Raw genomic sequence first — 72089 nt, 5'->3', positions numbered from 1 at the left:
TCAGGGATTCATGCATTTGTCAGGGGCATGGCCTGAGGGGATCGGCCTGCTGTGGAAGTGCTGCTTGGCCCACTGTGGGAGCGCACTGACCACCAAGGGGGCAGCTCCTGCATTGAGTGTCTGCCCCCTGGTGGTCAGTGTGCGACTGGTCAACTGGTCGTTCTGGTCATTCCGCCATTGTCACTGGGCTTTTATATATATAGATTAAAAATCTTTTCCTATTCTTATTTGGTTTTTGACAACTGCAATGTCATTGTAAGCTCCTTTCCTCTAATTAGTTAATGTGATTCTGACAGCATGCCTCAGTTTTAGGGATTCTAGTTCATGGAGGTTAAAATAGGGTTAGAATTTTTAACACCCTGTTATGTATATATCAAGTTTGTTTGTTATTCTTGCTTTTGTTTTGTTTTATTTATTTCTTTAATTCACTAAGTCTTTAAAATAGTATCTATTTCTATTGCAGAGGGAAAAGGTATGATTCTTTTAAGTATCTTTTAATTTTTCCACTATATTTTTATTTTATTTATTAGATCTAAGTAAACACATCCAAACAAGTTTGAGTTGAACCAAACTTAATTTCACTTGCTTATTTCTTAAAAGCTTTCAGGACACACCTTGAGGCAGTTGGAGAAAAATAGAAAGATTTGAATATCTAGGATTAAGAATCATTGAGTTAAGTCGACATATTAGATATTACAAAAGTTCCACGTTAGAAAGTTTTATAGACCATTTGCTTTTTCTTGAATACAGCAAATGGACACAGCCTACTCTTCTGACATTAACTAGCTAACAGGCACATCTATATGTCTTTATCACAAATGGAGACATGTAGGTATTTGACAGGACAATACCAATACATGGTGAATCAACAGCATGATATAAAAAACCAAGAATTATATCTTTTGTATGGGCTATAGTTATAGTCTTGGATATTTATGGCATAATATTAAGAAGGGACTTAGCAGCCAAATAACATCACATAGGGTAATTTTGGTAAAACATAAGTATAAATATTCCTTTAATAAAAGACAAGCAACACCTGATGTTTATTAGTAGTAATGCTATCATCGTAATTAGCTTGTTTATTAATATTAATAATAGGAAGACAGCAAAGGGGAGGCCAGACATTATAAACATGGTCTTCTGGGCAGATTCACCAGGGACCTACAGCTTTATGTTCTTAAGGGAACCACCAGTTCATTCCCTGCAAATCACAGAGGGAAGGGATCAAGCAAAGGGGGAGATGGGCACATGCACGATGAAGTAGGGGTGACATAAGGAAGATGCTTGCCTGTCAGTCTAGCCTGGGTAAAAGATCATTAGCTAGAAATGCACAAAATCTTGGAAAGTTAAAATCCCCAAATGAAGAGTTCCCTCTCCCCTTTTCTATCTTGCTCTGATACCGGCACTCACCCGTGCATTCACCTGTTCTCTCTCCATAGTCATGTGGCCTTAGCAGCCACATGTCCCATGGCCATGCAGACCCCACACACATTGGACTGCACCTGAGAACACAAGCTAAGCTAGCCTGGTGATGGACTGGGCTGTGCTTTAGTATGGAGCAGAAACTATAGGCAGTGTCCTTAATTCTGGCCCTGCTAAAGACAAGATTGGATTTCTTCCATGGCAAGATGGACAGAGATGAGACCTTGGAGGGGAATCCCCTCAATTTTATATCATCAATAAATCTTTCCATGAAACCCCATCCTCCAATGAGGGCATCAGGAAATTCTTTTCCCCACAGAACCCCAGGTACTCCACTTCCACCAATAACAGTAACATATGAAATTTTGCATAATTTCCTATTGGGATTCTTTGCTTATACTCAAATTTGGAATCTCGGTGTTTTGTGTATGTTCAGGGAAAGTAAGGGCCATTGGCAAGGAGGGTCTTTTATGGAAATACTCCAGCTATGAATGGAAAGGGGAAAGAAAGCTAGGGAAAAACACATCCTGGGGAAGAAGTAGATGCATTTCTAATAGGTAACCAGTCTGAAAAAATGAATCTGCCTTCATTTGCCAGTTGATACATTTTAAAATTAAGATATCTGAAGATGATTTGAGCCCTAAGATAAGAATATCATATTGAAAGATATAGAAAACATTCTTAACAGCAAAATCTGTGTTTTAAGAAAAAAAAGAACAACTTGATAAAGTATTGCTAATATTTCTATAAGTTTCAAATTTTGCTAAAATATTTTGCTTGTTTGGCACAACAATTATGTTGATAAAACTATTCAATTGAATCTAGCCCTGGCCAATGTGGCTCAGTTCATTGAGTGTCGTCCAGTGCATTGATATAGGTAGCCTGTTTGATTCCAGGTCAGGGCCCATGCCTGGGTTGCTGGCTCAGTCCCTGGTAGGGGGCATGCAGGAGGCAGCTATCAGTATTTCATTTCTCTCTCTCTCTCTCTCTCTCTCTCTCTCTCTCTCTCTCTCTCTCTCTCTCTCCCTTCCTCTCTAACAATCAATACAATATTTTAATGTTAAACGGAATCTAATCAAATTTCATGGAAGTAAAATTTAATTTGGCTTCTATTAACCTACTTTCCCCCAGCATTCTAAAACTACTATATCTGTTAGAACCTATTTCGTTGCATGAGGTAGAAGTGTTGGTTTTTAGCAATGATCTGGGAAGAAAGGAATTGATGATGAAAAGCAGTCATTGGAGATGAAATAAAAGATAAATAATAGAAGTGGAGCACCAGAGTGACTCTACAGGGTGACTGAGGACACGTGCTTTTATCACACACAGTTATGGTCACATGTGTCAAGTCTGTTCTGGGATAAAATGATGCTGTAGTGAGGCTTATGGGAAAAAAAGGTGAGGGTACTAAAATGGAAACGGCAGAATCTAGCTGGTAAAGGCAAACATCTTCAGGAGGAGAAAAAATAGGAGGATCTGGATAAGCTGGCAAGACTCAGCCCACCAATCTTGTCCCTGTCCAATTATTTAATAAAATATATACAATCTGGCAATTTTATGACTTCTACTACATCGTTTTTATGGGATGTTATCCAAATAGGGATAATTCCCATTCCTAAGAAATATTATCTGATGTAGCAGACTAGCCATTTTCAGTCAGTACAATGAATGGATCACCCACTAGGAAAATTGAATTACTTTAGGGAGATACTCATCTGTCTTTATTGAACACTTGCACTCAGAAGGTTTTCTGTTATTGAACTTTAAAGACATACACTATGATACATGTCAATGCTGCTGCACTAGAACCAAAGCAAGTTAATTATGTCTACCCCAACACATGCCAATTGTTACCCTTGGTGTAGTTTTGCAAACAAAGTTTTTGAAACCTTATCTACTTGCCTGTATAAGAGGTGCTAATCTAGTCTTGTATTTGTTTCTCTATTTTATATGTTTTTAAATATTTCAGTGTGATTCTAGCCATGAACAAGAAGTATGATTTGCTCACCTGCAATTTCCCTGATTCAGTTTATTTATTTATTATATACTTAATATATGCTGGGCACTGTTGCACATGCTTTACAAATAATCACTCATTTAACCCTAAGAACCTCCAGGTGGGGTTTATCATTAACCCCATTTTACAGAGGGGGAAACAAAAGTTCTGAGAGTTTAAGTAACTTGCTTAGTGTCATACAACTAGCAAGTCAAGGAGCCAAGTTTTAAACTCAGGAAGTGTAATTTCAGAATTTGAGCCTAAACACTGTGTCCACTGCCCTTTTCTGGTCTCTTCTTCCTTGACTCTGTTTCACCACCACACTTGATTGTGATGTTCTGACATTTGTAATGCTGTTGTTAGTCCATTATTTTAGCTAGAGCAATTTTATCATAATGTTGGTTCTTGGCTTATGGTCAGACTGGGAGGGTGGAGGTAAGATGGTGTAAGATTGCAGTGAGAGAGGTACACATTAGACTACAAGTCCTGGAAGAGTCACAGTTATCATGTAGTCATGGAAGCAAGTTTTATTTCATAGATTGCTCTTTAATATGGAATCCAGAGGCCTGGAATCCGGTCCTAGGGACACCACTTACCACTCTGTGACCTTGCCTTTGTTGCTTATCTCATTTCGCATGCCCCTTTCCTACAAAATGGAAAGTAATCTTAGTGCTTACCTCATGGGGATTGAAGGGGACAATGCATGTAAACTAATTAGAATATGTCTGGCGTGTAATAATTGCTCAGTAAACATTAGCTGGGTTGTGATTATTGTGATAGCTCTATCAATTTTAGGCATGATTTGTCATGTAAGACCCAAGCACCAGAGAATAAGCTGTGTTAGTTTTCAGCTGAGACCATTATGAGGCCAAATGATCTAAACAGTTGGTATGTGGTAGTAGTTTATTGATAAAGGAAATGGAAGGCACATAACCCTAAGAACAGAAATACGCTGCTTCTCTATTTTAATCATGAAAGGTCTCTCTCTAACATGTTGATTTGAAGAATAGGGAATAATATTTTCAGTTGGTATTGCAAAATGAGTCTCAAAAGTGCCTCACACATAGTAGATATTCAACAAATATCACCTTCTACTTATGTCATATAACCCACACCCCTGCTTGTCATTCTTAATTTTCACATCCTCAAACCTTGATTTTAGTCAAATCACAGTCACTGCATTCTTGGTCTCACTTTATGCCTTTGTTAACCTTATTATTCCTGCATGGAATACCCTCAATTCTTCCCATGCTCCCAAGACCTACACCTACTTCTAAGGCTAGATTAAGTATGGTGTTCTTCATGAGGCATTTCTGAGCCACACAAGCCGGCTTAGGGGTGAAGGTGAATTGAGAGAAGGCACTGTGTGAGCAGGAACTGAATGTACAGCCTTCTAGAGCCCCCAAGGTCAATTGTCCTTCCAGAAAGAACAGATGACAAGACATCAACAGTGAACACAGAGGAACTTAAGACAGAGTTACTCAAAAGTAGATTGTATCCTCCCCCTGAAGATGCTTGGCTGTAGTTCTCTACTGTATCCTTCAGGCTTTGGAATTAGTGCCAGAAAAGAGAAAGAGGGAGGTTGGAAGTAGACTGAGATTCCGCTAATAATAACAAATTTGATGATGGAGTCACAGGATTGGAGTGAATTTACCTGAGACCATTCTAGAATAAGCTGATCGCCAGGGGTCGGACTGAAAGTCCAGAGTCATAAATCAAAGTCAGTCTTTAAAAGAATGCTTTTGCTTGAAGGAATTTTGAAGATTGACACTGAAAGTCTATGCCTATTACTAATCAAATAATTTTAAACATAAAATTCATTCAGAAAAATTATCTAAAACTTGGCAATAAGACTAAAGGATGACTCCATGTCCTTTCAATGACATATGGGAGCTTTTCCTACCAGGCCCATCCACGGATTATTTAATCGTAGAGAGAAACGTACCTTTGTTGGATTTACTCTTTGCTCTTGAGTAGGGCCCACCCTCTGAGAGGTTAAACTATAACTTGAACGTTTTTTGGTTTGGTTGAGATGTACATAATTTCCTTCAGTAAAACAGATAACCCCAAGGTCGCATTTTTGTTGCTCTGTAGGATGTTACTTTTGTATCTAATTTAGTCATCTTATTCCTGCATTCCTTCTTTCAGTTCCTCAAATTTTCCTTTGAACCAGCTTTACTACCTTGCTTTTCTCTTATTAATGAGATAAATAAATCTGTGATATGTACTCACTGTATATTTGTATGAAACTCACGTTTTTAACATTCAAAGTATTGTACTTTGATAAACCCTGATCTGAAAGTCAGAATCTTTATGGAGAGGTATTGGTGTGAACTCAGTGTGAAAAACTGAATGTGAAAGTCTTTCTTATTCTTTTTCTTTAAATTTTTTGTTATATATATATATTTATTATTATTATTACATATGTGTTCTCATCCCCCCATTACCCCCCAACCCCCCTCCACTTATGCCCTCACCCCCCCCTCCGTTGTCTGTGTCCATTGGTTATGCTTATATGCATGCATACAAGTCCTTTGGTTGATCTCTCCCCCTTACCCCCACCCTCCCCTACCTTCCTACCTTCCCTCTGAGGTTTGACAGTCTGATCAATGCTTCTCTGTCTCTAGATCTGTTTTTGTTCATCAGTTTATATTGTTCATTATATTCCATAAATGAGTGAGATCACGTGATATTTATCTTTCTCTGACTGGCTTATTTCACTTAGCATAATGCTCTCCATTTCCATCCATGCTGTTGCAAATGGTAAGAATTCCTTTTTTTTTTTTTTTACTGCAGCATAGTATTCCATTGTGTAGTTTGAAAGAACCAGAGATAAATAGCCGGGGTTGCTAATGATAGTGAGTCCAGACAGGGCCATTGTGAATGATGCAAATGTGATAGTCAGAAAGATGAACTAGGAATGAAATAATGCATAACAAAGAGCTGATGTGAGTGATTCATCAGCCAGGTGCTCCCTCCCCCCCCCCAATTTGGGTTCATTTAACATTAAAATCTTTGTCAGTTTTGGATTTAAAATAAACTATTGCTTGACAATTTTTCTAACCTAATAGAAACCCAGAAAAATGGATTAAGATGAAAATGCTACAGCTTTTTTTATTTTGCTTTCAGTAGAACTTTTAATTTTCAACAATCTTCTTGATTTCTTTCATTGTTTGCCATGTATTCACGAGTTCGTGTTACAGTTTACAATTTACTTTGAGATACTACTTTCTTTTGCTCTGAGAGATTTGACAGTTTTGGGTGGTATTTTTCCTTGCAAATCTTTGGAAGAGACATTGGCGGTTCCCCATAGTGGAGATGTGTTGGAATTTAGGGCCTAGGCAGTGGTCGGCAAACTGCGGCTTGCGAGCCACATGCAGCTCTTTGGCCCCTAGAGTGTGGCTCTTCCACAAAATACCAACTTCTGCGCATGGGCCACAAAGTTTCAATCGCACTGTCCGTGCGCGCCCGCACATGGTATTTTGTGGAAGAGCCACACTCAAGGGGGCAAAGAGCCGCATGTGGCTCGCGAGCCGCAGTTTGCTGACCACTGGCTAGGGAGAGTGTAATATACTTGTGAAAAGTTCAGGCTCACTGGGTAAACTGGCTGGGTTCAAATCGCAGCCCTGCCCTACTATTCTCTACATATATTTCAATTTTTTAAACCTCGCTAAGCTTCAGTTTCCTCACCTGTAAAATGGGAATAATAGCAGAACTTATCAAACAGAGCTCTTCTGAGTTACTTGACAAATAGTAAGCATTTAATAAGTGGGTGCTGTTATTATTGTATGTGTGTGTGAAACACATAAACTTTCCCATTTGTATGTGGTTCACCTTTTGGGTATCTCTTCAACCATTTCCTCTCTTTCTCTTCCTTACCCAGACGGGCCATAGTGAGAAATTAATAGAATTTGAATATTTATTTGTATGTATCCAGTAAAGTTTTTGCCCTATCTTATTTGAAAACAAAACGAAAATTAGAAAAGTTAAACATTTCATATTCCTGAAGGAGATGATTGATTACATTGTATTATTTCCCAGGAGTACATTCGTATTTTTTTCCTTGTGGACAATAATGCTCCCTCCACCCCCTTCATGGGATTGTTTGTCTTTTCCTGGACCTTCAAGTCCAGTCGTGGAGAAGAAGTCATTGCTCTCTCTCATTCCTACAGCAGCAGTCTGGAAGTAACCTAATGCTGTAACTTTGCATGAGAGGAAGGAAACATCCACATCAGTCACCAATTGATCTCTGCTCCCAGCCCTGGTTTCATCAAATATGACAGCCTAATTATAAGGCTTCCTACATGAGTTACATAGGTAACCAAGATCCTCAGCCTGCTTTTTTGTCCTGATGCATGTCTCTTGTGTTGTAATGCAGTTTTCCCCCCCTGGCATATTCAGAGAACATGTCTATATAAGCCTAATCTTTCAAAGGTCTCTGGGTGATTTTACCCCAAATTTCCTAAAGTTGTCTACGATAATCTACTTACAATGGCAATTGCAGGAGCCATGAGTGGTTTATAGAGGAGGAATTCTAAAGACACTGGAGGAAGTGTTGATGCTAAATGTAAAGATTAACTATGCTAACATGAGCAACAGGATGAGAACATTCAGGGTTGACAGGAATTCATGAGAAAGTCCTGCCTGGTAGGGGCAAAACATTTTGTTAATTGCAAGCCCAACCTGAGCCAGCCGTGTGATTCAACCTAATGATGAAATAGGCTAGACTATAATTTGGTGTTTCCCCTCGCTGAAGCTTAGTGGTCATCCACCGTTGTATGGAATTTTCTGTCATCGAAATAGAGGAGATTAAGATAAAATGAACTTCAAGTTCCTTTACAGGTGTAAATTTGGATGCTACTATGTTTTTTCTCTCAATATTCTTGTTTAAAGTAAAGAATAATTTACTTCTGACACAGATATTAAGTGTATGGTGTTTGATGAATTTTGACAAAGATATACACTTATGTAATTCCCTCCCCATTCAATACATAGAACATTTTCATCACCCCATAACGTATTTTTTAAAAATATATATATTTTATTGATTTTTTAAAAATATATTTTATTGATTTTTTAACAGAGAGGACGGGAGAGGGATAGAGAGTTAGAAACACCGATGAGAGAGAAACATCGATCATCTGCCTCCTGCACACCCCCCACCGGGGTTGTGCCCGCTACCGAGGTACATGCCCTTGACCGGAATTGAACCTGGGACCCCTTAGTCTGCAGGCCGATGCTCTATCCACTAAGCCAAACCGGTTAGGGCCCCCATAACGTTTTTTGTAATTCTTTAAAATCCATATCCCCTCTCTATAGAAAAATCACTGCTCTGATTTCTATTAACACACAGTCTAGAAATGCATATAAATGGAACTATATAATATGTGCTCTGGCTTCTTTCACTTAATGTAATATTTTGAGATTCATCCATGGTGTTGTGTGTATCAGTGGTTTGTCTTTTTTTACTGCTGAGTTGTATTCCATTGTACGCATATAAAACAATTTGTTTATCCATTCTTCTGTTGATAGACATTTGAGTTGTTGGCTATTATGGATAAAGCAGAATAAATATTTTATATGAATCTTTCAGTGGATATGGTTTTGTTCCTCTTGAGTAAATACCTAGAAGTGGAATTGCCTGGTCACAAGATAGGTGCTTGTTTTAGCAACTGTAAATTGAGTTTCCTGATATTTACAGTTGGATGCATTCCCAATTGATACCTCCTCCATGGCATAAGCTTCCCTCTCCCCCATAATGTTTTAATATGATTGCCTGATGAACCAAAGAAAAAAATATTGAACTTGTCAGAAAAGTTATAGAAAGTAAAGCCTTGTAATAATTGAATCAGCTTTGTAAACTGTGAAACAAGTTTTTGTCTATAGCAGCATATGAATAATAATGTATAGAAACAGACAAAAAGAAAAGTTACAGCATTGCTTGCAGTGTAGACTATTGTTAAGCATATATTAACTCCTTCCTACCTCACCTCTTCAGAACTTCAAAGGTATATTTCCCTCCCCTAAGCTTGGCCATATGACTTGCTTTAGCCAATTGGATGTGGGCAGAAGTGATAGTGTGCTAGTTCTGAGTCTAAGCCTTAAGAGATATCATGTGTTTCTGTTCTACACTCTTACACATCTGCCATAATATGAAAATAATATGCTTTGAGTAAATTGCTGGCCTAAGGAGGATGAGAGACATGTGATATAGAGATTAACTCAATCCATATCCAGGAGCCAAGCCCAGCCAAGATCAGACAAACTCTAGCTGACCCCAGAATGCATGAGTAAGAAATAAATATCTGTAACTATACATCATTGGGTTTCTTGTGCAGTGTTAGTATGACAATAGCTAACTGTTACAAAACCCTGACAGCATGATCTCACAAAATAACTGGTTATTTAAAATTTAGCATTTTGTTTCCTACAATGACATTCTAAGTGGATCTCAATTTATTTAATATAAATAAAAAACCAAGATTTGTAAAGATAAGGTGTTTTTATCCATTAATTATCTATTTGCCTAATTCCATTATTTCAGGAATTAGGCATTCTCCTAAATGAGGCAGTTAAAGTAGGCTTTCTGTTCCTTCTGAGCAAAAACTCTAGATTTATTCTTTTGATATGCTTCTGTCCTTCTGCTAGTTATGCTATGATCAATAGTACTCTACTCTTTTTTAAAGTTTATCTTTATTGTTGAAAGTATTACAGATGTCCCCCTTATTTTCCCATTGACTCCTTCTAGTCCACCCCAGCCCCCCCCCCCCATCCACCCCAGACCTTCACCATACTAGGGCTGTAGTCATCTCATGGCTGCACAGGGGCTGGAGGATCCACTTCCAAGGTGGCCTACTCATAAGACTCTTGCCATGTGCACCTTTCCATAGGGCTATTGAGTGTCCTTATGACATGGTGGCCAGTTTCCCAAGAGTAAGTAATCTAAGGAAGCAATGTCTCTTATGACCTAGCTTTAAAATATCACACTCTGTCAGTTCACAGTTTCATATTGTTTGCATAGGTAAGCTCTACTTAGTGTGGGGTAGGACTACCTAAGGTCATGAATAGCAAAAACTGAACCATTGGGAGCCATTTTGGAGGCTGGCTAACACACTTTCTAATGTACCCTTTTCAACACAATCTTCTCAGACTGCTCTCAAATGGATTTACAGTTTAAATTTGTGGTTTTCAACCCTCCCCACCCCAGAAATTGGGCAATGTCAATTTTTGGTTGTTCCAAATGGGGAGGGGCTGCTACTGGCAACTAGTGAGTAGAAACCAAGGGGTGCTGCTAACATTCTGTAACATATAGGATATTCTTCCCACAACAGAGACTTATCCAGTTCAAAATGTCAATGGTGATAAGGCAAAGAAACCCTGCATTTAAACTATTAAAGTCTGCTAAAATTTTAAAGTTTCCCCTTACAAAGTTTTCAATATATTATTTTCAGTCAAGTATAAGCAAAATTGAGTTATATAGTGCATGATCAAATTGCAGGTGCACAATCAAAAGGCAGTAAGCAAGAGAAATTAATTTGATCAAGCACACACACACAGAGCTGTGTTGGAAAGGGTTTCCCTTTTGTGACATACTTGCTGAATTTGCAAAAGCAGCACCAAATAATTTGTATTTCATTGAGAACTCTGCCAACAACTAGAAATAGCCCTATCTGGGTGCCACTGTGAATTTGGGGAAAAATCAATTGGGAATTTTAAAGACAAGCAGAAGAAGAATGAGAAAGTGAATTCAGTAGAATTTTATTGACAACTTACAGCTTATAGAACTTTTTCTCTAACCCTTGACAAATCTTTTTTTTTTTTTTTTTTTGTATCTTAGGGTTGGTTGAGTGCTTAGAAGGGACTAAGATAACAAATCAATAGCACAGTAATTAGTTATGTTAGAGACTGATATTTTCCTTCCTCAGAAGTGCTCAGAAGCAGGGGAGGAATGATTATGAAGCAGACTGCTAGATTTGGGGACAGCCTCAGGACTCCTTGTGCTCTCCAACAATTAGGGAGATAAAGGAGATCAGCCTAAACTCTAATCTTCCTTGAACAAACCATGCAGAACTGAACTGACTTCTGGGCAATGTTCACAGCCACTGGGACAATGCGAAAAAACAGATTATGCTAGATCTCCTGAATGTCTTTAGGCTAGGACATGAGTATTGGGTCTTCAAAAAAGAAAAGTGTAAATGTATCTTTGCATAAAAATTCCACTAGTTGATAAACATATATGTCTATATTATCAAATTTTTTTAGAAAATATGACTTGAATATGACTTAATAAATATCTATAATATATACAGAATATATATACAAGCTACATGAAATGTGAAAGGGAGGAATAAAATAATTTCTAAGGTTGGGGAATGTACACTGAGGAGAAACCATTATCTCATTCCCCAGTTTGGTATGTGTTTTGGTATCAGACAAGAGAGAGAAAAATGTTACCTTATGTAGAAGCAGGATCTTTACAGATATTATCGGGCTAAGGATCTTGATAGTATCACCAGGCTGAAATCAAGGTGTCAGTGGGGCTGGATTTCCTTAGGAAACAATAGGGATGGTCCATTCCTTGCCTCTTTCAGCTGCTGGTGGCTACTGGCTTTCTTGGTTTGTGGCCATATTATTTCAGTATCTGCTTCTGTGGTCACATTGCCTTCTCCTCTTTCATCTGTCAAATTTTCCTCTACATTCCTCTCATAAGGATACATATGATTTCATTTAGTATCCACCTGAAAATCCTGGATAATCTATCTTATGATCCATAATATCTACAAAGATCTTGTTTTTATATACGGTAATATTTAAGGGTCCAGAGATTGGGATCGGATCTATTTGGGGAGCATTTTAAAGCCTACCACGCTCCATATCTTGTTCCACCCCTAGTCCTTCCAGGATTCGGCCCTACACCTTGTTTATCTACACACACACACACACATACACACACACACACACACACACACACACACACACACACACACACACTTCTCTCCCTCTTTGTCTGTCTCCTCTTTTCTCCTTTTCTTTCTCAATAGATCTTGATGATCCAAATCTTTAGCCTGGAGGGCTCAGCTCTGTCTTTGCCTTCCACCTGTAGTAGCAATGCTGTTGATGAAGTAGGTTTTTGTAGAACCTTTCAATGCAGCAAATAAAATGAAGAAAATCAAAAGACAAAGTTAACTTTTCCATATTGAAAGAGGTTGAATAATGTAATTTTGCTTTGTGAAGAAATCATGATATATCCAAGAAGTTGTTATAAAAAATGACTACCGAAAATACCATATGATCTCACTCATTTATGGATAATAAAGACCATTATAAACTGATGAGCAAAAATAGATACAGAGGCAGAGCAGCATCGAACAGACCGTCAAACTACAGCGGGAAGGCCAAGGAGGGTTGGGGGCGGGGTAAGAGATCAACCGAAGGACTTGTATGCATGTATATAAGCAAAACCAATGAACACAAGACACTGGGGGTAGGGGAGGCCCGGGGAAGGTCAAGGGGGGAAAAAAGGAGACATATGTAATACTCTTTGTAATACTTTAAGCAATAAAACAAAATTTAAAAAAATGACTACCGAGTTACCGTACCAGGGAGGAAGCTAATGATAGCTGGTCTCCAAAGGTAAAACTTGATTTAACTCTTTTGGCTAGAATTCTGTAAGCCAAAAATATAAATGCTTCCTGGGCGTCTAGGAGATGCTGACCCTTCTTTCCCTCATGATCGTCTGTCCAGGAGACATACTTATTTTTAGTCAATAAAGAAACAAAGGTCTCTTTCTGAAACTTTTACTTGGTAGGTCAAAAATTAAATGTATACTGTTTATCTGAGGCTCAATTTCTGCACAGTTCATGTGGCTCTTTAGCTTTGGTTGAAAAACTTTATATTGCCCAGTGAATGTCATTAAATACAGATTTGACATAGCCACTCACAGGAGCAGCACTTCCCAAAATCATTGTGCTTTAAAAGTACAAGAAAAAAATAAAGAAAAATATTTAGCTACATAGAAATGAATAAAAGTTTATTTTAGAAAAAATAGGTTAAATCTAGAAGAGATTTGAGGTTATATAGTAAACTTATTCAGCTTATAGATAAGGAAACTTAGATCCAAAAAGAGAACAAGATATATTGGTCAGCTATTGCTGCATAACAAACATCTACAGAATCTTAGGAGCTCTTCATAAGCACGTGTTTAGCTAATGCATCTCTGGGCATTTGCTGATGTGGGTTTGGCTGATCTAGGTTTTTGTGACTAGGGAAGTTCTATTTCACCTTTTAGTTCCTTGGGTTTGCTCCAAATGCCTCTTATCTTCCTTCAACCAGTGAGCCAACTAGAGTAAATTGTACTTATGGTGATGGTAGAGCAACAAGGAAGCAAGTAGTTGTATAGAAGACCTTTAAGGCCTATGATTAGAACTAAAACAATGTTATTTCCACCCACATGTCATTGGCCAAAGTAAATTATATTGCCAAAGTCAAGGGACAGGGAAATATTGTCTGCCCACAATGAGGCCCTTCCAAAGGTATGAATTGAGGATGAGATGAAGCCTGGGGCCAATAAATTAATCATTCATACAGAATTTGTCTAAGGTCAAAAAGCTACATGATGGCTCAATTAGGATACTAAATCCTGATCCCTCCCACCCCACCCCCAACATCCACAGCTTTCCTCATTAAAGAAGCAAGGCGCTTCATACAATAGATATATTTAAAATATCACTCTGGAAGATTTCACTGGTTTTGCAAAATTCCTTTTTTGTGGTTCATGAGAACTCTTCTCATCTTATTCCCCTTGAACATCTCAAGAATATCTGCTACTTGGTGCTGTTCATTACCACAAGCAGCCCCTCTGGGAGAGTGCTAATGTCTCAGGTGCCCCAGAACTGTGAACCCTCTGGTTGCCAAAGTGACATTGTGTTCCTTGCAGCCTTCATTCATAGTCCTCAGCAGAGCTATAGTACAATGCAGCCTGGACCTGCAGATTCAGAATTTCTCATGAAAATGCGTTCCTAAGTTTACCCATCTTTCCAGATATTTCATATATAAGTATATAGGGCCAGGCCAGGGACCTATATTCAAAAGACCATTTTTACTCTTCCCTAGGTGATAAAGCAAATTTCTCTTCCTTCAGCCAAGAATGTTTATGTAAACCAGTTTGTAGATATAGGTTCACCAGACATATTTGAACCACATTTGAAGGATGAACTTTCAGATTAGCATAAAAAAATACTGTTGCCCAAAAGGAATTCAGCAAAGGTGTGAGTCAGTCATTTCCATTAGGAAAAAGAAATTAATGATGAATAACTGATTTTAGTAACTTGATTTGTACTTCTCTTATTTCCCCTTAGAAATTATTACTTGACATTTTCAATAGTTTCTAAAATGCAATTTATAGGAAACTTCTCAGTTTCATGGGGCATAGCTAAGTTGAATTGGAGCATGGAAAACCCATTTAAATTTGCTGAGAATGCATTTAGAACTTGAATATTTCTGCTAAATGCTTGTGCATATCCCCAAAGGTCATTTTTCTCTGCTGAGATAAACTCTCAACATGGCCCTAAAGATGTAGATGTAATTTCAGCTTTCTTTTTCAGTTGAGAGATCTGCACCTTGCTTCCCTTTGGCTAGAAAAACAAAATGGAAAGATCATATTAGCAAATGCTTTCCTCCTTAGATACCACTTTGTCATGAAGGATCTGGCTTGGCCCTTCTTGGATATCTTAAACTGCAAGACTCTTCTGAGATTTCATCTGTTCCAATACTGTATTCTTATGCTGAACTCTCCTGAAAATTACTATCTTCTCTTTATATTCACCAACCAAAGAGATAAAAACAAAAAAAAATTGTTATTTTCAAACTATAAAATTATATTCTGTTAAGCATTGTTTTATAAACTATATATGCCTCCCAGATATTCTGATTCACCTTTGTAGAAAAGCATTGCTCTCCCCCAATCATTTTTATAAGCATTGTCCTAGACCCTACCAGTGAAGCAATTATTGTGTATGCCTACCCATATCTAAGTGGGCCTTACTATTTTAGTGGACAGATATGACTTGTAGATGTCAAAATCTCATTTTTTTTCCATGGGACATTCTCTGGCCACCGAAGCCCTATCTGTCCATGGACAAGACAGGCCAAGAAATTAATACCCTCCCTGCCCCCACCAGAAATTGGTGTGTAAATACCCCAGTTCCCTTGCCCTTCTAGTAGGAGTATTCTGAGCCATTGATTCTGTACTGGTTCCCCGACTTCTTGGTATGATTGAGCTCTAGTTGCTCACTGTGGAAAGTGGATTGGAAATGCACCCTTTGTTTGCTCCTTCCCTTCCCTGACACCCTTGATCACTCATCTGACAGAACTTCCTATATTACCTCACAAATTATTGACACAAAAATTTGTGTCTCAGAGTCTGCTTCTGGTGAAATTAAACCAATTAGAAACAATCAAGACATACATCACATCCTGATAACAGCATCAAGTAGCATACTCTGAACACTGGGAATACAAAGATATGTAGGATACAGTCCCTATTCTTATGCTCTTCAGAATCGAGTAGGGGAAGATGGGTTGAAGCATGCGAGCACATTGTCCTTTGATATATATTAATAGAGGTGCTGCATAGGGTCTCTGGCCAGTTCCATCACTTTCCAGGTCTGTAACTTAAGTTTCATCATCTGAAAAATGGGGAAAATAATAGTAATTACTCCAATTGTGAGGATTAAATGAAACAATATATTTAAAAAATGCTTATAACCAATGGACATAAGTCACTGGGGCGTAGGGGAGGCCAGGGCATTGTCAAGGGTGGGGGAAAAAAAAAGGAGACATATGTAATACTCTTTGTAATACTTTAAGCAATAAAAAAAAGAAAAAAAATGCTTATACAGTACCTGGCAAATAGTAATGGTTTAATACTGAGTTCCCAATTCATGTATCCTGAGGTAACCTGGGACACTGCAGTAAATTCACAAGGGTGCAGCAGGATATTTTATCTATCATCTATCTATCTATCTATCTATCTATCTATCTATCTATCTATGTATCTATCTATCTATCTATTTCCAACTTTATTAAGGAATAATTGTCAAAATTGCATATATTTAAAGTGTACAACATGATGACTTGATATGCAGATGCATTGTAGAATGATTACCAAGATCAAGATAATTAAGAAATCCATCACTTTGTTGACTCTTTTGTGTATGTTTGTGTGTGAGGGGTGAGAATGCTTACTATCCACTTTCTGCAAATTTCAAGTATACAATGCCACTTTATTAACTATAGTCACCATGTCATATTCATCTTCTAACTGAAAGTTTATAACCTTTGACTAACACATCTCCCTTTCCCCTCCACCTCAGTCCCTAGTAACCACCATTCTACTCTCTGCTTCTGAGAAACCAGCCTTTTAAAAAATATTCTATATATAAGTGATACCATACAGTTTGTCTTTGTCTGATTTATTTCATTTGGCATAATCACTCCAGGTTCATCCATGTCACAAATAGCAGAATTTCCTTTTGTTTTATGGCTGAATAATATTTCATTGTGCATGTATACCACGTTTTCTTTATCCATTCATCCATCAAAGGACATTTAGATTGCTTTTGTAGCTTGACTATTATGAATAATGCTGCAATGAACATTAGAGTGCAGATGTCTCTTTGAGATTGATTTCTTTTTCTTTAGATATATAATCAGGAGTGGGATCCGTAGGATATTTTTAATTTTTGAGGGAGAAACAGGGCTATGCAACATATTTTGGACACTATGCAAACTACTAGTTTGATGTAGTTCATAGTTTCAGCATTAGATATGGTGATATTACTTTTGATTACATGATATCTTTGTGAAGCTGGGTATTCAGCAGCTGCTGTGGTAAAAAAGCAAATACCAAGTGAAAAATCAATGTAGAACAGGAAATGAGGGTGGTGGTTTAAGAAATTGATTCCAAGGTTTGAGAAATTGTACAATTCCCAGCAGGTGCACACATCCCATTGGGAAGTAATTGTGGTTAATTAATGAAATTTAAAAATATATGCTTTTATTTATATGCATTATTTTATTCAAATGGCTACTAAGTTTTTAGGATATAAATATTTAATTAGTTGTTTGGACTTAACCACTTATTAAGTGGAATTGTTGGGTGTTTCATTTGGCCTAGGGATCCAATGAAAGAATTACAGAGACACAGAGTATTGTGAACTTAGGAAATTTTGGAGCCTTTGATTCATTATATTGTAGCTATTAAATAGCTAATTGAAAGTTTAAATTAATTAAAAATATTTGGCATGTATCAGTCCACTACTTAAAAATCTGTGTCTTCACATGTCTACCAAAAAACCCACTAAATTTCCCAGACCATTATTGCAGACCTTCCATCATCCACCAACCTTCAATCTACCTTTTAGATTTAATCTTCTATCATCATCATCTAGCTAACCAAAATAGTCACCATTCCTGGAGTTACCACTTCCCCTCTTTTCCAACTTCATAGCATAAAATGCACTCTCTTTTGTTTATGGTATCCTGCCAATTCTTCATGAATCTTCAAAATCCAAAGTAATTCTTTCTCTCCCATTAAAGAAATGTGTCTTTCTCTTCAATCAGAGAAAGATTTTTCTGTCTGATTTCACATGCTTTGGAAACCTGTAGGCATATTATACAACTTTAAGGAGCATTTATCTCGTATTCCCTCTTATTTTAGTTTTTCCCCCTACTACATGCAAAGTTCCCACATGATAAAGATAATTTCTTATATATGTTTCTACGTACTGCAATGTTACTACCTTGAGTGGAATGGATTGGTGAATGAAAGAATTTTCAGTAATATATAGTCATAAATTAATATAGTCAATTATATAGTCAATAACTTATAGTCATAAATTACCCAGGAGTTCCATTCAATTAACAGTCCTTTTACCATTCCATGCCTTTTTAGAACTCTAACATCTCTTGTCATCATATCATGAATTACAACAAAATGTCTCCCACTCAAAATTTACTTCTCCCAGTAAAATTTATACCAGCTTCCTTATCAAATAAATTTGTCCAAATATATAAGTATATTGATTATGACATATAACTTTATTTTATATGTTATATATGGTATTATATAGTCACATAAGGCAGTGTGCTTATAAAAAAAATCAAGTCTTTCATCAAAAGGTGGAAATTCACTAATTTTATACAAATACTAGGGGCTCAGTGCACGAATTTGTACACCTTGAAAGGAACTGTGGGCCACAAGGCTGTGGTGGGCACAGGTGCGGGTCTCAGCCCATCCTCCACGCCCCCGTCTGGCCCCTCCTGCCACGACCCCCAGTCCCCTCTCTGCCAGCAGCCCCGCTCTTGCTGCCACTGCTCCCATGCACTGATGGCGCTGGCCCCGCTAGCACCCATATCAGCATGGATCAATTGGGACCAGCGCCAGCAGTGGGTGCAAGCAGGGCTGGTGCTGTCAGCAGGTGTGAGCAGCAGCTGCTGCCCCAATCATCCCTCAGGAGCAGGGGGAGATGGAGAAGCCCTCAGGGGCCATCAGGCCTGGCAACTGCCACTCACACCCACTGATGGCGCCAAGCAATCAGGACTGGCACCAGGTGCCGGCAGTGGGTATGAGCGGTGGCTCTGGCACCGGCTGCAGGTGCAAACAGGGCCGATGCTGGAAGTGGGTACGAGCAGTGGCTCTGACACCAGCAGCAGGTGCAAGTGGGACTGTCGCTGGCAGTGGTTGTGAAAGGCAGCTGCTGCCCTGATCATCCCTCAGGAGCATGGGGAGGTGGAGAAGCCGTGAGGGGTGATCGGGGCTGGCAGCCACCACTCGCACCTGCTGACGGTGCTGAGTGATCAGGGCTGGTGCTGAGCGCTGGCAGCAGGTACAAGCGGTGGCTCCAGTGCCGGCAGCAGGTGTGAGCGGGGCTGGTACTGGCAGCAGGTGAAAGCGCCGAGTGGGACAGTGGTGCATGAGAGCAAAGAATGTTCAGTAACCACCAGAGGCTGGCCCTGATGACAGTGACTGGTGGCCCCATCTTGGTCTGGCGTCACCTGCTCCACCATCCCACTGCAGCCAACGCCTGCCATGTTCCATGCACACCCGTTGGTGGTCAGTGTACATTATAGCAACTGGTTGTTCGGTTGTTCCACTGTTCAGTCTATTTGCATATTAGGGTTTCATATACATAGATGGTACAAGAGGCTATAATGGAGCTGACTGTGAATATCAAGCACAAAATTTGATTATGTTCTTGGGAAAGAGAACCACTATTTATTGAGCATCATTTAATTCTCACAACTACCTTGTGAGTTAGAGATTATTCCTATTTTATAAATGATAAGATAGAAATACATAAAGGCTGTGAATCTTGCCCTAGATTGCATGTCTCATATATGGGGGAGACAGTATTGACAGTTGCACTGTTTTGATCAATTTACCAATGTTTTTACACTGCTCAGACCCATGCTCTTTGCTCCTTGCCATGTTGGGATGCATACATGGACACCCAGCAATGAAAACTAGGAAGAAATCATATTCCTATACCACTGGGCAAAAACGACCCTAGTGTTCCCACCATGCTGAGTCTTTGGCTGGGGACTGCTGAGGAAGAGTATGACCTCAGCTCGAAAGTTAAGGTAGATCTTGAAGGCACTTAACAACTGCAGATTTTCAACTAAACATACTCCTTGTAGCTGAACAACACATTTTTCCTAGAAGGCAGATCTGAAAAGTGCATCTCCATGTTGCCATGGTTCCTCTGATGAAATATCTCCTAAAAGAGTGCCATTGATGAAAGATGGAAGAAGAGAATAGATAAGCTCACAGGAGACTGGTTTCTGACCCCCATGCAACATTAGTTTACTGTGACAGTCTCAACTTCTCTGGGTCTCAGCTTTCTCAGCTAAGAAGGTATGTGTGGTTGTGGGGGTGTGGGTCTAATGAAATCTGAGAACTATTTGAATCTAGATAGCAAGAATTCTTATTTAGAAATGCCATGGAACTACAGTGGTATTAAGAGCACTGGCTCTGGGCCAGATTGCCTGAGTTTGCAATCTGAGTTTGCTTCAGTACTAATTGTGTAATCTTGTGAGAATTATAAAATCTCTCTGGACCACGGTTTCCTTATCTTTAAAATGAGATGGCTACTAGTACTTACCTAATAGGGTTAAAATGGAAAGAGAAGCCTTTTGGCTCTCTGAGCAGCACCATGGCAGTGGGCAAGAACAAGCGCCTTACGAAAGGCAGCAAAAAGGGAGCCAAGAAGAAAGTGGTTGATCCATTTTCTAAGAAAGATTGGTATGATGTGAAAGCACCAGCTATGTTCAATATAAGAAATATTGGGAAAACACTGGTTACGAGAACTCAAAGAACCAAAATTGCATCTGATGGTCTCAAGGGTAGTGTTTTTGAAGTGAGCCTAGCTGATCTGCAGAATGATGAAGTTGCATTTAGAAAATTCAAGCTAATTACTGAGGATGTTCAGGGCAAAAACTGCCTGACTAATTTCCATAGCATGGATCTTATCCATGACAAAATGTGCTCGATGGTTAAGAAGTGGCAGACCATGATTGAAGCTCATGTTGATGTCAAGACTACCGATGGTTATTTGCTTCGTCTCTTCTGTGTTGATTTTACTAAAAAGCGCAACAATCAGATTCGGAAGACCTCTTATGCTCAGCATCAGCAAGTTTGCCAAATCCGGAAGAAGATGATGGAAAGCATGACCCGAGAGGTGCAGACAAATGACTTGAAAGAAGTGGTCAATAAATTGATTCCAGACAGCATTGGAGAGGACATAGAAAAGGCTTGCCAATCTATTTATCCGCTCCATGGTGTCTTTGTTAGAAATGTCAAAATGCTGAAGAAGCCCAAGTTTGAATTGGGAGAACTCATGGAGCTTCCTGGTGAAGGCAGCAGTTCTGGAAAAGCTACTGGGGATGAGACAGGTGCTAAAGTTGAACGAGCGGATGGATATGAGCCTCCAGCCCAGAATCTGTTTAAAATTCAGACATGTGATGGTAACAAATAAAAAAAAAAAACCTATTTGTGATTTTTAAAAAATGGAAAGAGAAGATAGCATTCAGAATAGTGCCTGCTACATGGTGAATACTCAGCAAATGCTAGTTAAAACTCCTATCCCCTACCTACACACGTTCCCACGTATTAATACTCCTGAAAGGACCTGGAGCTGAGAGTGAGAATTTAAGGGGCCAGTGGGTCCAGGTTAGGCTCAGCAGCAGTTATATCTAAAGAAACACATTAGCCCTACTTTTTGTATATCCTTGTTTCTGAGAAAGGGTAAAAAGCATTTTTCTCTAGAGCACAGTTGGCATTGCTTCTGAATTGCCTAGTGACAGGAGCCTCTCCTCCTTCTTTTTATAATCTGATTGTTTTCACCTCAACAGTGTTTCTTAATTGAAGGTTTTTTAAAATTGTTAATTGAGTTCTGCTCCCCTGACCATTTGAAGTCACTGAATCTCAAACAAAATGCTTCAGAAGTCCATAAACATCATTATCTGTCACAGCCTGCTCAGAGTTATTAACTTCCCTACTTTTATTTATTTATTTTGGATGTTTGACAACTAGGCTTTCTTTGCTATAGCCATAATTAGGTGTCATCCTTAAGAGAGCCTCCCAGCTAGGAAGGCATGGGGAGAGTCTAACTAATCTCTTCTCAAATTCAGGGTTTCCACATTTTCAAGCCTTTGGCTAAGGAAAGAGAATGCGTTTCGGAAATTGATTCCAATGGTACAAAACCCAAAGAGCAGTGGATGTTTTTGAATGACTGGAGTGAGGTCTTTCTAATTCCAACAGAAGAATTTAGCTGCTCATTTTGAAAGGTGGCATACTCACTGTTGGCAAAGGGATACAGAAGTGGATTTAGGACAGGGAATAAGGAGTACATGAGGGAAATGAAATATAATGCATCAAGCCTTGCTCTGATTCTATGAGTTGCCTCTTCGCTATGAGATCAGAAACAGGGGCATGTTCATTGTTTTTAAGAGTCACACTGAAGCCTAGCAGTGTTTTCAGCAAAACAGCACATAATTTGCCTCATGTTTTCATGAGGATGTTTCATCTTGTTTATTAAAAAAGGAAGCACAGTTGAGCTCTTGTCACCACTGGGAACCAGTGAGTTCTCTCTATTCTGCATCTTAAATTACTTTGATATTAAAGAAATGTGACTGTAGACATGAAACAGGAACTGAGCATCCTGTTTACTTCCCTAGAGGCAAAAAACAAATAAAAACCCAGAAAAACAAAAAACACAGGACACCATTGCCAAGGAAGAAATAGAAATCACAGCTGCTGGGTTCCCCATGATTTTTTCCCACTCGTTTTTCAGCCCCCTAATTACTTATCCCTACTTTCTACTTACTTGTGTTTCAACACGTTTTTCTTTTCCTCTTTCCTATTTGTCCATTTCACCTCCCAGGAAAACGCCAAGGTATGAGTATCTCTCTACTTCTACCATTTGTTCCCTGAGAAGAGTGTGGGCTAATGGTTAAGCACCCACTTACCAGAACACACTATTAACTGCGTAAATTCAGGCCAGTTGCTCCCTTGCCCTGTACCTAATTTCTTCATCTGTAAAAGAGATGAAATAGTTCTGTATCATAGGGTGGTTGTAAGGACCCCATGAGGGAAAACATATAAAACAGCTAAACCAACATAGACTCTTTCTATTATTATATCATTTGCCTTCACCCCTTCCCCTGGATTCTGTACTACTTATCTGGCAATTTAAAGAAAAGAAAGAAAAATTGGCTAAGAGAAACAGAATGGTGAATGCTAATAGTAGCTTTCTGACACGTGGGGGAACATTTAGCTGTTGTTGAGGTATAAGGAGGCCCTCTCTAGAATTTTTGTGTAAGGCTCTAGAACCATTGTTTGAGCCTATATAATACATACAGAAAACTAAGCATATAAGCATAGCTGTTTCTAATTTTTCTGACACCTGTGATAAAGGGCCTCGTTTAGCACACATAGTCTTAAAAATGAACTTGGACTAAAAATTGACCTCAGATGTTTTAGCTTCTGTAGGACAGAAGCAGAACTTAAAATATACTAGTATGGCCATGGAGAGAAATAAGAATGGATGAGAGAGAGGGTAGTAAAAAAAAATAAAGCAAATCAGTTCATTTCCCTACTGCATCTAAGAAACATTTTGCTACACTGACAGTCCAATGACCAGTGTGAAATTGGTTCCATCCCAACTCATTTGGGCTCCATGGCACTTTAACTTGGGCCTCCGATTAACGTGGAGAAGAGGAAATGCATATTTGAATGGCTAGAATGATGGTGCCACCATTCTGGAAAGCTCCACTTTATACCAGCCAGTCAAGGCCTTAAAGATACACGTGTATCTTGGTTGGCATTATTAATTCTGTTAGTAATAAATTAAGCTTTTAATAGTGGAGGATTTAAAACATACAAAATAGATGCATAACATGAACCCCTACATACCCTTCACCTATCTTCAACAGTTATCAACTTAGGACCAAGCTTGGTTCATTTGTCCCTACCTACTTCTCTATCATATCATTTTATCCATAAGTACTTCAATACGTCTCTCTGACACAGAGGTTGGCAAACTCTGGTCTAGGAATCAACCTCCTGTTTTATAAACAAAGCTTATTGCAATGCAACCATGCCCAATTGTTTACCTATTGTCTATTGGCTGCTTCCCACAGTGCCGGGAGCCGGTCCATCCTTGCTGTTTCAAAGGACCTGGCATATATGGCATACTGTTCTTAAAATGTTTGCTCACCTTCTTGGCACTATGTGTTTTAACCAAGGTCTCTGAGAAAGGTTGTTTCCCCAGGTAGGGATTTTCCCCTGAAGTTAGGGAGGGAATAAAACCTCTTAACTAAGTACCAGGCGGGTAATTAATCACTTTAACTACGAACAATCATGCTTAAGCTACATAATCTTTACTCCCTGGAATGGAGATAAGAAACGCCCTAACCTTTGGAATAGAGATTGATAGGATTGGAATCAACTGGTATAAATACAGATGTAAGAACACAGAACTTAGAATACAGAACCGAGAAGACAGAACCTACACACAGAACTTAGAACACAGAACCTACTCAGAACCTAGAGACAGAAGAACTTCGCTGGAGAGAACATGGCAAAAGATCCTGGACTGAACCTGACTACAGAAATTGGCAAGAGAAACTGACTAGAACCTGGTGACTGAACCTGGCTGGAGAACCTAGCGAGGGAACATGGCTACAGAACCTGGAGAACCTGGAGAACCTAGCAAGAGAACATGGACACAGAACCTAGCTGGAGATCCTAAGCAGAACCTCTCTGGAGATCCAGACCAGAACTTGGCTGGAGATCCTGGCTGGAGATCCTGGCTAGGCTGCTGATCAACTGAACGCTGTCTCCGTGTCCTTCCTTCTTCGCCGACTCCGTCTACGCCTTTGGGAACCCCTGGACCTGCTGGGGCTGGACCCCGGCACCACAGAAACCCTATGGTCCACAAGGCCTGAAATATTTACTATTTGCCTTATAAGAAAAAGTTTGCTGACCCTTGCTCTAAAGGATAAGGACTTTTAAAAATGTAACTACAAATAGCATTATTACACCTCCAAAATTAACAATAATTTACTATATAGTAACTTAAAATTGTTTAGGACTTCATACCTTTTAATATAGCTTCTTATTTGTTATCTCACTTGAATCTCAATGTCATTAAGGAAAACCTTAATGTCATTTAAATCCCTGTTATAGTAGGAAGAAAAATGTAAGCATAGAAAGTTTTAAAGTGATTTCATCAAAGACAGGCAACTAATAAGCAATTTGAATAAAATTCTGTCTCTACTATATTGTGGCAGGATAAGGAGAAGCTTGAATTATACAGTATGTGAACAAAAAATTCCTTGTATATTTCTCAGTTGTTTCATTTCAAGAGTATTTGACTTGAAGAACCTGGTTTGGGATCTATATTTCAGACATGGCTTGGAGTTAATTTAGGGTGAGCCTTGTTCAGGCAGTAAAAATAAGAGTTTTTATATTGAGTGAGAGTTCCCGTGGAACCACTCAGAGTTTGAAGTGCTCTAGTGGCATCTGGAGAAAAATCTACTTACTGGTAAACCAGTTTCCTAGAATCTTCCTTAGAGAAGAACATGGTGTATTATTTTATAGGCTGAAAAAAAGGGTGAAATGTGAGGTGTGGAGATGCACTTCAGTTACACAAGTACCCAGAGTCTGGAAGTGCATCCTAGCTTTTTCTGTGTGTCCCATAAAGCTGTCTGGAAACAAAATAAAAGCCAGACTTTCTCATGAGAAACCTGATGGCACTTTTATTGGTCTACCCGAGAGATGATACTCCACCTTTGGGGAGAAAAATCCAAGAGAGCATATAAAAGTGAGAAATAGTCACAGAAAATCCAATTGTATTTCAGAAGCTATGAGAAAATTAGTTTCCATTTTCACATGACCTGAAAGTCTGCACAATCAAAGGTCGTTTCTGAAGTAGCGTCCAGATTGTTTAAAAGGAAAGCTTGTTTATGTTTATAAACTGGCTTTCTTTAAACTGGTTTCCTAGTTAGGCAATTAATTCCTTGAGGATGGTACCATTGCTTGTTAATTTTTGTATTTCCAGAGCCTAAAACTGGGTCTGGCAGATGGTGGCGCTTAATATACGTAAGTGGTCTTAAATGGTCATTACATAATGTTAACATCATTACTTGCGGTGTGAGCACAGTCATATCTCTAGTAATTAAAAAGGAAGCTTTCCCCTCAAATAACAACATTACAGTGGAGAATCCTGGCAGACACCACCTTAACCAAGTGATGGAAGTAACATCACTACTGATAAACCATGTGGGTATCATGCAGCCTGCATTTGGCTAAATAATAGCTCCCAATGATATCCACGTCCTGATCTCTGGGACCTGTGACTATGTTATATGGCAAACCTTATGTGGCAAAAGGGACGTCGCAGATGCAGTTGAGATTGGGCCCAGTGTACTCCAAGAGTCCACATGAGAGGGAGGCAGAGAGATATTTGACTTTGGAAGAAGAGAGCACAATGTGATGACAATAGCAGAGATTAGAGTGATGCGGTCACTAGCCACGGAATGGTGGGAGCTTCCAGGAGCTGGACGAAGCAAGGAACAATTTTCCCTGGAGCCTCCAGAAGGAACAAAGCCTGCCAGCACCTTGGTTTTAGCCCTGTAAGACTCATTTCAGACTTCTGGCCTTCAGAATTGTAAGAGAATAAATTTCTGTTGTTGTGAGCCACTAAATTTATGGCAATTTATTACAGAAGCAAGTAATACATTCCCCTTGATATGTGATGAGAAGAGCACCTCACCTCTATGGTTTTTCCTCCCCCAAATTCAGGTATATGGTGGCTGGGCAAGAAAATTCAGCTCATTTATAATATTTTAAAAATACATATATTTTATTTCAGCCTCTATAACTGTTCTAGACTTGGCCACACTTTCCTTTCTCTCACATCCTGTCTGACCACTTAAGGTTCAACTCTGGTTCATAACACTTTTCTATTATTTCTTTTTTGTTTTATATGTCTTTTGGTGGTTTTTTCGTCTTCCCCTCTCCATCATTCTACTTGCCAGATGTTATCTATTGCTGCATAACAAATTACCATAAAATAGTAGATTAAGACAAAAAAACATTTATTAACTCACAGTCTCTGTGGGTCAGAAATTTGGGTATGAATTGGCTGGTGGTTCTGTCTCTTGAGGTTATACTCAAGATGTCAACTGGCGCTTCGGGCATCTGAAAGCTTGACTGAGGCTGGAGGATCCATTTCCAAAATGACATACTAGCTGTGGACAGGAGGAGGCCTCAGTTTCTCACCATGTGGACCTGTCCTAGAGTCACGTGAGTGTTTGACTTTCCTCAAAGCAAGTGATCTAAGGGAGAATGCATGGGGGAAGTTGCAATGTCCGTTGTCATCTAATCTTGAAAGTTACACATTGTCACTGCAGTCTCATTGTATTTGTTAGGAGCCAGTCACTCAGTGCAGCTCACATCCAAGGGACGGGAAATTTATGTCCACCTCTTGAAGGAAAGAATATCAAGAGCTCAGGGATATATTTAAAAACCACCATACCAGGTGTTTTCTTAATCTTTGGTCTGACAGAGTTTGTCTTTCACTCTAGGCTATTTCTGGGCATCTATGTTTACTCCTGCAGCTGGGCGAGGCTCAAAATGAAACATGACTCTCTCAGTAGACTCCCCCATCTTTTTCCTAAGTTCCCAAGCCCATGAAAAGTCACAGTGTTAAGAAAAGAGAAGGGAATTTGAAATGATCCCAGCATTATACTAGTAGGATCTGGATAGAGTCATCCATCTCCTTTGTTCCTGCTGCAGCACTAAAATTTAACATCTGTGATTCTTCTCAAGCAAGAGATGCTGCAATGTTTTCAGCAGCTTCTCCATGGTGCTGTCACAAATATAATACTGAAATCATGCTCAGTACCCACTGATTCTCACCATATGACCTTCTCCTCAAAGGCTAACATCACGTGATCCTTGGTTAGCCTTTCCCTATACATTTAAACATTTAGCCTTCTGGTTCTCAGGCACTCCTCTTAATTATTTACCTCTCTGCCTTCAGATTTCAGCTCTCATGTCCATTGACTTCTTTGCCTTGTTCATTTAGTGAACTCAATATGCCTAACACCAGATTCGTCATTTCCCTCCAGAGTGGCTTGCCTCTTGCCCTTGCTCTTGATTCTGTGCGTCATGAACCTAAAAAAAGAATTCACCATCTTGGGTTTCTCCATTGCTTATATTCCCCACACTTGTAATGGGATTCTTGCACCATTATTATGGCAAAAACCGGTATTATGCCACGCTGTCTGGGACAATTCCCAGCCATTATCAGGGATATCAAAAAACCCCAAGTGGCTCTTCATTCCGTTTCATGTTGGTCCAGTTGCTGGTTCCATTCTGAACTTGAGATTCCAGTCTCTTATCTGTTCCCAGTTCCTGCCCTGGTTCCTTAACCTTTTCTGCCAGATCTCCCTAATGTGTACACCAGCACTTCTCAAACTTTAATGTGCATGTAAATTCCTGGGGATATTGTTAAAATGCAGATTATGATTTAGGAGGTGTAGGGTGGGGTCTGAGGTTCTGTATTTCTAACAAGCTCTCAGGTGATGCCCAAGCTGCTGACTCAAGGACCATACTTTGGGTAGAAAGGGGTCATAGCAGCAATCTTCTAGATGTGCTTTCTTACTCACTCTCTTCCTCTGTAGAAGGAAAAGCACAGACACTATCATGTTGTCATGATCTCTGGATCGCATACTGTCTACATCACTGGTCCCCACTGTACAAGAGTGAGGGAATCCCCTGGGGACCTCCTGAAAAATACTGATTCTTGGGTGCCATCCCTGAGGATTCTGATTCAGTAGGTCTGGGATAGGGCCTCCGAGTCTGTATTTTAAAGAAGCACCCCAGGCAATCTTAATGATTTTTTAAAAGTCAGTGTCATACAGGCTAAAAAGTTCAACTCAAACCTTGATGTAAAGTCTTTCCCAGCTGACTCAATCTCATTTGTTACTCCCCTTCAAACCCTTGTTCAAGGCAGACTGTCTCTCAAACAGACAGAGCATCCCCTTCTCTTTACTCTGGTTCCACTTACAAATTCTACCCACTCTATAATAATTTGTGATGTCTACATACACTCATTGTCGCTCTACCAAGTACACTAACTACTGGAAGCCACAGTGCTGTGCACATAGCTGGTGGGAAGAGACTTTATCTCCACTGTCTCTGGTCCTGTTGAGTCTGCCTATCCTCCCAAATTCTACCAAGTCATTGTCCCTCATAATCAAGTCCCACAGAAAATCCACTTTTTTGAAGAATGGAAAATGTGACTTGCTTGACGGAAATAGAACAAGAAGTGACACCCCTGCCCTGACACATAAGAAAGGATGCTGAGTCACACTCCAATTCTATTCGGAAAATGGAATCCCTGAGGACAGGGACTTTGTATTATATTTGTTCTATGTTATTTTCATAAGTCAAAGGCATCTCATGATCACCATTAAATAAAAAGCTAAGTAAATGTCTAAATATTTTTTGTGATCTGCTGGAAGGTGACACATAATAGTGGGGAGGGAAAGAGCCATTACAGCCAATTAGTTGAAATGACATAAAAATTCTCTAATTAGTTTTTTTGAAACATCCTTGCTCCCAGAAAATATTAGGTGTTGAACCTCAATATATCTTCACTCCTAAAATACCATTAGAACAAGTCTCTAGGACTGTGGAACACATAAGGCTAACACCAGCCCTGACAAATTAATATGTATCAGTATCAGTTTAACTTACATGGGAAGAAACATGAATGGCCTAGTTGGATTTAAGAAGTGAGATTGACTCAACATAGAGGGGTATCCAAAGAAATAACAGAAAGAACAGCAGAAGTCGTCTTTGTGAAGCAAAAATATGCTCTCTGGACCAAACTTCTTAACACAAAAACAAGATCCATCACAATCTCACCCAAACCTGCCTCTAGCTGCATTTCACACTGCTCTTTCCCCACCCCCTCTCTTCCAATCTGGACGGCCTTTCTGGACTTATAGCTGTTCCCTGCTCAATGCCATGCTCTTTCCTTTATGCCTGTGCCCTAGGAACATTCTATTTTCTCTGTTCAAAAGGTTCTGCCAAACACATAACCTTTAAGATCAAATGTCACCTTCTCTGGAGAAAAGGTAGTTGCTTTGTCCTAGAGAGGGGATGGGGTCTAAGTTGTGACTTTTTTTTAAGAAGCCCCATTTATTTCTATTTAAATAATACTCAAGGAGCTTTCAGAAGGTTAAAAGGCTCAAAGATATCAGGTTTAAATAATATCATAGCCAGGTGCTTGCTGTTGCTGCCGCTGTTTCAAAATTCGCAGGATGACCCTGGGCAGTTCAATGCCTCGCTAATTCTTCTAGTTCGAGTGGAACTCCTTTGAGTTTTGGCATGATTCATATAAGGCTATCCCTCCAGTAATGACGACAAAAAAACAATGCCAGAAGCAATCATAGTCATTGAGAGGAAGAAAGGTAAATGATCAGAGAAGAGAGCCACCGCAGCCATTTTAAGAAGCAAAATTGTTAATCCAGTATAGAACAAACAGAATCGTTTGCAGAATCTATGTGAGAACCCTTTTTGTATTATTTTTTGAGACCGAGTCCTCTGACTATGAGCTGAGTAGTTGGGATCATGATGGATCTTATAATAAAATGTATCTTTGGGTTATTTTTCTCAAGCTTTTGCAGTACCTGAAAACTGGTAGATATTTGATAAATGTGTTTCTAGTAAATGTGGGAGTTGCTGATTCACCTGTGTGAGTAGGCCCTTTTGCCTATTGATCCAAGGTCAATTGCCCTTCTGACTTTATTGGGCTTTCCTAAAGTAAAATCACAATAAAATTAAAATTTCTCTCAGTCGCAACAATAATAGTTATAGCAATACCAGCTAATACTAATTGAGCACTTACTATGTGCCAAATATTATGAAGTCTTAACTTCACAAATTATTCCCACTTTACAGATAAAGAGCTTGAAGCTTAAGACACCAAATAACTTGCCAAGATAATAAATGAGGAAGCCAGGATTTAATCACAGAGTCCATATACTGCATTAATATGTACTGTTATCAACTAATCAACACCACTAGGCTCATGGTTATTGACTCATTACTGGTGATGCTGATCTCCCCTGAGAAGCTCTTCCCCTCCAGGAGTGCAACATCAAACTCTCTACTGCTGACTGAGAGGAGCACAGGTCCTTTGGACTTATGGAAGGAGCATATCGACCATTTCAGTATTGTAACCTCCCACTGGAAATTTCCATGACAACGCAGTTGGAGGCTTTCTTGCTGAGCCCTGGCATGGTGATAAGTGCAAGTTCTTTTATTCCTATGGAACCTGAAAAAAACAAACAAACCTTCAACAGCAACATCTGCTAGTAACTGCTTCCTGTGATGTTCCTGCGATGGAGCTGGTTCCACATAAGTCTTGAAGATACACCCTTGTAATGTATTTATAAATTGTTGGCTAAAGGTCTAAGCTCCAATCTAATAGTACCTCCTCAATAAAGCCTTTCCTGGCACCCTGTCCACTCTGTTATTTTTTCCACACCTTAATTCCTCAGTATTCTGACAGTACATTTCTCACTCAGGACTTCAGAGGAAATTTGCTATAAAACGTGGCAAGCATTCAGTAAATAATTGCATCAAAATGGCAATTCATGTCATTTTTAGGTCCAAGGAGAAAAGGTCCATTTTTCTGGAAAAGGTCTCAGAGTTAAGAATACATCTGGCTCCTGATTTAATTTCTCCCGGTAGAGGGAACGAGGATGGCCTGGCAAAGCCACAGGAAAGAACATGTGTGTGTGTTCTGCTTCTGGTTTTTCCCAGAGGCAGTGACTGAAGGTTTAAGGCATGAGTCCCGTGCCTATTTTTCCTCACTGGTATCCCCGTTCAAAAAGGCAGTGGGAAGGCTGAGTGGGACAGCTCACACATACACACCCTGTGCATCTGTGTGCATTTCATTTAGAGACAGACCTCATTTTAGAGCAACCTTATTTAACATGTCATTCTAATGTATTGGAAAAGATGAGAAAATAGATGTGAGTTCCATCTGGATTCGTGAGAATAGCATCAGAAAGATTCGCTGTGCCGCTGCAAACTGCTAGCAACATACCTACCAAAGGTGCTGCATCTTAAGTGAGAAGCCAAAGGTATCTGTTAAAGCCCCGTGGGCCTTGGAACTGTAGTCTGCTGGTGGAGAGTAGGCGACTGGGCAGTGATTGAAGTGTCCAGCAGGGGGCTGGCATTCTCTGTCTATAAGTAGCCCTGGTTCCTCTTCAGAGCCTCAGCTCAGCAGAGCTGCCGTTTGCTAGTGAAGCCAGTGACGTGCAAGGCATCCTGCCTATAGGATGTGAGGCTTTCTCAGTGCCGTTTTTTTCTACCCACTTTAAACCTTCAGGGTCTAAGTATCAGGAAAGACAGGAAATGCCGTGTGAAAATAGCAGACCAAAAGTTCTTAGTTGACTGCAGCGAGGGAGACTCAGATTGGAATGGAGGTAGAAAGAGTTGAGACAGACTGGGTTTAATTCTGAGCCCTTTTTGGACTGAATTTAGAACTGCATTGCATTGTTCATGTGAAGATGAGAGCAGTACCAGCATCAAAATAGTGACAGTTTTGATGCCATAGTCTATATGTACTCAGAGTATTTTTATTAAAGAAAATAAAGAGCCTAGCAGAGATTTTGTCCTCATCTGCACCCAACTGCAAAAGCAAAAGTTAAGGAACAGCATCTGAGGACGCTCTGTAGGTGGGAGAGAATCTAGAGGATGGCTCTCAATGATTGCTGGCTTCAGAGCATGTCCTGCAACTTCTCTAATCACAGTATGGATCTCCCCATGAATGAGGACTGGTTCCACCCAGGGATCCTCTATGTCATCCCTGCAATTTATGGGGTCATCATTCTGATAGGCCTCATTGGCAACATCACCCTGATCAAGATCTTTTGTACCGTGAAGTCCATGCGAAATGTGCCAAACCTCTTCATCTCCAGTCTGGCTTTGGGAGATCTGCTCCTCCTGGTAACCTGTGCTCCCGTGGATGCCAGCCGGTACCTGGCTGACAGATGGCTGTTTGGCAGGATTGGCTGCAAACTGATCCCCTTTATACAGCTCACCTCGGTGGGGGTGTCTGTCTTCACACTCACGGCTCTCTCCGCAGACAGGTAAGTACAGGAGGACAGTTACATTCTCTCTGAGGGTGGTGGATACCTCAGTAAAGGAGCTACCACATTGGGACAGACAGAGCTGTTTGCAGAAAAGGAAGTTTTACTCAAACTCAGATTCCCTTCCGGGCATGTATTTTTGTTCTGGGGATTACTTCTGGAGTTTTACCTGTTGGTTTAAGAAAGAAAAGGGAATGGATGGCAAAAAAAGGGGGGAGGGCAAGAAAGAAAAATAATTAGCATAAGATGGAGGTGCATTTTCTGGACACAAATTAATTTAGCATGGCTTTTCCCTAACTTCTCCCCCCTACAAAATTAATTGACTACTAATAAAAAAGATCACAACTAATAGGGTTTAAACCCCAGGCAAATGTTTCTTAGAAGCATTTTAAAATCTTTAGAAAAGCCCCACTGCATTTCTAATGCAAAATATTCTCTCAGAAATGACCAACAGGAGAAAATAAGTGGCATTTCCTTGAAATTCATTTTCCTCAGTTGAACTTTTCTCACAGCTGATTTTGTCTTTGGCTCTCTGTAAATGAACAGCTTGTGTGCTGTTTTTTCTAGCAATCTCTTAAGTGAAATGAAGCATTATTAGATTTTTTTTCTTGAGAAAGCTCCATTCAAGTCAGATTTGGGGGAATTTTAATATCTTTGATGATGTACTTCCATATACATTGTGTTTAGAGTGTTTGCGGCGGGGAGTCCGTGCAATGTTTTATTCTGGGAAATATACATATTTGTGAACTGCATTGCTTGTGTGAACCTACTGCTTAACAATTTCTATTTCTTCATTCTTAAAAGTTCATACTCACTCTTTGAATACCTGCTTGAATTAAGCAGTCAGGAAATACCTGCAGGATGCTCACATAAATTGCTGAATGTATCTTATGTATTTCTGAGCTCTAGAAACTGGACACACTAATGAATAGACTCCAGACACATCGTAGACCAGATTGTCAAATTAAAAAAAATTGGTAGAGTGAACCAAAGACTAGAACTTTCTATTTTAAAATCAACTGTATGTTATAGTGTTAAAGATACCTAAGGATTTGAAAGCGTACCAGGAAAGGCATAGAAACAGCTCTTGCAAATTTATGCTCTAAAGAAAATTTCCCACATTTTAATACATGTGGTGCTGGATTCTCATTTCGCAGAGGAACAAATAGTCCTCAGGTGATCTGGCTTTGAGTAATGGACAAATAAGATAATGTTATCAGTATTTGTAGACATGAGTTTATACTTAGCTGCCTGAAGTACACTGCTCAGCACACACGGCATTTTCAAAGATTGAAAACTAACAGCCCAGAAATGAGGTTTGCACATCGCACCGGCTGGACAGGGTCTCTCCATTCCCGCTCCTCACCTCCAGCCTTCTGTGACCCTGAACATTTGCCCACAAGGTACTAATGACCACAGGTAGTTTCAAGTATTGATTCAGGGCAGGCAAACTTTGGAGCAGGCAGAAGGTCTGGGGCTCATTACCAATGGCCGAGGACACCTCACGATGAGGGGAATTTTCTTGATGGGAAGTTGAGATTTTTGTTTCCGAGTTGTGAGTGCAGTGGTACAGATGATGTTTACTGTCTTCTTGGGGTGGGGGTGGTGGGGGGGGGTAGGGAGGAAAGTGAGGGCATGGGATGTAAAGATGTAGCTGCACAGAATCCCTCCCCAGAGTTTCAAAGCAGACCAAATTCACTGTCAGCAAAAGAGCGCTTTCAAAGCTGGGTTGCACACTTTGTCAGCTCTATTGTGTTTTCATTGAGTCTATAGTTAGTTACTGTGCGTCCTTCCCAAATCCAGAAATTACTATGAGCATTCATATAACTAACTTTTTGTGTTTTGCTAAGGCTTTAAAAGGTTGATGGATCATCTGAATCACAGGTAGTGCATCTAACCTAATTCAACAAGAATAGGGATTGAGCTACTTAAATAATATGAGAGTACTTATCTATTGATTTCATTTTTGTTGTTGTTGTTGTTAATGCTCACCAAGGATATTTTTCCATTGATTTTTGGAGAGAGTGAAAGGGAGGGAGAGAGACAGAGAAAGAAACATTGATGTAAGAGACACACATCGATTGGTTGCCTCCTGAACACAACCTGACCAGGGCTGGAATTGAGCTTGCAACTGAGGTGAGATATGTGCCCTTGACCTAAATCAAACCCAGGACCCTTTGGTCTGAGGGCCAATGTTCTATCCATTGAGCCAAACCCGCTAGGGCTATTGATTTCATTTTTAAAAGATGTTGGAGCTTTATAACAACCTCATGAGGTTAGTAGGGTAAATATATATATCCACACATACACAATATCTATTTTTTCTCAATAAGGTATAATTTACATACAGTAAATTGAACAAGTGTACAGTTCAATATATTTTTACACATGTCTACTAATATATAACAACATAACCACCACCCAGATGAAGATATGGGACAGTCCCAGCACCCTAGGAGTTTCTTTTATGCTCCTTTCCAGGTAATACCCATCCCTATAAAGAGACAATCACTATTCTGAGTTTAATTATCATAGATTATTTTTGCCAGTTCTTTAATCTGATGTAAATGGAATCATACTTCTTATGCTTGTCATTATGTTTGTGATAGTCATCAATCTTGGTGCACATAGCAGTGGTTTATTCTTTTTAATCATCATGTAGTATTCCATTGTATGAATATATCTCAATTTATTTATCCGTTCTAATGTTGATGGACATTGGGTTGTTTCCAGTTTGGGGTTGATGATAACCTGCTCTGGATATTCGTATTCATGCCTTTTGAGGTACATCAGTGTTTATTTCTCTTGAGTATATGCCTCGGAGTGAAATAGCTAGATCATAAGAGTCATATACTTAGTAAATATTGTCAAAGAGTTTTCTAAAGTGGTAGTCTGTAGTGGATAGATTGGTAAAATGGGTGAACCAGAAGACCCTCCAAACCTTATGATCATCACAGTCATTGGGGAGCTTAAAAATGTACAGGTTCTTATCCCCCATCCTAAATCTACTGAATCAGACCTTCTGAGTTGTGAACAGACACAGCAATAATCATCCATCCCTGCTTCCTGTAGGTTGACCAGCAATGTCATTACTTTTATCCCAACCTCCCTTCTGCAGTCTTCCAGATGAACTTGAGTCTTTGTTAATATGAAAAGAGTAACATTTTTCTAGAAAAGTTTATATTGCTGCCACTGTGTCAAAGAGAGACTTCAAAGCAGCCCCAGAAACCAGAATTCTGGCTTTTGTATGGCCAACCAATTGCACATTTGCACTCAGACTCCTTCATATAAGTTCCTGCCTTCTCTCGCCTTCCACGTTTTCCTTCCTTTACATACACACTGATGTCCTCATACACGGTGGTTGTACTGAATTCTTGGCTCTGCTTCCTAGCTTATGCTCTCACCCACTCTCCAGAATGTGTTCTCCTTTCCTAAATAGAAGACTCCACTCCCCATCCCATGTAAATTATGGCTTGGAATGGGCATTGATAGCCCTGCACTTTAGGCCTTTTTCTGCCACTATTTCCTGTAAGAGGGAGTCAGACCAAGTCATTTAACTCTCTGACCTTAGTTGAATTATCCATAAAATAGTAGAGTTGAGCTAGATTACTTCAAAGATCCCTCCAAGTTTTAAAATCTTATGAGGTTTTTTAATCTCTCATTTTGCCTATCATTTGGAATCTGGCAAAAGCCTCCTCCTTAAAGCCCTAAGTTGGACAATTTTAGCCCAGATTTCCTAACCCTCTTCTAAATGTGAGACTTATTATCTGAGACATAAATTATCTTGTGACATCTTTCACCTTGCTGTTTTGAAATATTTCACTAATTTGTCTTTTTTTTAGCCTCTTATATATTCATTGCTTTAATTTTTCAAGTAGATTAAGAATGTTGAGGACAGGGATTTCTTATATATCTTGTATATATCTTGTACAGTTTCTTGTACTAAATGGATGGTCAATAAATATTTATCAATTAAAGTTATGGTTCATTAATGCATACTCTTTCTTCTCATTCTTATTATTCTTCTCCATTTTTAGGAATTTATCTGAAAGCATACTCTTAAACATGCATCATGCAGTCACCTGCTTCTTATTTGTTCCTCTCTATTAAGCTCTCATTATTTGGGTAAATGAGAGAAAAGCTATTCTTTGTGATTCAGTGAATAGATTCTGGGGATAAATAGATAATTGGATAGATGGAATGATAAGTAGATGGGTGAGAAGATGGATGGATGGATGAGTGGATGAGTGAATAAGTGGATGGGCAGGTGGTGGACAGATGGTTGGATAGATAGGTGAATGGTTGGATGGATGGATATATTTTTTACATAACGATCTTTCCTACTAGATACCCAACTCTGTACTAGGTGCCTTAGTATTGTGTAATGGAATTTAAGATCTGAATTGGACCCTCAGCAGAAAAAGGGTAAGTAGAGTTTGTGTTTTCTTTTCCAGTAAGTGTAAAGGTTAAAGCTGGATGTAAGGTTGGCAGCATATAATGCCCAAGTTATGTTGTGCCTGCTTCAGTATTATTATGCAGTGTTATTTCTGCTAGAATGGAACTGGCAGAATGAATCCTAAGGACATACAGATGTAGTAGTTCCATTGGGATGTGGTCCTTATTCAATCCCATGGAAGACTGTTCATAAGCTCCCCCTTTGCTGTGATTTGGAATGTATAAAGGAATAAGAAAATGTTACATTTATGCAGACTTCTTGAAGTACAGATTCTTTGAATTTATTGCCAGGGATTTATGAGGTAATGTAGTTTTCAGCCTTTCCTGACACCTAGAACTGGATGGTCCAACATGCTAGCCACTAACTACATGTGGTTATTTTTTTTTAAATATATTTTATTGATTTCAGAGGAATGGAAGGGAGAAAGAGAGAAATATCAATGAGAGAGAATTGTTGACCAGCTGCCTCCTGCACGCCCCCTATTGGGGATTGAGCCTGAAACCCAGGCATGTGACCTTGACCAGAATCGAACCTGGGACCCTTCAATCCACAGGTCGATGCTCTATTCACTGAGCTAAACCAGCTAGGACTGTAGTTATTTAAATTTCACTTAAAGAAAACTAAAAAGCCAGTTCTCTAGTCACACAAAGCACATGTTAAGTGCTCAGTAACAATATGTGACTCTATTGGACAGTGCAGATACAGAGCATTTCCATCACTGCAGAAAGTTCTATTGGACACTACAGAAGAGAGTTTGCTATAGGCCTTTGGGTCCAAATCTCTTAAGATCCATGTTAGCTACTCTCACTCATGAGGATATCAGGAATTCCTCAAATAAGCAAATATCAAATGCCTCCCAGATGCACAGGCTCTTCCAGTCTTTAAAAATATTTTCTATTGGAAGATACCCAAAAATGAAGAGAGAAGAAACCAGGCAGCCCAATACAATCACCAGCCACAAGCTTGGAGAATTTAGGCATCCCATTGATGAGGTTTGGAGACCTTTTGAATAATACATGTGGAGTTCACTTTCTGGGTCTGCATTATGAACTTCTGTCTGATCCTTCCATTCTCTTTGGCCAGGTCCTCTCCCACCTCCCAGTCTGTCTTTCTATCTTCCTATACTAAGACTCACCAGAACAAACACTGCTCTAGCTAGTCTGCTTCTCATTGTCTCACATATGTGCCACCTGACTTCTTCCCTCTCTGACTTCATTTTCCCCTCCCTGATGGCCAGGCTCTGTCGTAAATGTTTCCTTCCACGTCCCGCGTGGTTCAGGGTTCAATATCTGGAAGAGGAGCCGCACACAAATGAAACAGAAAAGACAAGAGATAATTTGGAAATATTGGGGGACCAGGCGGGTAAGTCCAACTCAAGAAGAAGGACTTCCACCCGTGCTCAGTCCGCACCGACCTTTTATAGTCTGAGGTAAACAATGCAGTGGTTACCATAGTTACAGTTCTTGTGAGTTTCGCCTGTTTTGATCATGTTTACACTCCCTGCACTTCCCTCAGCCCATTAGCTTCCCAGGTAAGATCTGGGGAGTGTTATAAGGTCAAGCCTAATTATGCTAAGAGGACTGAGCCCTCTAAGCTGGGACTTGTTTGTGACTTTTCCAGCAGGTCAGTCCGAGGTTCAACCCTATATCAGTTTCCCACAAGGCTCTATTTCCTCCATCTATCCAAATTCTAGCAATCCTTCAAGGCTTACTCCAAATCCCTTCCCTTCTATGAAGCATTCCCTGATCTTTTCTTTAACTGATTTCCCCCCATCCCAAGATGTTTTTGCCTGTTCATTAAATACCAAACTGCCCTATCTTGTATTACTAGGTCCCTTTTATAGATGTGTTTTCTACTTCCTTAATCATATGGGAAGCTCCATGGGATCTCTGTCTTCTATGACACCCAGGCCCACTTTACATCTAGTAAGAGGATAATAAATACAGCTTGGTTTATGCTTGAGCAGTAACTAAATGATAAAGTCCAATGGCTACAAATAAAGTTCAAACCCTTGAAAATGTTGTTCTGAGACTCAATTTCCAATTGGGGGCGGGGGGCGTCCCAACATCTCAAAACACCAGCTGGTTGCCTGGCCGGTGTGATTCAGTGGTTGAGCCTATGAACCAATCCCCAGTGGTGGTCATGCAGGAGGTAGCCAATCAATAATTCTCTCTCATCATTGATGTTTCTATCTCTCTTTCCCTCTCCCTTCCTCTCTGAAATCCATAAAAATATATTTTTTAAAACCACCAGCTGGTTATCTGAGAATTCAACTTAATTCTGACACAATCTGGCCAGAGATAGCATCAGATACTATAGGTTGAAGGCTCAGTCCTATAAGGCTGTAACACCCACCCATCCCCTCCCCCTGACATCAGACACCAGTCACAAGTCCAGGTTGTTACCTATACTTCTGAGCAACTGGCTGTAAATCAAAGGGTCCCCTAATCCTCGCTCCTTGGGTTTGATTCATATGCTAGAATGGCTCACGGAACTCAGAGAAACATTTTACTTACTAGATTACCAGTTTATTATAAAAGGATATAACTCAGAAACAGTCAGATGGGAGAGAAGACAATTTAAGTTCTTGTCCCTCTGTTGAAGAGATTATATGCACTACTGATTCATACTTTCTCTATATTATGATTTTTCTGAAGCATATGTTGCCTCTCTGGAAGGAAAGTCAACTCCTGTCTCCCCATAGTGATGGATCTGTCACAGCTGCTGGCAGACTCTGAGAGTGTTCAGAGGGCAGGTGCAATGGAAGTGGGGTTTCCCAGAAAGGCTCTTTTAATTGGAGCCTTTTCAATTTTTCTGTGGAGAGAAGGGCAGCAAAGAACTTTGACCTTGTTTCTCACACATTATCTTATAAAGTGTTAGACTTTTATGTGATTAATTATCATTTCTGGTAACTTAATATGTATAGAAGAAAACAAACCAAAAAAAATACAAACTTGGTCATGAGACAGACCATAGCCTGAAAAGGCTCCCTGGTGAGGTTTTTTTGATCTGTGCTTGTCAATAGCATCCTTTGAAAAGAGACTAAATTTGCATATTTGCACTTGTAAATCCTCCTGGTATGTGGGGTTTGCAGAAATTCTCTCTTAAAACATGTTTTGGAAAATAAGAGAAAAAAATTCTCCATTCCTCTTTTCCTACCTCCCAAGATATTTTTTTTATTACAGTCATCTTTTAAAATGATTTGATTTTCCTCAAAACTGCTAAGAAGCTGCTGGTTCACTTTACACATTAAAGGTCACCTTGTTTAGGAAGTCTTTATTGGCTACTCAATCCAAAGGAATGACCAACACTATTTTATCACCCAATTTCTTTTTTTAGGTTGACTGAAGTGTAATTTTCATTCAGTAAATTTTTGGGTCTTCATTTCTATGAATTTTGATAAACTTATTCAGTCATAAAACCACTACTACCACAATCAGAACATTTTCATTGTCCCCCAAATTCTTTCATGTCCTTGGTTGTCTATCCCCTTCCTCCACCCCCAGCTTCTAATAATTTCTAGAATATCCTATCTAATAAAATAGTAATATGTAAATTAACCATCACTCCATCACTCTATCACAAAGATGGCGGCACCCATAGCCACAAGATGGCAGCGCCCAGTCCCCTCAGCCCCGCTGCTGAAGTGTCCAGGCTTGTTGGCCAGGCAGGTGGCGGGGGAGGCAGAGAGGGGGGCCAAGGGGCATAGCCAGTGATTGGAGGGGGCTGGGGGTCTCCTGCCCAGGCCAGAGGCCTCAGGCCTGAGCAGGGGTGGAGCCGGTGATCAGAGGGGGCAGGGGTGGAGCCGGCTCCAAGGAGAGCAGGAAGCGGGCTTAAGCCATTAGTAGAACATCCCCTGAGGGCTCCCAGTATATGAGAGGGGGCAGGCTGGGTTGAGGGACCCCCCCCCCCCAGTGCACGAATTTCATGTACCGGGCCCCTAGTTATATGAATAACATCATACAGTATGTAGTTATTTGAGTTTGGCTTCTTTCAACTCATGTTGTTGCATATATAAGTAGTTCTTTTTTAAAATTTCTTTTATATATATATATATATATTTTTTTTTTATTGATTTTTTACAGCGAGGAAGGGAGAGAGATAGAGAGCCAGAAACATCGATGAGAGAGAAACATCGATCAGCTGCCTCCTGCACATCTCCTACTGGGGATGTGCCCGCAACCCAGGTACATGCCCTTGACCGGAATCGAACCTGGGACCTTTCAGTCTGCAGGCCCACGCTCTATCCACTGAGCCAAACCGGTTTCGGCTTAAATTTCTTTATTGATTAAGTTATTACATATGTGTCCTTATCCCCACATTACCCCCCATGCCCTCCACTCATGCCCTCATGCCCCTGTTGTCTATATACATTGGTTAGGCCTATATGTATGCATATAAGTCCTTTGGTTGATCTCTCCCCCTAACTCCCACCCTCCCCTACCTTCCCTCTGAGGTTTGACGGTCTGATCGATGCTTCTCTGTCTCTGGATCTGTTTTTGTTCATCAGATTATGTTGTTCATTATATTCCATAAATGAGTGAGATCATGTGATATTTGTCTTTCTCTGACTGGCTTATTTCACTTAGCATAATGCTCTCCAGTTCCACCCATGCTGTTGCAAATGGTAAGAACTCCTTCTTTTTTACTTCAGTGTAGTATTCCATTGTGTAGATGTACCATAGATTTTAATCCACTCATCTACTGATGGGCACTTAGGCTGTTTCCAAATCTTAGCTATGGTGAATTGTGCTGCTATGAACATAGAGGTGCATCTATCCTTTCGAATTTGTGTTTCTAGTTTCTTGGGATATATTCCTAGAAGTGGGATCACTGGGTGGAATGGGAGTTCCATTTTTAGTTTTTTGAGGAAACTCCATACTGTTCTCCACAGTGGCTGCAGTAGTCTGCATTCCCACCAACAGTGCACGAGGGTTCCTTTTTCTCCACATCCTCACCAGCACTTGTAGTTTGTTGATTTGTTGATGATAGCCATTCTGACAGGTGTGAAATGGTACCGCATTATTGTTTTGTTTTGTTTTTTTTTTAATATATTTTTATTGATTAAGATATTACATATGTGTCCTTGTCCCCACGTTACCCTCTACCCCCCCACCCCACCCCCCCCACCCCCCCCGCTCATGCCCTCACCCCCCGTTGTCCATGTCCATTGATTAGGCCTATATGCTTGCATATAAGTCCTTTGGTTGATCTTTCCCCCTTACTCCCACCCTCCCCTACCTTCCCTCCAAGGCCCGACAGTCCAATCAATGCCTCTCCGTCTCTGGATCAGTCCTTGTTCATCAGTTTATGTTGTTCATTATATTCCACAAATGAGTGAGATCATGTGGTATTTATCCGCTCTCCAGTTCCATCCATGCTGTGGCAAATGGTAAGAGTTCCTTTTTCTTCTTCCTCTTCTTAAAGAATACCTTTCAGCATTTCATATAATGCTGGTTTGGTGGTGATGAACTCCTTTAGCTTTTTCTTATCCGTGAAGCTCTTTATCTGACCTTCTATTCTGAATGATAGCTTTGCTGGATAAAGTAATCTTGGTTGCAGGTTCTTGCTATTCATCACTTTGAATATTTCTTGCCACTCTCTTCTGGCCTGCATGGTTTCTGTTGAGAAATCAGCTGACAGTCGTATGGGTACTCCCTTGTAGGTAACTGACTGTCTTTCTCTTGCTGCTTTTAAGATTCTCTCTTTATCTTTTGCTCTTGGCATTTTAATTATGATGTGTCTTGGTGTGGTCCTCTTTGGATTCCTTTTGTTTGGGGTTCTCTGCGCTTCCTGGACTTGTAAGTCCATTTCTTTCACCAGGTAGGGGAAGTTTTCTGTCATTATTTCTTCAAAAAGGTTTTCAATATCTTGCCCTCTCTCTCCTTCTGGTACCCCTATCATTCTGATGTTGGTACGCTTGAAGTTGTCCCAGAGGTTCCTTACACTATCTTCATATTTTTGGAATCTCTTTTCTTTTTTCTTTTTCGGTTGGGTATTTTTTGTTTCTTTGTATTTCAAATCTTTGACTTGATTCTTGGGATCCTCTTGTCTGCTGCTGGATCTCTGTAAATTATTCTTTATTTCAGTCAGTGTATGCTTAATTTCTAGTTGGTCCTTTTTCATGTCCTCCATGGTCTCACTATACTTATTGAGGGATTCATTAAATTTATCGGCGGTTTCCATAAAATTCTTGAAAAACCTTATAAACGTGGCCTTGAACTCTATATCCAGTCGTTTGCTTTCCTCCATTTCTGCCATTTGTGACCTGTTTCTTTGTCTCCGCATTTTGGCAGCTTCCCTGTGTTGATAGAGTGGCCCTGCGCGCCAGGTGTCCTGTCGGGCCCAGTAGCTCAGCCTCCCCAGTTACCTGGGGTGGACACTCTTGGTGCACTCTTGGTGCCTTGGTTGTTGTAGAATCACTGGGAGGAATTGACCTCCAGGCCAATTGGCTGTGAGAATCAGCTGTGTCTAAAGTGGGAGAACTTCTGTGCTGAAGACACCCTTCTGGGGCAAGACTTGCTTCAGTGGGGCTTTGGTGCTCACTGAGTCTGCTCCCTGAGTGTGTCCCTTATGGATCTGAGGAGTTGCAGTCTGGATGGTCCCCCTCTGACCACTGGGTACAGTGGCTCCTGGATCTAAGGAGGTGCTAATTCAGCCTCTGCCTGAGGACACACAGCAGGAGCCACGAAGAGGCTCAGCTGTGAAGCAATGCAAGCCGCTGCGGGGCCTTGGGCCTTCTCTTGGAAGTTCCGGGTCTGCCTGGCTCGGCTGCAGTTAGGTACATTCACATGCAAAAGCCTCTGCCGCAGCCTGGGTGGGGCGGGGTCTCAGTGAATCAAAGGGCGGATCAAGGAGCTATGGCTGATTCTCCGCCCCGAGTGGCGGGTCTCAGTGACCCGCTAATTGCTGCAAGCACCTCTGAGGGAAAGCCGCCTTCAAGTTCGCCCGCTGCCGGACAGACCAGCTTCTCCCCGTATGAGTCCTGGGTCCCCAGAGACTTCCCGGAACCGGAGTTCAGAGCAGTCAGGAGCTTGTGATTCAAAAAGACAGCCGCGTCCTCAGGTGCCACCCCTTTTACTCGCGCCGCGCGCGCGAGCCAGCCGTACCTCTGCACTTGTACCTCTGCACTTCACCTCTGCAGCTCCTCTGGCTCTCAGCGTGCTTTTCTTTCCTTCTAGTTGTAGAATTTAAACTCAGCCAGCCTTTCTGTTGTTCTGGATGATGTTTGCTCTGTCCTTTGCGGTAATTTTCAATTGTTGTGTGAGGCGACAATTTCCCAGTGTTTACCTATGCCGCCATCTTAGTTTCTCCCGCATTATTGTTTTGATTTGCATCTCTCGGATGATTAGTGACTTTGAGCATGTTTCCATATGTCTCTTGGCCTTCTGTCTTCTTTCGAAAAGTATCTATTTAGGTCTGTTGCCCATTTTTTGATTGGATTGTTTATCTTCCTTTTCTTAAGTTGTATGAGTTCCTTGTAAATGTTGGAGATTAAACCCTTATCAGTGACAACATTGGCAAATATGTTCTCCCATGCAGTGGGCTTTCTTGTTGTTTTGTTAATGGTTTCTTTTGCTCTGCAAAAGCTTTTTATTTTGATGTAGTTCCATTTGTTTATTTTCTCTTTAGTTTCCCTTGCCCTAGGAGCATTATCATTTACTAATGACAGTATCAGTGAAGAAATTGCTTTGCCATATGTCTGAGATTTTGCTGCCTGTGGATTCCTCTAGTATTTTTATGGTTTCTCGTCTCATGTTTAAGTCCTTTATCCATTTTGAGTTTATTTTTGTGTATGGTGTAAGTTGGTGGTCTAGTTTCAATTTTTTTTCATGTATCTGTCCAATTTTCCCAGCACCATTTATTGAAGAGGCTGTCTTGACTCCATTGTATGTTCATGCCTCCTTTGTCGAAAGTAGTTCTTTTTTTAATACAGGGTAGTATTCCGTTGAATGGCTACACCACAGTTTGTTTGTCTATTTTTCAGGTAATGGACGTTAGGGTTTGTTTCAGTTTTGGATGATTATGAATAAAGCTGTCATAAGCATTCACATACAATTTTATATGGATATTTATCTTTATTTCTCTAGGTAAATATCCAGTATTATTTTCTTGATAATTATTTTATTTTGTTCATTTGTTCGTTCACTTGTTTACTGTCTGTTTTCCACCACTAAAATACAAGCTCTCCCCAAATAGGAGGGTATGTCATTCATTATCACTTATCTGGCACTAGAACAGTTTCTAACCTGTAATAGGTGCTTGGTTAGTGTTCATGGAATACATGAATGTGTTACCAGTGATGTGAGTTCTTGGTTCTTGAGTTTGGCAAAGAAAGGATTCAGAGCCACAAATTCTAGCACAAGGAAGTTTATTTAGCATGCAAAGCAAAAGAAGAGAATAATCCAGTGGGCTGTCCAGAGAGCTGCCTTGGTCTTTTAGAAGGAAAGTCACAAGGCAGAAGAAGTGAGCCAGCTGGGCTGCGTGGACTCAGGAAACAAAAGAAGGACCCTTGGAGACAGGTTCAGGGGGTTAGTCCAGGACCAGTTGCCACTGTCTGCTGTTTCCCTGGTTGCAAGTCTTGTGGAGACCTTTAGAGCTTAGGAGAAAGAAAACAAAGATACATGCCTGAAGAAAGAAGGCATGGATGTGCTCCAGAGAGTGTGTGTACTGAGTCCTTTGTCTTAGAGTTCTTATCTGTTTTCTAAAGGCAAAAATTTTAGGGGAGGATCTCAATAGAGTAATCATCAGCTTCCCAGGTGTTTCTTTTAATATGGTGATTCACCAAAATGAGCATATAGGGTGAGGTTTGTGATCTCTACTAATTGGTCAGTGCTAGGGTAAGGGGTTATTGGTCATTGCATCTGGTCCTGATGCCAACATGGCGTTGCTTCATCTGGTTTTGCTGCTTTTCTGGGCCTGGAGCTGAAACACAACTAAAGCCTTCATGTTATTTCTAGTTTGACCAAAACTCTGTCTCTGTGGTCAATAAACCTGAGGCTTTGTTCCTAAGATTATTTGATGTTGATCAGAACATTATTGTCCTGCAGCCTTTATACGTAAGCAAGTTGCCATGCAAGGAAGAAGGAGGCAGGCGAGTCAGGGTGCTGGATGAGGCCAGTCTGAATCAGCTTTCTGTCTGAGTTTCATCATCACTTGCCAAGGAATTTTCCTAGCTTCTTACTATTCTGCCTCAAATGGATGGATACATGAAAGAAGGAATAAAGAAATGAATGAATTCTGGTAGGCCTTATTGTGCAAACCTGTAATATTGGGTTAAGGTCTGTAAATCATATTTATTTCCTTTGATAGTTAACAGAGTGACTACAGTAAGAACATCGATTTCAGCTTTTTTTAAAAAATATATTTATTGATTTCAAAGAGGAAGGGACAAGGAGAGAGAGATGGAAACATCAATGATGAGAATCATTGACCGGCTGCCTCCTGCACGCCCCCTACTGGGATCAAGCATGCATCCCAGGCATGTGCCCTTGGCTGGAATCAAACTTGGGGCCCTTCAGTCCTCAGGCTGATGCTCTATCCACTGAGCCAAGTCGGCTAGGGCTGATTTCAACTCTTGATGATAAGACCTTATCCAGGTTTCATGGGGACGGTCTGGGGAGTGCTTTTTTTGGAAACAGCCTAAGTGCCCATCAGAAGATGAGTGAATTAAAAAACTATGGTACATCTGCACAATGGAATACTATGCAGCTGGAAAAAAAGAAAGAACTTTTACCATTTGCAACAGCATGGATGGACCTGGAGAGCATTATACTAAGCGAAATAAGCCAGTCAGAGAAAGATAAGTATCACACAATCTCACTCATATGTGGAATCTAATAAACTGATGAACAAAAATAGACCCAGAGACATAGAAACATAGAACAGACTGTTAAACCTCAGAAAGAAGGCAGAGGAGGTTGGAGCGGGGAAGAGATCAACCAATGAAGTCATATGCATATATGTATAACCCAAGGACACAGACAGTGGGTGGTGAAGGCTTGGAGAGAGAGGGGTGGGAGAGGACAATGGGGGTAAAAAGGGGCATATGTAATACTTTCAACAATAAAGATTTATTTTTTAAAAAAAGAAGACAAAAAATAAATAAAAAGAAATTATTTTCAGAAAAAAAAATTATGAATGCAAAGTTAGGTAGAGAAGTGAATGTATTAAAATACTTAGAAATCAAATATTGGATTTATAAATCACAATAAATTACAAATTTAAATAATTTGATAAATTCCACAAACATCGCAAAATCCAGAAAAATAACATATCTATTAACTGCCTAATATATATCTATCATACTTCTTTTCATAAACATTTTTGGTTTCATACTTACTTGTCTCCTCTTAAAATGACAATGGTTTGGAAATATCCTTTTTTATAAAGAAATTAGAAAGATAAGCCAGTTTTTGTCATGCTTGATTAAGATTAGCTTTTTACTAATGACAGGTTAGAAAAGTTTCTTTCAGTTTCATAACTCATTATTAGTAATGTCATATACTAATAAATGTTTAGGATTATTATCAAATGTTTAGGATTATTTTAGAAAGTCATTATCTAGTTTCTTTCTTTTTTGTTTTTTAGTATGTTTTTATGTTAATCCTCACCCAAGGATATTTTTTCCATTGATTTTTAGAGAAAGTGAAAGGGAGGAAGGGAAGGGGGGAAGAGAGAGAGAAAGGAAGAGAGATAAAGAGAGAAACATTAATGTGCCCTTGACTGGGAATCGAACCTGAGACCCTTCGGTGCATGGGCCGACATTCTAATCACTGAGCCATGCCTGCCAGGGCTCAAGTTTCTTTCTTATACGAGCTATAAAATTTCACAGCATTTCAAGTTTCCTTGTGCCTTGAGTAATCTTAAAAACTCATTTAATTGATGATGCCCTTAACCTATTTGCCATGAATGTCACCACATTGAGTTTTAATTTTTCTTTATCAGTGTTGGTATTTTTGCAGGTATACAAAACATAAGTGACTTTACACAAATGTATTTGCTATTTGTAATTTGGCTACAGGTTCTTGGCCTGTAACACAGACATAATAAACTCAATTTTGCTGATATATTTGGATTTAAATCTACCATCTTTTTATTTGGTTTTTATTGTTATCACCTATTTCATATCCCTTTTTCCCCTCCCTTCTTTTAAATTAATTAAATATTTTAATTATTTTATTTCCCATCCCTTCCAGAGATTGTTAATTATTCAAGTTCTTATTAGTATTCTTTTAGGAGCTTCCCTGGAGTTTACAACATGTATCCTTGATTAATTGGAATTTACTATAAATTGGAATGCTCCTAATTCCCAGACAATCCTATATAATAAAAGGGTAATATGCAAATTGACCCTAATGGCAGAATGACCAGAACAACCACTCAACCAGTCACTATGAGGCACACTGACCATCTCTTGGTCCCTTTCCCTGGCTGGCAGGCTCTGATCGCCTGATAGTGAATGGGGAACCAGGGGTGGGTGGGGGGGGACATGAGTGGCGCCAGGCCAAGTCACCCCACACACAAAGGGCAACCCGCAGTGGGGATGGGGCCGGCGAGCAGGCGGGAAAGGCCAATCTCTCGGTCCCTTCCTCTGGCCATCAGGCTCCGATTGCCTAATGGTGAATAGGGAACCAGGAATGGGGGGGGGGGGGGAGATGGCCCTGATCACAGGCCAAGCCTAAGGACCATACCCACACACGAATTTCGTGTGTGGGACCTCTAGTGTAAGGATAATGGGACACTTTAATTTCATTTTCATTCTCTTCTGCTCTTTTTTTGGTTATTGTTATTCTATATTTTAATTCTCTCTATATTTTAAAACCCACAGGATACAATCTTTATTGTTTTTATATACTTTACATTTACATATTTACATTTAAATTTAGACTCATTCCTGTATTTATCTTTTCTGTTGTTTTCCATTCCTTTCTGCTTCTCAGGCTCCATCTGAGATCATTTTACTTCTGCCCAAAGAATGCCCTTTAGTATTTCATTTAGTGTACATCTAAGGGAGATACATTTTCTGTTTTTGTCTGAAAATGTCTTTATTTCGTGTAATTTAGGGGAAGATATTTTCACTGAGCATAGAATTCTAAGCTGGCATTCTTATCTTTCACACTTTGAAGTATTGTCCTCTAACTTCCACTGTGAAGTCAGATGTCAGTTTTATTGTTGCTCCTTTAAAATTACTGATTTTTTTCTCTTTGACTGACTTTAAATTTTTTCTATTTTATTTTGGCTTTCAGCAGCATCACTATAATGCATTTAGGTATGGTTTTATTTATATTTCCTGCTTGAGATTAATGTTTTTTTTGTTTTAATCTGTGGCTTGAAGATTTAGTCAATTTTGGAAAATTCTCAACCATACAACTTCAAATATTGTTTCTGCCCCATTCTTTTTTTCTTCTCCTTTATTCTGTCTACATATAAATCGGTTAACTTTCAGCTTTTCAGGCTTTCCCCCCATGTGGTTGTTTTGCTTTATTGAGGCAGGAAATTTCATACTAAGGTCAGGCCTCTGTTACAGAAAACTATTTTAAGCACAATTTCACTTCACCATTTCACTGTAGCCCACAAATTTCCTGCTCCCTTTTCTGTATTTTCCATTCTTTTTCCTTACTGTATTCAGTCTGGCCATTTTCAGATCTCTAATCCTCTCTTTAGCTGTGTCTACTCTGCTTCTGAAGCTTCCATTTACTTCTTATTTTCAGTTATAGTATACTGCAATTCTAGAATTTCCATTTGATTCCATCTTGTCTTCTAATTTCTCTTTTTTCAATAATTTCTTTTCTTTACTGATTAAGGTATTACATATGTGTCCTTATTGCCCCACTGTCCCCCCAACCCCCATAATTTCTTGAATTGGTTCTAATATACTATAAAATTCCTCTCTGGTATGGAGAGGCATTGATTGGACTGTCAGGCCTTGGAGGGAAGGTAGGGGAGGGTGGGGGTAAGGGGGAGAGATCAACCAAAGGACTTATATGCAAGCATATAGGCCTAACCAATGGACACGGACAACGGGGGGTGAGGGCATGAGCGGGGGGGGGGGGGTAACATGAGGATAAGGACACATATGTAATATCTTAATCAATAAAATATATATTAAAAAAATTCCTCTCTGGTAACCTTAATATGGAACCTCTCTAAGTCTGTTTCTATTATATATTTTCTTCCCTTGTTTTTTGGTCATTTAGTTTTGTCTCTTGGTATCAGAGGCAATTTTTGTTTGACTACCTGATTTTGAATACAAAGAACTGTAAATAATTTGAGGCTCTGTATAATATTATCTTCCAGAAAAGATTAGCTTTTGCTTTTTTCAGGCAGTTGGGAGGTGACCGTATATCTAAACCAATCAGAGATGGAGCAGATTGGAGGCTGGGCTTGGGTCTTTGTGAGAATGGGTCTATTTCTGCACCCTTACTACCAGGATGTGCCTCTTTGTGCATTTCAGCTGAAAGCCTGGATTGTTTACCTGGATTCCTCTCCTTGGTGGGCTCTGACCTCCATTTATTGTCCTACTTTTTCCTAAAACTGCTAGAAGCTGTGCTCAGCTCTTAGTTTCTATGCTGCTGCTTGAAATTTGGGAAATACCTTGAGGGGGAAATGATGCTAAATAACAACTTCACCTCTGTGCACTTCCCTTTGCTCCAGGATTTTGGCCCCTCAAATCCTTACTGCCTTGGTATTTCTCTGATATTTTCAAAGAGGTTTTCGAGCTTTTCATTTCAGGAGAGTTGATCGGCAACAGGCTAGTTTGCCATTATCAGAACTGGAAAATCCTATACCACCTCTCTTATAGGCCTGACCTGCTGCCCTCGGAGCTATCCACATCACAGCTCCTTTGAAGAGGACAGAACTACCTGGTCAGACCTGTGGGATCAGCATTCAAAGCCTCAAATTATCTCAGCAATTTAGATTCAGAGACTTGAGCTCTGGCTAACCTCAAAGTGAGTAAGTCAGGAATCTCAACTGAGGCCTGTAGCAGTGGACACTGCCAAGTGTTATAGGTACATCAACGCTCTGGGATCTTTCAACTAGGCCAGGTCTCTTAGCCTCAATAAGCAGGAGCTAGAGCTGACACTTAGTTATGCAGTTATTGATAGCAGCTGAAATTTCATGGGAAGGGAAGAGTTAAAATGCTTCTAAGGTACCCTTCTTTAAACTTCACTTCTTTATGACTCTTTTTGTATTGTATTGTCAATTGGTCTGAACCAATTGGCCCGCGGTGATAGTTGAAAGTTACATGGGCAAGCAATAGAGGGAAATGAGAAATGCAACACATAAAAAAAAAATGTACTTTCTGTTTAAGAAGAATTTGCTGTGATAATAATATGTCCATGTGACTCACTTATTTCTTTATGCTGTCTATATATAAGTAGAATAACTACAGGCAACTTTAAGCTTTTCAAGGTTTCTTTTTTCCCTTTGGTGGTGGTTTTATTGTCAGGCAATTTCATACCACGGTCAGGCCTCTGTTATGAGAAATACTTTAAACACAATTTAAGAACAATATAAAATAAAAATAAAATTACAGTAGTTTCTCCATGAGAACATATGGGAAAATGCTTATTTCTTTTTAAATAAATGGTGGTCAAAATAGATTTTAAGATTTTCATTTTCTTTTCTGCTTCCACTTTAAATGATTGGAAACATCACAGAAGAGCAGGACAATCAGAAGTTGGTATCTTTTCTTTACTAGACTGTCAACAGAGGAGAAATGGAAGGTTCGAAGATGGCTTAAATGTAGCAAATATTTAGTTTTCAGCATTATTTACTTGTTCTTTTAAAAGACCTGAGGATCTGAAGTGATAGAGTCAAATATAACTGAGGTGAGGATCCAGGGACCTAGGTTCTAGTCTTGGTTCTCAGATAACCAGCTGTGGGACCTCTATGGGCACCAGTTTCCCTTTTTTTTTTTAAGTGAAAGAAATGGGACTTGATGACTTCTAAGTTTTATATTCCATAGTTATATATAAAGTAGGTTTATCATTAAACATGTACTCATGTTTGTACCATGCTAACAACCATTCATATACTGGCCTAGCATCATTTATTCTAAGAGTACTTCACAAAGGGGAACATACACATGTAAGTATCATTTTATGGTTCTTTAAGAGATATACCTGGGTATATCTCACCTCCACAATCAGATTTTAAACCCTTAATGGCCAGAGCCTTTTATATTTATACTGTCAAGCAAAGCCTGAGATACTAAATTAGAACTGTACTTTAATGTGCTGATAAATTGGCTAAGGATCCTGAACAAATTAGTGTTTAGTACTGGAAGTCCAGTGGCAGATGTCAGTGGCCTAGTATCTTCATTATCACAAATTAATAAGACTAACAGGTGGAACTGTGTGAAATGGCAGATGGGCTTTCCTCCACTTAAAGGAGGAATCAACAGCTTTGGTGTGGACAGGCAGAGGATAACAGAAATGTTAGCCATGTTCACACAGTCAGTGCACATAGGTCTGAGGCTAATAAACTTTTTCTTTAAAAGGACATATAGGAAATATTTTTGATTTTATAGTCCTTAAGGTCTCTATTGCAGCCACTTATCTCTACCATTATAGGGTGAAAGCAGCCATAGACTTTATATAAGCAAATGGGAATGGCTGTGTTCCAGTAAAACCTTATTTATGGGCACTGAAATGTGAAAATTTCATATAATTTCTACATGGCACAAAATATTATTATTCTTTTGATTTCCCCCTCCCCCAACCATTTAAAGTAAAAATGATTTTTAGCTAATAGGTCATATGAAAACAAGCAGAGGGCCAGGTCTGGCCAGTGGGCCTTAGTTTGCTGTCCCTGATGTAGAGACGTGTGCTGCGAGAGTTTCCTGTTTTAATTAAGTGGGACCTAGGGAAATCCATGAGCCCTGTCCAGTTAGCCTAGAGCAAGCATGTCATACTTGAGGCCCGCAGGCCACATACGGCCCAGGGGCCACATGCGGCCCACAACAAATATTTTTGCAGCCCAGCCAATATAACAGTATGTAAGAAACATCTTAATAAAAATTTCATAACTTAATTTTTACAATATCCTGTTATACATTATTATTAATAACGAACTACAACGTTCACTAATGACTGATTACTATCATCGTGTTGCATTCATGTCCCTTACGTGCCTTATGTGCAGATGCACCATTTCTCTCCACTAATACCAGCAGCGAATACTTTAGAGCCGATGACCACATCATTAGTCTTGGGCTGACTTATTTGGTGTACGCAACAGAAAATATTTCGCTTTCGGAGAAAAAGAAAAATAGGTTTATTTGTGTGACACTTACTCATTTGTGCAGTTATTCAGTGTCTGGTAAGTTAATGTTCAAGAAAAATGTTAATTTTTATTAAAATGTTCTATTATTTTATGTTAATGATGACTCATTTATTTCAGCCCTTTGTATTCAGCATGTCTCTATAGAAATAAACCCACGTTTCTATGAAAATTGAAGCTTTGGGGGGTTTTTTGCAGCCACATACACATAAACCTTGTTTACTTGGCTCATGTTAGCCTTTGAGTTTGACATGCTTGGCCTAGAGAGACTTCCTAGGGGATATGATCAATACAAATCATTCAGCTGTATGATCCTTTAGGATATGAGGCACTGTCATATCATGCACATTAGCTTTAGGATCATCCAAAAATTGAGAGTCAAGTCCTCATCTTTAAGCAATATGTTCTTCCAGAATTCCCTGGGTCCTCTGTGATACTAACAGTTGTTTAGATGGAAAAAAAATGAGAGAGTTTTAAATTAAGGCTTAGCCGGATTCCATCTCCCATGGGTGGTGGGCATGGGAACAGATCCTTCCTGTTGCTCTTGGGCAATAAAGATATAAACAGACACTGCACTTTTCATTACCTCCTCCCCATGTCTCACCATCACACATAATGCTGCCTCTTCTCAGGTCTTTTCATCGTAGGTTCATGTAAGCAATTTACCTTCAAATTGTTAAAATGGGTAATTGTGCTCAGGAAGAATCATTTCCTCAGGACCCCCAAGAATTATTCTGGCTTGAAATGGTTAGAGAAATAGAAAGTGTTTAGGCCATAGAACATCTCTTAGGAAAAGGCCAAATACTGATGTCCAGAGTGATTTGGGGTAAGTAGGCATGAGAGCAGTATTTGGCTAGGAGGGTGGCAGGGGAGGAATGGGTTATCTTGAGCATCTTGAGCCCTTTTCCTTATCTGAAAGTAAGACACTACAGGCCAAATTGGGTGCACAGTTCTAGATTCCTAGTTTTATTATATGTTTGTTCAATAAAGGAAATAGGCATAAAATGAATAAGCCATAGACCCAACTTTTAAGAAACTCAGAGTTCTGTGACCCAGGATGCAGGAACCTTTTTAATTTCCAGGGTGATGGAATGTTGCTGAATGTCCAGGGCTTATGCTTCTTGACCTCTTTTGTACCTAGTACAGGACCATACAAAAGTAGGTGCTTAAGGCATGCTTTTGGTTGTTAGATGTGCTAGTTTTTGAGGGGTTGGGGTGCTTTGCTCCATTTAGGCATAATGTGTTGTTTGGAGCTAATCCTAGGAAGAATCTGTAAACGCACGGACGTTGCCCTCTAGTGACCACTGGGGCTCTTTGGAGCTGAATGGACATGGTGCCTAGAGAGGCCGGCTGGCATCTGCAGAGCACTGCCTGCCGCCGACTGCTGGCTAGAAGGTCATGGGCATCTGTGTGAGATGGAAATGTTTAGACTACAGATCCTATAAAAAAGATACAAAACATTAAAAAGACACAAAAGACAAAGGAAAGTTGGAAAGAAACATATCAAAACATCACATGTAAGATATGGATGATTTGCTTCTTTTGTTTTTAGAATTTTCTACTGTCTACATTTTTACACTGAGCTGTTAGCACCTTTTTTTGAACTACAAGATATTTTTAATAAATATTAGTTTTGTTTAAATTAACTCCATATTATGCTTCAGTTGTTTTAAACTAAAAAAAACACAAAAAACAACAACAAAACCAACCAAACAAACAAAAACTCACTAAAGTCCTAGCCGGTTTTGCTCAGTGGATAGAGCACCAATCAGCCTGCAGACTAAAGGGTCCCAGGTTCAAGTCCAATCAGGGGAACATGCCCGGTTGCAGGCTCAATCCCAAGTAGGGGGTGTGCAGGAGGCAGCCGATCAATGATTCTCTCGTCATGTTGATGTTTCTACCTCTCTTTCTTCCTCTCCTTTTCTCTCTGAAATAAATAAAAATATATTTTAAAAAACGCTAAAATACTGACATATGCTAGTAAATGTAATAAGTCTGAGCATAGTTTCCTTATATTATGTCAGTTGTCTACCATTTCTATGCATTTCTTCTGATTTTTTTCAATTATAGTTTGCATTCAATATTATTTTGTATTAGTTTCAGGTGTATGCATAGTGGTTAGACAATCATACACTTTACAAAATGTTCTCCCTGATATTTCCAGTATTCACCTGACATCATACATAGTTATTACCACATTATTTATTATATTCTCTGTGCTGTACTTTATATCCCCATGACTATTTTGTAACTACCCATCTGTACTTCTCAATCCCTTCATCTTTTTCACCCAGCCTCCCAACTCCCTTCTCTTTGGCAACCATAAGTCCGTTCTCTGTATCTGTGAGTCTGTTTCTGTTTTGTTTGTTTATATTGTTCTTTAGATTCACATAGCACTTTTATACTAAATTTTTCAACTGGAAAAAAAAAGTCAAAGTAATTAACTGCCTTCCTTGTGGATGCCTTTGCTGACTCAAAGCAAACTTTTTTAGTTGGTTCTTAAGATACCCTCAGAGTTGCATGGTGACAAAATTACAAAGTATTCCTTCCTTCTTTTCTCTCTCTCTCTCTCTCTCTCTCTCTCTCTCTCTCTCTCTCTCTCTCAATTTTATTCTGGTAAGATATACATAACATAAAATTTATCATTTTAATCATTTTTAAGTTTATAGTTCAGTGGCATTTAAGTACATTCATATTGTTGCACAGTAATCACCCAACATCCATCTCAAAATACTTTTCATCTTCCCAATCTGAACAATAACTCTTCCTTCCTTCCTTCCTTCCTTCCTTCCTTCCTTCCTTCCTTCCTTCCTTCCTTCCTTCCTTTCTTTCTTTCTTTCACCAATTTTTGGAGGTGACAATCAATAGATCACTATTTATAATGAGGCATTTAATTTGAAGGGATTCAATTTGAAGGGGTATCTGATTTGAGCCTTATTCTTCTAATTATCAACTGTGTGACTTTGGGCAAATCACCCTGCAAGCCTTAGTTTTCTGCTCTGTAAAATGGGAATAAGGGTATTTACATTTAATATATCATAATGCTGTTGTAATTTTTGTAATGATGAAATGAAATAATGTGTTACATTCTTTTTTGCATTTTGAAAATCATTTTAATTTCTTAGAATATAATGGCATTAACCACTTTTTCCCCACTTATTTATTTTTATTGTTTAAAGTATTACATATGTCTCCTTTTTCCCCGATTGCCACCCCCCCCAGGCCACTCCCACTCCCGAGGGCAAGCCCCCACTGCCCCAGTGTCTGTGTCCATTGGTTATGCTAATATGCATGCATTTAAGTCCTTTGGTTGAGATCTAACACCCCCCTCCCCTGCCATTTGTCTCTGGATCTATTTTTGTTCATCAGTTTATATTGATCATTATATTCCACATATGAGTGAGATCATGTGATATTTATCTTTCTCCGACTGGCTTATTTCGCTTAGCATAATGCTCTCCAGTTCCATCCATGCTGTTGCAAATGGTAAAAGTTCCTTCTTTTTTATAATGGCGTAGTATTCCATTGTGTACATGTTCCACAGTATTTTAATCGACTCATCTGCTGATGGGCACTTACGTTGTTTCCAAATCTTAGCTATTGTAAATTGTACTGCTATGAACATAGGGGAACATATATCCTTTCTGATTGGTGTCTCTGGTTTCTTGGGATATATTCCTAGAAGTGGGATCACTGGGTGGAATGGGAGTTCCATTTTTAGTTTTTTGAGGAAACTCCATACTGTTCTCCACAGTGGCTGCACCAGTTTGCATTCCCACCAGCAGTGCATGAGGGTTCCTTTTTCTCCACATCCTCGCCAGCACTTGTCATTTGTTGATTTGTTGATGATAGCCATTCTGACAGGTGTGAGATGGTACCTCATTGTTGTTTTGATTTGCATTTCTCGGATGATTAGTGACTTTGAGCATGTTTTCATATGTCTCTCGGCCTTCTGTATGTCCTCTTTCAAAAAGTGTCTATTTAGGTCCTTTGCCCATTTTTTTTATTGGATTGTTTATCTTCCTTTTGTTAAGTTGTATGAGTTCTCTGTAAATTTTGGAGATTAAACTCTTATCTGAAATAGCATTGGTAAATATGTTCTCCCATGCAGTGGGCTTTCTTTGTGTGTTACATTCTTTATGAAATGTTAGAATTCCTGGTCAAAGAGTGGGTACACCATTAGCATAATTGTTATTTATGTTCATAAGGGAATTGAAAGGCTACTGTTGAAATCTTGACCACTTGACATTCTAGTGGACAGTCATTCCTTTTCAAGAAAAGCAATAATAACCTTTTATTTAAATAGGGTTTCCTAGATTTTGAAAAACTTTTGAAACACCTCATTTAGCTTGTCTTCATAGCAAGTAAGGTTAATATCATTAGTTCTGATTCACAGATGAAGAAAATTAAGGCATTAAAGTCTTGTGGTTTAACTTTGGACAACAGGAGCCAGGCCACCTCTGTTCAAACCCTAGCTCTGCCACTTGGTAGCTGTGTGACCTTGGGAAAGTTATGCAACCTCTTTGTGCCTGTTTCTTCATCTGTAAGAACAGGATGACAACAGTCGTACCGACTTCATAGTATTGTTCTAAAGGATTAAAAAAATTATTTCTTGAAAAGTGTTGAGAGAGCTGTACTAGGCACTTAGTTAAGTGCTATATAAGTTTTTGTTAAATATAAAATAAAAAGAAATCAAGACAGCATGCTTATGCAAAAATAGCTAATTATGGAAATAGGAGCAGAATGCATGGCTCCCAGTCTCCATTCAGTCAGTGATACCTCCCCAACACTGTCAGGATGAACCTCCTGCACTAGAGGACCCAATAAGCTACAAAGTTGAGTCATGATTTCACCATGTATTAAGCCTCTCACAAAAGGTTATTTAAATACAGTGCTGTTACGTTTTTATAATTACACACAGTGATTCATATGCCATAATGGCATTTTTGAGCTTTAATGATTCTTATTTTTAAAAAAAATGCATTTCATTGAGATAATTCAGAAATTCTATTTTTATCCCCAATCATTTGAAATACATTTAAAAAATAAAATTATCTCTGATATTTCATTTTCTATAGATATGTTTGGTTAACTGGCTGGACTGGGAGAAGAATTTACACAGTTGGTGCTGTTGGTGGTCTGTTCATATCCCTTGCACATCGGGGGTCACTAATGGACTTGGGCTTCCTGTGTTTTTCTTACCTGAGTTCATACCTGGCCAAGGGAAGTTTGGGGCCAAAGCAATGGGAGTTGATAGGTAAACAGCCCGGCCTCCTCACCCCCTGATGGTACAGTTCTGGAATGTGCTTACCACAGTCTCTCAGAGGGGTGCCCAACAGGCCTGTGCTCAAGTTATGCAGATTGGTAACCCTTACTGCCTTCTATTTTCTTGCTGTGCTTTCTGGGATTCCCTCCCCCAAAAAACTACTTGCACCCAAATCTTGTCTCAGGGCCTGTTTGGGGTTGAATGACAATTTATAAAGACAGTTTATGACTCAGAGGCCATTATACCTTCCACCCCAAAGCATGAGTGATTTTTCCCCATTCTGTGTATCTTTTATGCTATGCAATAGAGTAAATGCAGGCCATGTCTAACTACAATTTGGAAATGAGATTTGTAAACCTTCTTCAAACTTTTTGGCTCATAAGTTGCTATAAAAGTCCAGCAAGTTATAAATATATGTTCTTCCCTTCATAACATTTTTGAGGAATGGCCTAGGAACAACTTGTGCCAGGTTGTTTGCACATCTACTGAAATTTAACTGGGTGACTGCTCTCCTTTGTCATTTTAAATATACCCACTGGCAACTGTAATATTTCACCCTGATTAGATCCTTCCTGATGGCTCCCTTACAAGATTAACACTGAGCTTTAGAATTAGATCATCCTGCTGAAACTCATTTTGGGCCCAAGGTTCAATAGTTGCCATCTTCTGCCAAAGCACCATCAGATGTCCAACAATTGCTTGCATCTCTCTTCCCGTTTTATACCTCAGCTTCTATATCCCTCATATCCCAAGACCAGCACCTGCATTTCTGATACCTTCCCCATGTCAATGGCTCTTTTCTTAGCCTCGGTACAGCCTCTGGTTTCTAGCCCTTGCAAGAAGCCATTTTTCACTTTGGCTCTAAGGTCTCGCTCATGGCCTCATTAGGCCCTGAGGCCTCTGAATATATGAAAAAGTCCAGGCCTCACTCTAGGCCTGAGGCCACATTTGAACTTCAGTGTGCATATATGGGGATGAAAGAGACAGGAGATTTAGTATAACATACTCCAGGAAGAACAGGAATTCTGTGTTTGCCTAGAAACACACTACTTTCACCATGGTCAATGCAGGTGAAAAACAAGCATCCTGATTATTTATTTGGTTTTCTTTCTTAATCCCAATATCAGTAAAGGGGAGCACAATTTGCCACCCCAAAATGTATCTCTTTGGCACGTTGTAATTAGAGGTAGGACTTTACATACGGTGATCACATTGACTTCGATCCACACTAAAGAGCAAATGACTGACATGCACTCACCTTCCCAAAGTAGGGTTGCTCTCACAGAGAAAATGGGTGCCTACAGGGAGAGAACACAATGGAAGGGAAATTGCAATTTACAAGAAGGTGAATTTTATTCTTGTGCTTTTTCTAAAAAGCATGTGTGTGTGTGTGTTTCTTTTGTTTTGCTCAACTATGGAAAATAAGGAGCAAACACTCTGACCTTTTACTCCTAAGTATTTATTTCAGTGTGTATTTCCTAAGAACAAGGACACTCTTCTACATAATCCCAATGCCATTATCATACCTAATGAAATTAACAATAATTCCTTAATGCCATCTAATAGGCAACTATAATCAAATTTCCCCCACTGTCCCAGAAAATGTCTTTTATAGCTTTTTTATAGCTTTTTAAAAAAATCTAGGATCAAATCAAAGCACATGCATTGCATTTGGTTGTTATAGCTCTCTTTTTTCCCCAGTAACACTGGATAAGTTTAAGGTATACAACATAATGATTTGGTATAAGTATATATTGGCAAAAGGATTGCTTGTTATATTTTTTAAATCTTTTTAAGATAAAACAATAGCTCCCTCGAATTCTTCTAAAATAATGATGTTGACTGCCCTGGCCTGGTGGCTCAATTGGTGGGAGCATCGTCCCGTAGCCTAGGTTGTGGGCTCCGTCCCCGGTCAGGATGCCTATGGGAGGCAACCAATTGATGTTTCTCTCTCTCTCTCTCTCTCTCTCTCTCTCTCTCTCTCTCTCTCTCTCTCTCTCTCTCCTCTAAAACTCAATGAAAACATATCCTCAGGTGATGTTTAAATTTTTTTAAATGATATTGACTTGCTTTGATGAATACAAGTGAGTTATTTTGTAGAATGTGCCAGGATTGGATTTGTCTGTTTCCTCATTAGTTAAATTAAAGTTAAAAAAAATGGGGACAAGTGTCCATCAGTAGATGAGTGGATAAAAAAGATGTGGTACATTTACACAATGGAATACTACTCTACCATAAAAAAAGAAAATTTTACCCTTTGTGACAACATGGATAGACCTGGAGAACATTATGCTAAGTGAAATAAGCCAGTCAGAGAAAGACAAGTACCATGTGATTTCACTCATATGTGGAATTTAATGAACAAACTGAACTATCAAACAAAATAGAGACAGACTCATAGAGAGCAGGCAGACAGCTCTGTTGCAGGGCAGGGGGAGTGGGGTGTTGGGGTGTGTGGAGAGTGATGGAGGGAGGGAGAGGAAAGGGGGGAGGTAGAAGAGGGCACAGAGAAGATAAATGGTGATGGAAAAATAAATTAAATTTAAAAATAAATAAAATAAAAATTTTAAAGTTGGGAGCAAGAATACTGTATAGGCAATGTTATGTTCTTCCTATTGCATTGCATCAGGAGGTACAAGATCTTAGATTGTCCCACTATTGGTGATGCTCAATTTGATCAGGGCCATTTTATGAATTTCATGGGTCATTGGCACTTTACTTTTATGAGAACCTTTCTTCATAAAAATATTAAGAATTATATTTTATAATTGTATTGGCATAGGGATTAATATAATTCATTTTTCTCCTTATTTTTCAAAATATATCTTTATTTATTTCAGAGAGGAAAGGAGAGGGAGAGAGAGGTAGAAACATCAATGATGAGAGAGAATCATTGATTAATTGCCTCCTGCACACCCCCGTCTGGGGATTGAGCCCGCAACTTGAAGATGTGCCCTTGACCGGAATTGAACCTGGGACCCTTTAGTCTGCAGGCGGATGCTCTATCCACTGAGCAAACCAGCTAGTGCTCTTCTGGTTTTAAAAGAAATTAAAACATTTTCCTGAGCTCCTAAAGATGTCATGGGCCCCAGACTTTAAGCCTACTCTGGCTAATGGAGAAGTTCACCCTGGGTTTGACCATTTGATTAAAAGAGATGACCTCCAGATTGCCCCATCATGAAGGTACATTTTCCCCTTTGCAATTAGATCGTAATCTACAGGGAGACTCTTTGAGATTATGTGAATATTGTTTTCCCTAAAATCTCTCCCTTGCTGGTTTCATGATTTTTGCCTGAGTCAGTTATTAATTATACTGAAGGTTCAGGGATAAAAATATTGAGGTGCAAAGAGTATGTGATTTGTTCAAGACCATAAAGCTAGTTGGTAACATCACCATTAAGAATCAGATCTGTGTGGTCCCAAGTTCATATTAGAGCCCAGAGGAAACTGGAGTATTTTAAAAAGGAGTAACACAATAAACAACATTGGAGTTATTTGATCTGGAGTGAAGAACAGAAAAGGATGACTGGAATATGTTACATGCTTAAAGATAATGACTTCATGGGTACCCAGGATCATCAAGTTCTCCATTTGGAGAGTAATGGCACAAAGGGAGATAAGATTACATTGCTCTAGCCCGGCCAGCATGGCTCAGTAGCTGTGTCGACCTATGAACTAAGAGGTTGCTCTTCAATTCCCAGTCAGGGCACATGCCTGGGTTGTGGGCTCAATCCCTAATGTGGGGCATACAGGAGGCAGCAGATCAGTGATTTTCTCTCATCATTGATATTTCTATCTCTCTCTCTCCCTCTCCCTTCCTCTCCAAAACCAATAAAAATATATATTTTTAAAAAGATTCCATTGCTCTGGATTATAGTCATTTTATAAGCCAGCTAATAATTGCTTCACATTTCTTCAGAAACATTATTGGTGTTATCCTCAGGAGAAAATAAAGCCAATGTTTAATAGTTTCATCAATTGTTATATTATTATTAGGTATTAAAATTCTAATTTAAAGGTTGACAATTTGTCATTTACCCTAGAGATTCATTTAGTTCATTTGGTTTTCTCTTCACCTCAGTCTTCTCTAGGTAGTGTGCATTAGAATTGTAATGGACATTTAAAAAGGATTCTTGTTCTACAATTCCTACGGACTTCAGAAGGTGATTATGGACAAATAAGGGCTGAAATACTGGATCCTTAAAAATAGACAAACTGCCCATATTTGAATAAAAGACAAACCTTTCTGTGGACAAAGGTTTCCTTCCAACTGTGGGTGTGGGAGCCAGCTACTGCTACTTGCCAAGAATAGCTTTCACACATTAATCTTGTTGCAAAGAACATTTTTGACCTTTTCAATGTTTGCATTTAAAAAATGAAGCACAGATGTTTTCAAAAGTGGGAAACAATTGTCATGAGCCCCAAATTATCACAAGAGTGAATTTGTCACTCTATGGAAGAATGATGCTTACTAAATATGTAAAAGTGGATCTGTTCTCTCTCATTTGTGAGGAGTTGAAATAAGAGATGCATCTGCAAGTCACATATTATTGATCAATTAGTAAGTATTTGCTGCACATCTACTTTGAAATAAGTGGTATGCAGGACAAGGGACCTGGAGTATTTTTAGAATTATAGACAGAAGAGAAGAGGAGAAGATATAAGTTTCTGACTTCAGGAAACCTATGAGAAAGTCAAGTAAAAAAAGTCAAGTAGATCCATGGAAATCTAGAAAACAATTCAAGATAGTGCATAGTAAGCATAAAATGAGAAGAGTCAATAATCCTGTCATAAAATTAAACAGGTTAGGAGAAAGAACAGGAATGATTGAGGTGCAGATTGGCTGGCAAAAGCTTTATCAAGTTGATACTTATAAACTGGAATTTGGAAGGGTAGAATTCAGATGAATGGAAACTCTGGGATTGGGCATGAAGAAAAGAGGGAGACAGGAAAGGAATGGAGAATTTAGAAACAGGACATACTGGTTAAAAGAAATTAAACCAGGGCCCACTTAAGCTTTCAAGCTATAGTCATGTTCTTCTTAGACAGTTCCTACCCAGTGACTGAACCAGATAGTAACTGATGTCACACTCTTTTTGGGTGGCCAAAAGCATGTGACCTCAGCTAAGCAAGGTGGTGATACAAAGGGCCTGGCAATTCTATCCAAGATAGGACTCCTTCATTGGACAATCTTTGCTCCTGAGCTTCCCACTGAACTGGTGTTGGGTAACCAACAGTTTCAATTTACTGGGACTCAGAGATTTTCCAGGATGTAGGACTTTCAGTGCTAAAACTGGGAAATTTTCAGGCAAGCTAAGATGGTTAGTCACCTTGACTGGTGTAGACCTTGTCAGGTCTGTAGCAGAGTCTGACAGCTCCCTGTGCCCAATCCTGTTTCCTTCCCTTTTTCCTTTCACAGGTATTACTCCTCAATAAACTCTTTGTCCTCCTGACTTCATCCTAGTGTCAAGTCAAAGACACTTGATCTAAGACAGGGACACATGTGGCACAGGAACCAGGAAGGACTAAATACTACAAGAGAAGATGAGGCTGGAAGTAGGAGGGCTGGGGAAAGATTACTTTGATAATTATAGGGATGCTCCTGTGTGTAATGTTTTCAGCAGGCTATTCATTCTATATACTTTGAAAAAGAAAAAAATATATATGTAATTACTCAATGACTTAAGGTTCCCTACACTGCATTTGAATACTCAAAATGAAGGCTTTGTTAAAAAAAAAAAAAGTGAACCTTCTTGTCCCTGTGTCCTTTAAACATGCTTTGTTATTAATTCTTATAATTTAAGAAGAAAAATGAAAGAAACTTTATCTTTCCTTAGAATTAATCTTAAAATCAAGAGAGAATGTGGGCAGAACATTACTGCTGGAGAAAGGGGAAGGCATCTTTCAGGGCCTGGACTAGAATAAGGTGAGTGAGGTACTTGGGGTGCAACACTAAAGTAGCCACTCACTGTCAGGGTTGTGTACCAAGTGGGCACTTGCATGAACCTGAGAGTGAGCACCTCCTTAGATATTGCACCCAAGTGCCTCATTTGCCTCACCCTAGTCCTGGCCCTAGTATCCATAATAATATTGTGCAACTTACACAGAACATTTCCTCTTTCCTGCCCCAGGTACAAAGCCATCGTCCGGCCAATGGATATCCAGGCCTCTCATGCCCTGATGAAGATCTGCCTCAAAGCCGCATTGATCTGGATCATCTCCATGCTTCTGGCCATTCCAGAAGCTGTGTTTTCTGATCTACATCCTTTCCATGAGGAAAGCACCAATCAGACCTTCATCAGCTGTGCCCCATACCCACACTCTAATGAGCTACATCCCAAAATCCACTCCATGGCTTCCTTTCTGATCTTCTACATCATCCCACTGTCGATTATTTCTGTCTACTACTACTTCATTGCCAAAAATCTGATCCAGAGTGCTTACAATTTGCCTGTGGAAGGGAATATACATGTCAAGAAGCAGGTAGGTGCTCAGGATTGATTAATTTCCTACTTGGAGGTTTGATCCCTTGCATTTCTTTTGGACTCCACTGACAAGTACAGTATTGTCATGGTCATGTCACCTGATTCTGCCATTAGAGAAGATGGGTGATCAAGTTTCCAGATGGTAAATGGAAACTCCTAGCCACAGAAGCCCCAGGAATTCAGGTGCCCTTTATAATCTTGTTGTCTTATTAAAGACCTAAGCTAGGGAAGTGTTGAAAACCCGCAGGATTTGGAGTATGGGTTTCTTTTTGAGAAATATCTGAAAAAGTGTTGTTTTATCATTTAAAAAAATAAAATATTGAGGCTCACAGGAATGTGACTTATTTAAATTCCAATCACATTGTTTGGATAGGAAGAAGATTTCTATGTGGGGGAAAAGCAGAGGGGTCAGGAAGATGAGGCTCATTGAATAAAAAGAAGTAGTTTGATTAAGACAGGCTCACACTGATTTAGGTTCAAATCCAGGTTTTATGACTTATCTGAGCCTCAATTCCTTTATGCATGGCATAGGGTAATAACCTCTATATTGTAAGGCTGTTGGAGGATTGCAAAAGAGAGCATATGTACACCTTAGACTGCCCAGAATTCAGGATGCCCTCTATATATGTTAGACTCCCTTGCCCATCCATGTAAACCCCTATAATTTCATCCTTGAGGTAAGAATTGTAGAAACCAGGGCTCTCACTTTCTCCTCTTTGCCAGTTCTTGCCTCCCACTCCAAATGTAGATTATGTATTAATGATGGAGAAACGTAAAGATGCCCCATTCATTTCAATGTATAGCTGACTCAGTTGGAGGCTTCACCCTTTATAGTTTCTTTCTGGGGGAGGGGGAGGCCTTAATTGTAAGAGGAGGGTGAGTTCTTAGTGAAACTGTCTCCCTACTTGAAAGACCTCTCAATAGTGAACGTATATTGTATCCCAAATTCTTTAATGAGAAAGATGCTTCCCCTTGCAGTAGCAGAGGGAGTAGGGAGCCAAAGGAGATGCTCAGCCCATTTTACCTAAGACCCTTTCTGTATAGTATAGTCCAGAAATGAAATAATAATAATAATAATAATAATAATAATAATGATAATAATAATAATAATAATAATAATAATAATATAGCTAATTATCTTGGTTTGGCCATTGAGGAAGAACAAAGCTAATTGCTTCTTTGAGCATCAGAGGAATTAGAAAGTTTTAACTGTGGAGAAAGACATGAAGTCATATGACTGATAAACTGTACCAATGCCCTCCTGAGAAGAAGCAGAGCATTTACTAGAATTTCAGTATGCAATCCATTCAAGCATACAATCAACTTTGGTTAAAAATCTGTTCTTAGTGGCATGGTCTAACTGTATTCTACTTCATGGATTTCTGCTTCCTGGCATTTCCATTTCTGTGTTTCTGACTTTTTTTTCTTTTTCTGTCTGTTTCTGTTGCTTTTCTCTCATTTATGATTCTCTCTTGTCCCCTTTCTCCTATTAAACTCTTTTTCTATGGCTTTATGAGCTTGTCTCTTTCCCTAATTCTTTTTCCCTGTCTTTTTTTTCTCTGAATCTTTGTTTCTCTGAAATCCTCCCACACTGTTCCTTGGTCCCTCTGTCCTCTCTGTGTGTGACTCTCTCCTCAGATTGAATCCCGGAAGCGCCTTGCCAAGACAGTGCTAGTGTTTGTGGGCCTCTTTGCCTTCTGCTGGCTCCCCAACCATGTCATCTACCTGTACCGCTCCTACCACTACTCCAAGGTGGACACCTCCATGCTTCACTTTGTCACCAGTATCTGCGCCCGCCTCCTGGCCTTCACCAACTCCTGTGTCAACCCTTTTGCCCTCTACCTGCTGAGCAAGAGTTTTAGGAAGCAGTTCAACACCCAGCTCCTCTGTTGCCAGCCTGGCCTATTAACCCGGTCTCACAGCACCGGCAGAAGTACCACCTGCATGACCTCCCTCAAGAGTACCAACCCCTCTGCAGCCACCTTCAGTCTTATCAATGGAAACATCTGTCATGAGGGGTATGTCTAGACTGACCATTGACCCTGCCCGGCTGTGGCCCCTTGGTTTTGCTCTATGGCTGGTAAAGAACCCTCACATCTGTTGTTATCTCTGTACCCTCTAAAGACCCTTTGTAAAGCTGAGGAGTGATACAGGCAGGTTGGGGAGAGGCCTAAATGGATCTCTGTTATGTTTGAAAAGCCCATCAAGGCGTACCTTTTCCATTTTAATTTGTGAATACTTCTGATATAGAGCAAACTACCTTTTTAAAGAAAAGATACCAAATAGAAAATTATTATTTTAAGCATCAAACCCTGATATACAGGTGTGGCCAATTAAGTCATAGAAACTATATGAAGAACCAAATTTATATAGTAGAGAAATTATACATTGAATGTCCACTCCGTGGAAGACTTCACTTTGTCATTTCTTTAAACAGGAGCTAGTGCTTTAAAACTATGATTTGAGTCATATTTCAGGAATATTTATAATCACAAAGCAAGAAAAAAATTTTTGAAACTAATATGAAAAGTTGGCCGTATGAAAGAGTTCCATATATGAAGGACAGTCCCCAAATTGATAACACTAGAAACTGGTTCGAGACAAATCTAAGTGTTGGACATCACCGAGGACATAGGAGAAATACCTAAGGCAAAAACACAACCAAACACATAGACACATATGTAAAGATCCATGTGTGACTGTGGAGTAATATCTCACATTCCGAATTCTAAGTTGATGGAAGTTCTTTTCGTGGTTACCCAATTATACTCAGTTCCACTATAGAAGAGAAATCCTTTTGGGGTAGGAGGAATTGATCATGCTATCAATTCACCAAACATTATAAGTGCATAAACTATAGTGTTTATTTTTGGTATAGAGGATTTTCAGTCAAATGTACTTACCTAGATTATATCGAAGCGGTAGCTTCATAGGAGAAAAAAGGATCATATCTGAGTGAAAGTAGAAACATGTTTACATTTAACAAGTGATTCACCTGTAATCTGCGGGAAGAAATTAATACAAGTTCAGTAATATTTATTTCTACCTGAATATGTACAACAAAGTTACAGAGGACTTCTCTTTAAGAACTGGTTAAAAACAGCTACATTAGATATATTGTTTCTACTTAAGAGTATTCACAAAACAGCCCATGTGCATAAAAATAGTGGCTTTAAGTATTTCTCTTTTTCTAAGTGAGTAAAATGATTTGACCATCTTACTCTAGAAACCTGAATCAAGTTTTTTTTGTTGTTTTTTTTTGTTTTGTTTTGTTGTTTTTATTCAAGGACAGGCCATTTTGACAGATTGCAAACATGCTAATGATAAATCCAAATTCTGCAAATGTGCCCTAATGTATATCCCTTGCATTCCAAGATCATTTTATTTTACTTTATTTAAAATATATTTTATTGAGTTTTTACAGAGAGGAAGGGAGAGGAATAGAGAGTTAGAAACATCAATGAGAGAGAAACATCGATCAGCTGCCTCTTGCACACCCCCTCCTGGGTATGTGCCCACAACCAAGGTACATGCCCTTGACCAGAATCGAACCCACGACCCTTCAGTCCGCAGGCCGACGCTCCATCCACTGAGCCAAACTGGCTAGGGCCCAAGATCATTTTAGTTCTAGTTTTCTCCATCCAGGTGAGATAGAACAATCAGCTCTCTTTTGCACATGACACATATTAAAAGATTTTTGTCTCTTGATACAAGGAAGCCCTCACTGTCTGTGGATCTTTAGAAGTTAGGACCAAGACAGTTGCAAAGATGTGTGTTTACAGTTATATTAGCTGGAGTAAAACTGCTTCACTTCTGTTTGCTGCATGAACTTTTATGCTGGACATGCCTGCTTTTCTGGTAGTCCACAATTACACTGAACAATTTCAAAATCAAGACAGGTAGTGTAGCTGAAAGAACCAAGATTTTTAGCTTGACATTCCAATTTTGTCTCTAGCTAAATGACCTTAGCTATCAATATCCCTTCTCTAGACTCATTTTTTCATCCCTAGAATGAGAGGATAGTGTTAAGTTCCCTTCTATTGCTAAAAGCCTCTGAGTCTCATCATTATTTCTAGTTCTGTGTCTAAAGCATTTATGGAACCCACATGCTCACAGTTTCCCCACTTCTGCTACCCTTGCAACAACTTCTCTTGGCAAATCCTTGAACTGCCACTCCACATTCATGTTCACGTTCATGAAATGAAAGGAGACTCACTGTTTTATAACTTTCAGGGACTCCTTGGAATGATTTGTATGAATGATGTCCCATTAGCTTGTTATGTTTTAGAATTAGAGCTGAATGAGACATAAGAAAACAAATTGCTCAATGTCCTCATTATACAAAGGGTACTCTTCCTATTCACCCTTCTGTATCCATGTGCTTGCTATCTTGAACCACTGCTCTACAATTTTACCCTTGACTTTCTTCAAAACTTTTGAGTGTAAGTGACTTCATTCCCAGGTAGTTGTTAAGGAGGTATATGTAGCATTCTGGGTACCTAGCATAACTTGTTCAAGCATCTTTGATCTACCTGCTTCCAAAGACATTTTGGAAGTATAACTTATCTTAATGTCTCCCTTAGTTACTTACTCTCATGGCATGGATTGTGTCTGTTCTCCTCCCCAGCTTTTGGCCAAACAGTGAGGAGAATGAAGTCTACGTTTAGCTATGTGTCTTTAGGCAATCTTATAACCTCTTTGAGACTTAAAGGGTTGGAGGAGGCCTTTGCCAGCCAGTGACCTAAGACTGGTAAAACTATTGTATGAATCAACTGCTGGATTGACTCAAGTCTAGTTGGGGTGGACTTAATCAGACTCGTCTCTAGGGAAGTCAAATTTTTATTTCACTTCAAGAACTTAAATTTACAGTGAGATAGACCCACACTCTCATGTAATATCACCTCTCTTCTAGGGTGGAGTGTGGCAGAGGCTTGGAACTAAGACATTTCACGCCTGGCTTCCAAAGATAATCACATTTAGCGCTTATGTCGTTGGCAAGGAAAAAAATCAATTTTTTTCTGTGGAAAACCATCTGTGTTTATTCAATTGACAGACACTACCTTTCAATCTATCTTAAATTGAGCCTCCCTAAGGCAGGCAGTTCAATAGTGATAGATTAAGCAATAAACAAAGCAGTCTTCCCACCAATGGCTGCTGCTGGCAAGGAAGGTGCAGCGCTGGCAGGAGTGATGTTCCTCAGCAAGATGATCCTCCCAGCTTGGTGAAGACAAGGCTCCTCCCTGTTGTTGATTTGATGATTCCCCACAAATGGGGATGACTAAACCCTGTTGTTCTGGCTGTGCTCACTCCCCCACTGAACCTGGCCTTCTGCCTCATTAACAAGTCCTGGATTTCCCGCTTTGCCCTATAAACAATTTGGTGTTATCTTGAAGAATGGAGAACACAGAGGTAAATAAACAATTTAGAGGCTGTTCACATGAGCCAAGCTCAGCTTGTTATGAAAGTGCACATTGAACAAAAATAAATGAACTTGTCCATAGAGCACGGGCACACTGCTTAAGTTTTTTGTTTATGCCAAAAGTAGCAGTCAGTTATTGGTTTCAAAGTCGATTCATGCACCAAATGGCTTCCGTAATAGAGATTAGCTTTGTTTGGGGACTACATGTTGAATGACATCCTCAATCTGTGGATTAAAAAATGGCTAAGTCACCTTTCCCAGAAGTTAGATAGAGATGATCGCCCTAAGAACCTGACTATATGAGAATAGAAAGAATAGTATGCACTTGTGTTGTGATGAGTTGGGAGGGATGCAAACTTTCTTGTCATTTGGGCCCTTCACATCCATACCAGGAGTTAGCCACGGTAGCTTAGAATTAACCCTGGGTTCCTGGGAGGAATGGAACAGATTTTGCACATTTGTCTAACTTTTGGCTAAATGGATTAACAGCTGACAATGGAATTATTTACTCTCCTGGGACCAAGCTTTGTATGAGCTATTCAATGAAACCAAACCCTAAGAAGCTCTACTTTATTTTGTATCTGGATGGTCCTTCCTCTCAGCCCTCACCTGGATGTGTATTCCTCTGGGTATATTCCAGTTGAACATATCTAGAGAAATCAACATATAGCACACCAAGAACAGACTTTTTTCTCTTGTGAAACTTCATGTTAAAAATGCAGTTACTGAAATTTATCTAAATTTTAAAAAAAGTTTATCAATCCCGGGTTAAAATATTACGTGTCCACAATTAATTCAGGAAATACTTTGCATTTAACTAGTGTTCATGGCCTATACAGCACTTTTATACTCATTGTCTCATGTAATCCAAGCCTGCCCTGCTGACCAAAGAGCTGCTTTACATCATTGACCATGGAAATTTGCAAATGACATTTACTAGTGACCATCTACTATTAGATTAAAAGGCCTATCAAACTATAAGGCTGAAACATGTGAAACTGCATTTGAACTACATT

At 39.5% G+C, this 72089-nt stretch overlaps 2 protein-coding genes across 2 annotated transcripts; both read left to right on the top strand.

Moving 5' to 3' along the window:
* Window positions 1–20620: 20620 nt before the first annotated feature.
* LOC118653635 (40S ribosomal protein S3a-like) lies at window positions 20621–21456 on the top strand. The gene has a single exon (XM_036304254.1). The coding sequence runs from the start codon at window positions 20635–20637 to the stop codon at window positions 21454–21456; it is 822 nt and encodes a 273-aa protein (XP_036160147.1). The 5' UTR covers window positions 20621–20634.
* An 11309-nt stretch (window positions 21457–32765) lies between these two features.
* GRPR (gastrin releasing peptide receptor) lies at window positions 32766–67979 on the top strand. The gene is made up of 3 exons (XM_036303978.1): window positions 32766–33160; window positions 65301–65652; window positions 67293–67979. The coding sequence occupies exons 1-3, from the start codon at window positions 32766–32768 to the stop codon at window positions 67680–67682; spliced, it is 1137 nt and encodes a 378-aa protein (XP_036159871.1). The 3' UTR covers window positions 67683–67979.
* The last annotated feature ends 4110 nt before the right edge of the window (window positions 67980–72089 follow it).

This window comes from Myotis myotis, unplaced genomic scaffold, assembly GCF_014108235.1.
Source record: "Myotis myotis isolate mMyoMyo1 unplaced genomic scaffold, mMyoMyo1.p scaffold_m19_p_4, whole genome shotgun sequence".
Taxonomy (NCBI): domain Eukaryota; kingdom Metazoa; phylum Chordata; class Mammalia; order Chiroptera; family Vespertilionidae; genus Myotis; species Myotis myotis.
Note: the sequence above shows the minus strand (reverse complement) of the source record. Positions and strands in the feature narration are given on the sequence as shown.

Bases quoted from the DNA above. Each gene is read 5' to 3' on its own strand.
- LOC118653635 (XM_036304254.1), top strand. From the start codon at position 20,635: ATGGCAGTGGGCAAGAACAAGCGCCTTACGAAAGGCAGCAAAAAGGGA.
- GRPR (XM_036303978.1), top strand. From the start codon at position 32,766: ATGGCTCTCAATGATTGCTGGCTTCAGAGCATGTCCTGCAACTTCTCT. The intron at 33,161-65,300 runs GTAAGTACAGGA...TTCCTGCCCCAG, and splicing joins ACGGCTCTCTCCGCAGACAG to GTACAAAGCCATCGTCCGGC. The intron at 65,653-67,292 runs GTAGGTGCTCAG...CTCTCTCCTCAG, and splicing joins ATATACATGTCAAGAAGCAG to ATTGAATCCCGGAAGCGCCT.